The sequence below is a fragment of the Aulonocara stuartgranti genome (assembly GCF_965226115.1).
Source record: "Aulonocara stuartgranti genome assembly, chromosome: 13".
NCBI classification, from domain to species: Eukaryota; Metazoa; Chordata; class Actinopteri; order Cichliformes; family Cichlidae; genus Aulonocara; species Aulonocara stuartgranti.
This window is the reverse complement of record NC_138949.1, coordinates 13,561,174-13,632,170: the sequence shown is the minus strand read 5'-3', so window position 1 is coordinate 13,632,170 and position 70,997 is coordinate 13,561,174. Positions and strand designations below refer to the sequence as shown.

Here is a 70,997-nt window from a genome sequence, read left to right as displayed (position 1 = left end):
GTTCGCCTCGGCCCCCATCCTGGCCCAGGCTGACCTCGCCCTGCCATTCGTGGTGGAAGCGGACGCTTCTGATTCGGGAGTTGGGGCGGTTCTCTCTCAGTGCAAGGAAGGTAAATTACACCCCTGTGCCTTTTTCTCCCGTTGTCTCTCTCAGGCCGAAAGGAATTGTGACGTGGGCGACCGGGAGCTTCTTGCCATCAAGTTGGCGCTGGAGGAGTGGCGGCATTGGCTGGAGGGGAGCGAACATCCTGTTGTCGTTTGGACGGACCACAAGAACCTTGCCTACCTCCAAGCGGCTAAGCGCCTGAACGCCCGACAGCCCAGGTGGGCATTGTTTTTTGCACGGTTTAGCCTAACCATTACCTACAGGCCCGGGTCCCGGAACACGAAACCTGACGCCTTGTCACGCCAGTTCGCGCCAGACACAGACCCTGAGGAGAAGGAGAAGCCCATTCTGCCGGCCTCGTGAATTGTGGGGACCCTCACCTGGGAGATAGGAAGGGTGCTCAGCAACAAGAGCCCGACCCCGGAACTGGTCCAGAAGGTAGATTGTATGTTCCCTCGGCGGTCAGGGGTAAGGTTATCCACTGGGCACACACCGCGCGGTTTACCTGCCATCCGGGTAGGAATCGAACTGTCACCTTTTTACAAAGGTTGTTTTGGTGGCCTTCTCTCTCTCAGGATGTCCGGGAGTATGTGGCCACATGTCCTATGTGCGCTAACCTTTGATAGGAGGCAGCTGGTGTCACCTCAGGTAATCTGAGTCACTGAGAGCAACCTCTTGAGCATGTTCAAAGTGTTGGTCCTTTCAAAGTATTCTTAATGCAGTTACCTGACCAATGATATGGTTAGCTGTGTTCCATACAGGATGTTTTTGCCTTTTCTCAGTGAGTGATGTTATTTCTTATATTTTACTTTGTGATTTAGTTTTAGTGCCTTTAATGGAAACTGATAACATCTGACTCCAGGAAAACATGGGATGGGGACCCAAAACTATAATCAAGACTTTAAAACATAAATTAATGGGTTCACAGTGGTTATGTGTATGTTTTTATGTAGATTTTATGGTAAAATCTTATTCCCCATCACCATCACTTACAAATTAGATGCAGCCCGCAAACTGATTTCATTGGCTCCTTTGATTTATTATGGCTGCATCTGTATTTCTGGGACATCTAGTCATTGGTACACGGCTTCTTTCAGTCACTGTGGCCAGCCCAAATGACTACAGGCCTGTTGCACTTACGCCTGTAGTGATGAAGTGCTTTGAGAGACTGGTCTGTCAGCACATCAGGGCCGGTCTGCCTCCCACTCTGGACCCCCACCAATTTGCCTACAGGACAAATCGTTCCACCGAGGACGCCATCACCATAGCACTCCACACTGCGCTGAGTCACCTGGAGCACCGAGGAAGCTATGTGAGAATGCTCTTTCTGGACTTCAGCTCAGCATTCAATCATATCATCCCGGAGATCCTGGTCCAGAAACTGTCTCACCTGGGACTCTCCACCCCCATCTGCCTCTGGATCAAGGACTTCCTGACAAATAGACCACAGTCTGTCAGACTCGGCCCCCACCGGTCCAGCACCATCACACTCAGCACCGGGTCTCCACAAGGATGTGTTTTGAGTCCCCTCCTGTTTACGCTCTACACATCCGACTGCTCCCCTACCCATCTCTCAAACACCATCATAAAGTTCGCGGATGACACCACAGTGGTTGGACTCATCTCAAGGGGGGATGAGTCGGACTACAGAGATGAGGTCAACAGACTGACTGAGTGGTGTTCAGTTAACAACCTCCAACTGAACACCACGAAAACTAAAGAACTTATCTTGGACTTCAGGAAGGGCAGAGCAGACCCGGCCCCACTTTACATTCACGGGAGCTGTGTGGAGAGGGTACGCTCCATGAGGTTTCTGGGCGTGCAGATATCTGATGACCTCTCCTGGACTGCAAATACTACAGCGGTGGTTAAAAAGGCCCAGCAGCGTCTCCACTTTCTGAGAGTGCTCAGGAGGAACAACCTGGAGGAGAGGCTGCTGGTGACATTTTACACAGCCACCATAGAGAGCATCCTAACGTACGGCATAACAACATGGTATGCAGGGTGCTCAGCTGCAGACAGGAAAGTACTGCAGAGGGTCATCAACACAGCCCAGAAGATCACTGGCTGCTCTCTGCCCAGCCTGGAGGTCACTGCAAACTCTCGGTACCTCAGCAGAGCTGGCAATATCATCAAGGACCACTCTCACCCCAGCAACCAACTGTTTGAACTATTACCGTCAGGCCGACGGTACAGGTCACATAAAACCAGGACAAACAGATTCAGGGATAGCTTCTTTCCCAGAGCTATCACCGTAGTAAATAAGCACAAAAACAATTGAACCTATTCCATACCGTCACTGTCATTATATTATGCTGCTATTCATACTGTCATTATATTAATGCTGCTATCCTGTATATATTGTACATACTATTGTTTGAGTACTTACGATTGTTTTTTTTGTACTTTTTATGTTTTACATTTATATTTATTATTGAAACTTGCACCAAGGGAGTGGCACTCCAATTTCGTTGTACTCTGTACAATGACAATAAAGGCTATTCTATTCTATTCTATTCTATTCACTGTATGTCTTCTATCCAATAAAAACATTGAACGGGGTCCTCAGTCATCAAACTTTTAATTATTTCGTTATTTGTGACTGAAAAGAAGTAAAAATTTATGCGTTTTGAAACTTTTAAACAAAAACTGTGACTGTCTTGACATACCTTTCCCTTTTTCATAAATATATCACTCTGCTTTCCACCTGTCGCCCCCTGTTGGCCGTGCATGAATCCTGACCCGGTTCCTCTGTCCCTTCAGGGTCATCAGCAGGCCCTGTGTTCTGGATTGAGTCCTTCCGCTCACCCGCTTTTTGAATAGTACCCCTGATTATCTCATAGGTTTGCTGGATATTCCCTCAACTCCCCTTTAAAAAGACGGCATTACTTCCAGTTCCCCAAACTTGTCAAAACCAATTTGCTTTCCTATTACTCCCTGAACTGATTTCGCCACGACCCCTCCTCGCCGCCCTCCCTCCACAAATCCTCGACCCTCTGCTTCCCTCAATCGAAACTCCCAACACGACCTGTGCAACCCCTATGCTCCCACCGCCTTCAACCGGCGGCCTCCTGTGAATATTTTTTTTTAAGAAACCACCTTTTTCTCTACCGCTCTAAACAGTCTAAATGCTGTGGCATGTTCTTTCATCCCCATGCAAGCCTTAAGAGGAGACACAGTAAACAGTTAGCCCGCCATGCACACACTAACAGACCTTTATGTGAGCGAAAGCAGATAGTGAGTCACCCACTACTAAATAAAACCTGTCTAATAGAGATCAGCAAACCTAAAAACTTCTGGTTGCCAGCGTTGACAGCACGTCCACCATCATATCCTGCACAGCCCTTCACCCCCCAACCTGCACCCATCCCATCCATTCCTCTCCCGTCAATTAGCGCCTCAATAGCGACAACACAGAGGATCTTCATTAGTGGGGAGTGTTCAATTATATCAGTTGATATTCCTTTCCAAAACTAATTATCCTAGTTGCATGGTACGGCTGACTGAGTCTGCCCTCACCCCGGGTCGCACCGATTACTGATGTGATTTGGTTTTGGCTCCAAGGTCTGCTTTCCTGTCTTCTCTTTTGTTACCCTTTTCCCTCTCTGCTCATTCAACACAGTTATATAGTCCTTCTCCAGAACTCTCCATGATATAATTGACACTCTTTGCATTATGTAAATTGTTCATGATAAATTGTCATAGTTTTAAAATTTCCCAGTAAAAAGGAAAAGAAACTAAAAACTCAGAGTCTGGATCTTGTTCCTCCTGTAAAGACAAAAATAGCAGAGCTGTGTTAATTCTACAAAAAGCTCATCATAGGAACCCTCGCTCCATATAATCCTGCTGCTTTGCTCATTCTGTGGGGGATAACACAAATAAGTCAGCTTGTAACGCAGCTATAGCTGAAACACAAGCAGTGCGAACAGTGTCTCCTCATATAAGAAGACAAAGACAGGATATAAAAACTACAGAGGACATATAGTGGCGATTCTGTATATGTTTTATCTCAAAGCATATTAAATGGGATGCATCCACTAATGAACAGCTGTGAAATCTGAAATCTGTTGTTTATGAGGCAGAAAAAATGCTTATATTTCATGAAAATTGCTCATGATTTCAAAACAGCCTGCTTTTCTTTCAATTAAAATACTCCTTTAGAGGTTGGAACAATTATCATACACATCTTCCCAGTATGGTAGATGTAATAAAAGGCAATGCTTGAGCATGTAAGTTAATTACCGTAGAAACTTTAAGGCAAAAACAGAGAAACTAGTTCTTTCGTCTGGAGGAAATTTAGGCAGTAGGGATTAACTTTAATGGAAAGACTTACTATTTTTCATCTCAAGCACATTACGTCCATGCAAATCGTTTTGGCTTTATGTTTCTTGAAAAGCTTTATAATGCAAAATATTATCCAAACGTCTAAGCTGTACACTGCCTGAGTCTTTGCAATAATGTGTCAGCTTCAGGTTCTCTCAGTGGGCGGCTTCGCTGCCCGTAAGCCGTAGACCAGCCTCACGGAAGGTGGGCTATTTAGTCACATTTCAAAGTAGCTTTGGCAGGGGAACACACTCATTACACATAATTCCTCTCCTCTTTTATTTGGCTCCCTCTTCAGTCACCCCACTCTCCCCCTTTCACTCCCTCTGTATCGTTCCTCTCCCTGTTTCATAGACCAGGAGACCTTATGGTCCTCTGTCCAGAGTCCGGAGGTAGATCACTTTAATTCTGCTTCACGGATCTTTTTCAAAAAGACCAGAGACCCAGAGACCTCAGAACCAGTGACCGCTGGGTGAACCCGGGCCAACCAGCCAGGGCTTGGGCACTTGTAAACACAGTCATCGTCTCACCCATTGTCATTCCCCCTGAGTGCTTTTGTTGCTCTCTCCACAAAAAGCACAAGCATTTGATGTTAAGCAGAGTGTACGCTTTCATCTGGGATGTGTTTGCTTGTTTTTCAAAACCCCTGGTCATCGTGTCTACCACGTAAGTGATTTTGACCGTCATTACTCTGACAGTGACTGATCAATGATTTAAAGCTAGATTGCTGGCCTCGACACACCTCTTTGTTTTGCTATCTCTGTTATAGCTATTTGGGTGGCTTGCATCCAAAATTCAGTGTTCCCAAGACAGTCTAATCTATCCTGGAACAAATAATAAAAAAGAAAAGCCTTTTCTGTCCTAGATGAACAGGTTTGATTATGCGGACAGGACCTGGATTCCACCAGTGGTTCATAAGTTCATTTCACTGATTGGGAGGAGCCTCTAACCAGACCATCTGCCTGATGTCATCAACCTAATTTATCCAACAAGCTATTTGCATGCTGGAAAAAAACAGATCATTACTGAAAAACACATTTTTGCTACAACGATACCTTTAAAAAATAAAAAACGATTTGCATTCTCCAACTTAATGAGTTTTGCTACTTTCTGCCAACATTACAGGTCATACAATCAGCATAACAGCCTAATAAATATCACAAGACCATAACCATAACAGGCAGACTTAGAGCAAAAATACTGAAGCATGATATGTGTGACAGCAGATGAGTTTCCTTGGAAGATGTCAGTTTTTTCCAAGGCATAGTCGAATCAAAACACACTCACACCGTTGATAAAACCTCTAACAAAAAGACAGAACACACACAAACCCACACATCCAAAAAAAATATAATAATAATCACGGATATGTCAGTATGTGGGACATTTGGTGGCATTCTCAAGGAGTGAAACCTGTCTGGTTTACTTTAGAAACCACTGTAGACACGACTTTTCTGCAGCCTTGTTACTTTCGCACAGCCTCCCTTAAAGGGCAGCCGGCTCATCCTTTTGATGACTGACGGTGGGATTTGCAGTGATAATGTCTTCAGGTGCCAGAGGATTGGGATTAAACATACTCCAATTTAAACAGCAAAGTTACCATGGCAATGACCTTCAGTTTTAACTCACACATGTGGGGAATAGGGCATGGTGTTATTGTCCGGAGACGCTCCTATTCAGCGGGGGCTTTGTCCATGATTGCACTTTCAAATCCTCCATCAAATTAGAAACTCTGTCCTAGAATATGTCTGTTGGAGAAAAGTGCAGGTGACATTTCAGTCATGGCAGTCGTGCAACCGAGATACGAACTTGCAAGCATGACTTTAACAATGTTGAACACTCTGAAGTGAACTATGAGTCCGAAAAGACAAACACTGGACACCCAGCCCGCCTGCACCGTGACCTCTTGACCCTCCATCGGCCCTCCATGTTTAGGCAAACCCTCACCTCCCATCCTAATTAAGGTGAAAGAGGCCTTTCAAATGAAGCTGATGGGGGCTGACGTGGGGCCGCTCTTTTAGCCTTCTGTGGACGTGAATACCCAAAACATGCTATGGCTGAGCAGTCCTGGAGACTCACGGTTTGGGGTCAGTGTCTATCCCCCACCGGGGCAATCCGTTCACACTCTCACACCTACCTGTCAAAGGAGAGAGCAGCAGGACATCACGAGAGAAAAAAACATAACGGAAAAAGAGAGTGAGTCTTTGAAAGCAGGAAGCGTGAGGGGGGTTTGGGGTGTTTTCACATTTAAATAAAGCACAGTCCCCATCAGACAGCAATAAAACAGTATAATTATTATCACTATTGATTCAGCAGTACCCATGAGGCGTGGTTGGTCAATATGAACTGCAATAATATTCGATGGCTTCGGCTGCAGTCACAAGTGTGGCCAGACTGCCCCACAGTGGAGAAACTGAGAAGTACCAGAGCAGGAACTTATGGTGAGCACACACACAAATGAATACAGAGATTTATATCATGTTGTCCTCCTAGTGACCCTCACTGTGTGGTCAAAGCTAGGAAATAAACGAGCATTCATATTAACACACAAGAAGTTTCTTTATATTTCAACAAGCTCTGCTATAACCAGCGGGAATCATCAGTCCAACAGATTTCAGTGTTATAGCTTCTCCACGTATGAACATAATGCAGAGTGTTAGCATCAATCTTACAGCAGCTGTTGTGTCCAACTGTTTGGTTTGCAAATATTTGGTGCATTTAAATGTGTCAGCACACATTTAAATGCAATACCTCACGTAAATGGTGCATTAGTGCCAAATTCACATAGAACCTTGGAGTGCTGGAGTGTTATTCCTGTACAAAATAAGTCTTGGTCAAATAAAAGATCTCTCAGTATTAACACAGTCATATGTTTAATACATTTTTGCTCTTTGAAAAAGGAAGTCATATTTCTCCTCGGGTACTGTGCGTGAGATTGACAGTCAGTGATGTTATAATAATGGAAGAATAATGATGGCAGCTGTGGCTCAGGTGTACCAACCAGAAGGTCAGTGGCTCAGTCCCGACCCTTCCATTTTGCATGCCGAAGCATCCGAGGGCATGATACTGAACCCAGAGTTACCTCTGATGTATCCATCGGAGTGCAAGTGTGTGCACAAATGTTAGAAAGTGCTCAGGCATGAATAAAAGGGCTGTATGAAAGTGAGTGTTTGTGTTTGATTGGATGAATGAGACTTGCTGTAGGAAGCCCTTTGAGTGTGCAAGTGAGTAAAAAGGTGCTTCACAACAAACAATCCATTATTTGACCAGCGTTGTGTCAGAAACAGAGCTTAAGCCAGCCAGTTAATAACCCTTTTAAAAAATATATGAAGGCAAAAACACAGCAATCAGGTTAAGTTATTCAGTCTGACGCTGAAATCAGCAGGATTTTTAGAAAAACACAAAAACATAAATCAACTTGATTAAAGAAGATAGTTTTCATTCTGTTTTGATATTTGGGAACAGAAAAACGACGTTAACCCAGCGACTTTCACAAAAGATTTCTTTTAATGGTTGTAGTTATAGAATTACTGCAAGATAAATGTATCTTTACATTTGACATTTGCACCACTCAGTAGTTGAATATATATTTATTTACAACATAGTATATACACCACACAGAAAGGATAAGAATCCCCTTTTTCAAAGAGGATTAAATTGTATTTTTTAAATGTAAAAAAAAGAAAGAAAGACACAGGAACTATATTAAAATAAATGATCGAAATAAAATACATAAAGATATCAACAGCCCAGTTTAATGTACATCACAATGAAATTGGAAAGAAGCTGGTAATAAAATTAAAAGCAATGACACAATTGACAGCACAGATAGTTATTATATAGCATCTACCTGTTCACCATCCACTGTTAAAGTGTGGCCAGACTTCCTTTTTCTAACATGGATTAACCTCATCAGAGCAACACATCTGGCCACCACCATATAAAAGGATTATATGGCTTTTCAGTGTGTGAGTAGCATTCTTTCATCATATTTCACACAGCTCAGCCATGAGATTGAGAGGTAAGGCTAATAATATAACAACACACCAGTGGCGTGAACTCTTAGTGCTGCATTTGTACGTGACACACTACATTGACATTCATGGTTGTATTGGTATGTGAAGCCTGAAAGATGCACGGAGTAATATCTTGACAGATGATTGGTAAAAACTTACTCTAGTTCTTTTTTTCCTGCACTTTCAAAAAATTATAGGGTTTGCATGGAACCAGGATGAGTAACATGAGAAATTCAAAATTCAAATGCTATTTCTTCCCCTTCAATGCAGGAAAAATATATATATATCTGCCTGTTATTTCAGCACTTCCCTTAGGATCTACTTATTGGCTTAGTGAAATCCATTGAAAGACACATTCACTTGAGTACTTTTTAATAGATTCAGTGGAACACGGTGAATATAATCCACACAGTCATATCTAGCAGATAAATAAGGTAAATCAAAGTGAAATGGTAACAAGGATGGCATGGAATATGGAGTTTGGCAGTGTTATTTGGCAGTCGGATACATGCGGGCTTGATTGAGTCGTCTACTTAAAAAAGCAGTGGGAAAATGGAAGAAAACAGCAGTAAGTAGGTAAGTCCAGGCAGCTGGTTGGCGAAGCTTGTTACGTTGCAGTCATTGCTGTAGCAGCAGTGAACTCTGACACCTGGTGCCCTGTAGCCCTGACTGTTGGCCTGGCTGCAGAAGGACTTGTAAGAGCATGACTTCATCACGCCACCTAACAAACAGAAAATGAAGCCAGTTACTCTCATTTAGAAGCTGTCCGCCATCGTCCAATCAATATAAGTCGATGCTAAATTGTTGCTTTAAGAAACTCTCCTGGCTAGTCTTGCTTTCAGCGATTTCTTTGTTGTTGTTGTTTTCATCACAGCAGACCATTGAAACACTTAATGCAGGTTTAAACACAGCATTAGAGTAAACAACTCCCAGCTGAAATATTACAAGTTGCAGGTTTAATGCTAAACCTACCACCTTTTAAGAATTTAGTCCAAATGATTTTTATTGATTATAAAATATTAAAATAAAAATATCATATCTACAGCCAAAAATTTTTTTTAAAAAAGATCTGCTGGCTGAGATTTGGTAAATCTGTCTTGGTGCCATGAACACATTGTGTCCTAATTAAGGACATTCATTGAGTAGGAGTAGCAAATCTCTTCATTCCCTTAAAAGCCTCAGACCCCCTGCTGCCCGAGATGTGTCTACAGAGAGCAGGCTGTCGTCTATTTAACACACAAAAAAGACACACACGCACATATACAAGAGAAACAAATGGAGTTTTTTGGTGGAAGGTTGGAATTAAACTAGTAAAAAGAAAGGCTACTACGCTGTCACTGTTGGACTCACTGTCATGGCCCACCACTACAGCACAGGCATCAGAGTAGCCAGGACAAGCTTTGGAGCCTTGTCGGTTGCAGTCATCGTTATTGGAGCCCATGCATGTATAACATCGTATAGTCTCACCTGAAAGGGAACAGAGCGCTACTATATAAGAAAGAGTCAGCTGTACATGCATATCTTGTCAGGGTGAAAAACCTCTACAGCATAGGACACAAATGTTTGCTTTAGATAACTGAAGATGATTGCATGGGATAGTGCCAACAAGTGTCCGAAGCTTAGATATTTCTAATTCATATTTACACAGGATCTATAGGTTGGCAAGTGCATGAAGGGCTTATAAATGTGTGACTTTCCCTGGGTCCAGAGGGAATATGAAGAGAAACAGCACTAATTAATTAACTTCCTTCATATGAATTTTCCCAAATCAACCAAAGTGTTTCACCAGTGCCCACACATTTAAAAAAATACATCTTTCTAAACTTTAGCTAATGCCTCAGAGCCCACTTCAGCACATAAAACACTTAAATATCTTTCTAAAGCTCTCCCGAGGAGGGAGCTGTTATTTGAAAACTAACTGACCTTTGAAATACTTAAAGGCTTCCTTTTGAAACTCTCCATCCATCTCCTAAATTCCAGACAAACTTAAGGCTGCTTCCTAAGAGGATCAGAACTGGAGTCACCAAAAGCTTCAAACATACTTTGCAGCAGCATATCTCCTGTACTGGCCATCAAAATAACCTCCTTCAACTCCGGATAGGTCTGTCATCATTAAGTTTTGATAGAAACAGATATTAAAAAGAGAAGTTTTTTCCATATATACAACAAGATGTGGCATTTTTTTTAAATGAAACCAGCTAAATTATCTAATAACTTACCAAAACCTAACCACAAATAAACAGCGAAGCTACAAAAGCACGTGTGAAACAAAGAAATTGCATAATCGGCCCGTTTTCTGCACATGTGCTCTCACGTATACTGAGTTGGTATATAAATACTTTCTGTTGTTTGCAGTTGGCCCCAATCTATCCCCGCGGCATTGTCGCTCTACACACATGCTGTAAGTATTAGCCTCCAGGCCTATTAAGAGATTATTTGCAGGGAGTGCGTGCTTCTTGGGTGTATAGTGGAGAGTGATGGACTGAAGCGACACGAAACCCATCAGAATCACTGCAGACAGCAATTAGTGAACATGACATAAATAAAGTATAAGGTCAGTAAAAGGACTTAATGTTTAATGATCCTACTGAAGTTATGAAACATGTCAGGTTTTTCCCGAGAAATAACTGTAGGTCCATCATGTCCAGCATCTACGCTCCTTAAGTCAGAATGTACAGTGGAGCCATTCATTTTAGTTATTTGTTTAACACGGTCTTACTCTTCAGGAACACATTAAATACACTAAACGCTAAACACAAACTATTATTTATAATGCAAGGGTTGAAACGTACAGTATCTGAAAGGAGGCGAGATGAAATGAAAGATGGACAAACAGTTAACCAGCAAACAGAGGTGCATAAAGAAGAAAAAGTTCTTACAGGTGGTTGCTAGCAGGACCAGGGAAAACAGAAGCAGCAGACAATAGTGGACAGCTCTCATGGCGCTGATGGTCCTCACTTGTCCCGACTACACAATGAAAAGCAGGTTGTTTGCTCCTAAAGCCCCCTGAGCTTAATCTGAGCTATCAGATGAGCTGATATTCCTTCCTGTACTAGCCAGGAGATTACTAGCCCCTCAACTGGGGCCCACCACTCTGTCTTAAACAACAACAGTTGCTTCTGCAGCCTGGATGGACAGAGGACACATAATGGATTTCATTCTGACTCTCTCGCATTAACAGTTTGCTGAGGCCACACCCATCCTGAGTTTGGCTCTTTGCTTTCTTGTCCCTGCTGGTTGTCGTGCCAAAGTACTTACGTATGGCAGGTGTTGGGTAGGGGCAACAACAAAAAGAAAAAAAAATCTCCCGGATCAAGAGAAAACAAGCAAAAAAGCGACATAATAAACACAACACCATTGCATTAATCCAGCTAAGTGTAAATAACAGTAAATACTAAATAATGAACGTTGTTGTGCAACACGCAGGACTGACAGCGCTCAATGTGCTTTGAGGTAGCAGCCAAGAAAGGTGTAGTTTGTGTCAGAACAGTGAACACCTGTGTGTACACCTGCGTGCACACCTGTGTGGATGAGCGTGCTTGTATTCAAAAGGTTTCTCCATGTAATGATCTGCTAGAGGGTGTAGGGAGCCATAGGCCTGTCCCCCAGGGCATGAAGCGCGCATGGAGGAGATCCAGGCCCCAGACATCCAGAGGACCCAGAGTGCGAGAGCCCAAGGAGGACCATCGGAGGTGCATCCTTGCCACCCTCCCGGTAAGAGCTGTGGAGAGCCCAAAGTCCAAGTGAAGATCTAAGAAGGAGAATTGCAGATCTAGACAACCTTTGAAGGTCTCTTGGAGCCATTTCTAAGATAATCTTCCAAGATAATCAGTTCAAACAATTGTATCAAATTTTTTTTGGATGTATTTTCACTTTGTCAAAGTCTGGAAGAAGCCCCAAACTGTCACCCTCAGATAAGAAGAAGGATGTTCATGAACAACTGAAGAACAACGAAGGTTTGAGACTGTCATACAGTGGAAACTGCTGGGACACCTGCACCACTGCCCACAATTAGGTGAGTTTTCACCATGGATTTAAGAGGGTGTTGAACAATAAAAAAAGCCTTTGCTCCAAAATCAGCACCTTCAAGCTTGACTAAATTTTGGACAACTCAAATGCCTTCTGTCCGCAGTTTAGTTTTCCCCCATCATATATTCCTTTGTATTTATTTCTGGTTACTGGTGTAGATTGATTTATCTTTTGTTGAGTTGTTCTTCCTTCGCACAGTGTTTGGAGCTTTGCATAATTTTTCTTTAAACAAGATTCATTGGTTTCACTCAGTTTAGTGTTTAAGGTTTCGTCATAATTTCCACTTCCCTTGTGTTGTGGTTAACCTTAATCCTTAGGTTAGTTGTTCCTGTTAAGTTACTAACTGTTTTAAGTCGTCAACCACTTGTCTCGTGTGTTTAGTATTCAGGTTTACTTACCCCAGTCTCAGACCTGTGTTGTGCCCTGCAGTTCTTATCACTTCCTGGTGTGCTCGTTATTCCACCCTGTGATGTTTCTTGTTGGTTGTTTTTAAGTTCTAATGGTTTTCCCCTTCTCTATTTTTGGGATTTCGTGTTATTGCAGAACCCAAATTTGTCTATTTTATTTAATCAAAGCATAGTTAATCAACATGTCTTCACATACCTTTTACTGATTGCAAAAACAAACCCTGAGTTATATGTATCCCTCATTTTACATCTTTGAAAAATTAAAAGTTTCAAAAACAAGAAGTGCTGTGCAAGTGTATTTCATCATAATACTTTTTTTTTTTTTTTTTTGCCTGGTCTAAACTCGCATTTCTCATGTGAGGAAAAAGCTGTTGCAGTTACAAATGAGCATCAAAAGAAAGTTGATTTAAGTGACTTTGACCAGAGCATGACTGCTCCTGCCATATTTGTCGGGTCTGAGCATTTCAGAAATTGTAGATCACCCACACGGCCGTCCCCAGAGTTTACAGAGAATGGTCCAAAAATGAGAAAATATCCTGTGAGCGAAACTTATTTGGTTGAAAGTGCCCTGTTGAGTCCATAGATCATATGAGAATGGCCACCATTGGTAAGTTTAAACCCATTTCAGGAGTGCTCAAGCACCACTAAAAATAACCATAACAGTAGCAATAGCATTACATGTTATTATTCTTTTTTTTTTTTTTACATCATCTGTGTGCTTCACTAGCAGTGACTTATCATTATTAGAGAAGATTTGTGGTGCTGCAGCAGAAAGAAGAAGATGAAGAGATAATTTCCTGACACAAGTATGCTCAAAACACAGGTTACTGAAACATTAGGAAGCAAAAGGGAAACTTCTTCTGATAACACAGGGTCACTGATGTGACTTTAAAAAGTGCCTGTTTGTATATATTTGCTCTCTAAATAGCACCCAAAACATTAGCTAACATCAGCTAGCTCACCAGAGATTATTAGCTAATTTTAGCTTTCTTAGTCTGCTGGCACTATCACTAGTTGCCAGGCAAGGAGCCGATATTTACTGTCTAGTTTCGTTAAAGTTGCCTATTCTGGTCGAATTAGGCTTCTGTGTTTGATTACAGTACAGCTTCAGATCCAGGTGAGAGCAACTTAGATGGATGTTCCTGTACATGGCCAGCAGCACCCCACATTCAGTTTGAGTGTAGTTCTAAACGTTATTGAGGTTATAAATTCGGTTTCACTTTTACTTTGACCTTTTGGATTACAACACAAAGACAGAGACAGGAAGAGAAGGAGACACAGCAAAATGAAACACAATGGACGTATGGACAGTGGATGCAGTTAAAGTCAAGGTAATAAGTCAAAGTGACGTCATCAAACACACATCCCCAGCCTGCAATTAGAATCATTTAACTTAAATTATTTTTATGGCAATTTATTGATAAATATAATATGTTTATATGTGATTTTAGGTGCAAAAGAGGAGCGTGAAGAGAGTGACGACTGAGAGAAGAACAAAGTGAGCAGATTGCCAGAAGTTAGGAGGAAAAACTAAAGTTTAGCAAAATTAAAATAAAAAAAATGATGCCCTGTGATGAGCCTGCACAAAGCGAGGGTTTGTATAAACTGGAGAAGCTTGATATAAAAGCAGCTCTCTTACCAGCTTGCTTCTTGTCCAGCGTGCATGGAGTAGCATTGTGATTGTTATGTGTCTGCTGAATGCTACTACTTACTTAATTGCTTTATAATTTGGTGGACTGCCTCTAAATGGTTAAGAGGCTAAAACAATGTTGTGCATCTTTCACCTCTTCCCTGCTTTACTAATTTAAGTATTTTCTCAACTTTCTGGAAAGTTGTAATCAACATGATTGATACTGTGTCTCAGATTTGATAACTATGGGGTCCACAGTTATCAAATCTGTGAGTATTCAATCTGATTTATTCTTAAGCATTACAACAAGTCATTCAACTAATTCTTTTGAATTTGAAAGTAAATTTGTAAAGTGTACATGATTTGAATTGAAGTTCACTATAGTGAAAAGAGTTGGATATGTTTGCATGCAGCATATTCTAATAGTGTTAATTGCAGGGCACTGTATGCATGACATTATGATTGGGGGCTAGTCCTATTCCATGTGCTTTTTGTTTTTTTAGTTAATTTGGGGGAGGTTTGGTTTATGTTTCACGTATAACAGAGCTCACTGGGAATCCAAAATCTCTGCTGTGTCTGCTTACCTACCACCTTACTAAACACTCAAGCCTGACTACTTCCCACTTACCATGTAGATCATGTTTATGACCATGTTTATGAGCACAGTGTAAACTTCTTCTCCTGTTCCCAACATGATAATGTGCCATTTGTCCCTAAATAGCCTCCAGTCACTAGATCTAAATCAGTAGGGCACCTTTGGGATGTGGTGTTATTGGAAGCACATCATGGATGTGCAGCCACCAAATCTGAGGCAACTGTGTGATGTTGTCATGTCAATATGGGCCAAAATCTCTAAAGGGAAAGAAGGGGTACAACATGGTACTATTAAGATGGGTGGATATCACATAGAGGAATATAAAAGATGTAAAAATGGGGGGGAAATGAGAAAAAAGAACCAAATTAAACTCAGCATGCTGTATTGCCATCTTTTATTGCACTTTGTAAGCAGATGCTGTACAGTAGCTGTGCAGAGAAGTTATTCCTCAGTGTGACAAACAACCATTGCAGGACTAGGACAGGTTCATCCAAAATTAAATTACTTCTGGTCACAACTGAACACAGTCACAATTAGTTTGCTTTTTATCAAAATAAAATCCCAAAAATAAAGTTCCACAATTTCATCAAAAAAGCTATGACAAGTATGACAAATATCTACAATGTTATGTGAGGGGAGTGGCTGAAGACAACAGAATAACTATCAAAAATGCACAAGTCTTGTTGTTTCCTACAGTATATACAAACATTAACATTACAAGTTCTTCTTTATCTCTCACATGCAAGAATCTATAGTGATCGCTTGTATTCTCTTAGTGGTGCATCACCATTTTATGGATAACTCTAACAATCTGGTTCTCACCTTCAAAGTCTATCTTTCTCTTTATTAAGAGGAGACAATAACAGGAGTGGGTAAACAGTCTTCTCCCTCAGTGGCTGTCATGGCAACATCATAATAGATAATTTAACCCATAAACAATGCTTGCACTTTCTCATTATCATACACGCACTCGCGCACACAGGCATACTCATTAGTGATATGATAAAACTTGAAAGCAGACCCCCTGATACAGTACGATACACTGAAACATCAAAAATATACAGAGTAATTAGGAGGAAGCCAATCCTGTGGATGATGTATACACATGGTCAGTAGGAAATACAACCCCAAGACCACTTTGGTCTTAGAGGTCCATCAATTTGAGAAGGAGTGCTTCTCTTCATTTTCTGCTTGGCTTCATTGTGATGTGGCCTGCTAACTCTTCCCCATCTTAGCAATTAGTTCATCACAGATCTTTGTTAACTCCTCGATCTCTTTATTCTGTAAAACAGTTAGCAACAAAAAATTATACACTTGGATAACTTTAGAAAATTTTAATTTAATATCTTCTTATATCCTAAAACTGACCTTCTGCTCTAAAGTGCGTTCCAGAGAGTCCACCTTCATCTGCTCCTTCCTCAGACTGGCCTGAGAGGCAGCTTGCTCCTGCTTGGCCTTGGCCCGCACCTGAGCTATCTCTGCGTTGGCCCTGGAGGCACACAAATGATACAAGAAATCACCTCTTCGCAACTCACAAAAGCCTATAAAATCTAAAAAGCAAATAAAAGTCAACAAAGAGTTAATATGGATCATATGTAATCTATAGAAATATGTTTCGATACGAGCCACTGTAAATACTGGTTTAGCTTCAGCTAGCAATGTTAGCTAGACTCATTGCTAGCTAGCTAGCTAGACTTGTTTCCAATTACACTGACTCATATACAAACATAATTCAGCTCAGACAATAAGTTATGCTGTACACTTAAAGAACAGTTTTTGGTACAGGAAAGTACCAATGTTATGGAGACTCACTGCTAGCTAAACTTCAACACTGTTCTCAGTCCCACAAACACTAGAAATCACATCACATATCGAGAAAAAATAAATAAATAAAATATGACTACAAAGAACTGAAATAAGCATTTAAACCAAAGTATTTGAAGTCAAAAATTTATATTGTTCATGAGCTTTTGTGCTCAGGAAGTAAGAAAAACTGAAATGCACATAGTGAAAAAATTAGCAGCTTTAAAAAGCACCAGCATTTACTTGCATTCACATAAGACACTGCATTACTGTACTACATTTACTGCATTTACAGTGTAGATAGTGTGGTGGTGAAAATAACACAGTTATTGCAGAAAATGTGACATAATAAGAATATGCACAGACTCACCGGTCTAGTTTCTCCTCTGCATGAATTTTCAGGGCTTGATATCGCTGTTCCTCCTTGCGAACCCTTGAAAGATACTCCTGAGCGCATTTCTTCAATACCTCTTCATTCTGTATGTGGGTGACACAAGGGGGCAAGTAAAAAAAATCTGAGATGACCAACCGAGATGTTCATATTGATAAAAACCTGGGAATAAATTGTGTTACTTTGCGAAAGCCCTCCAGCACATCTTTCATCTTCTCATAACGACGGAAGAGATCGGCAAGAGACTTCTCCACAGAGTTAAGGTCGGCCAGTGCCTGGTCCTTCTCCATGATGAGCTGCTGGATGGTGTGATGGGAAAGAGATTTCTCTTTCTGGTCATCCTCTGATGGACACACATAGAGAGGATGCAGATAAAGAGTCTACTAGGTGAAGAAACTGCTGTTATGGGTAAAAATACTGTTAAAAGACCCCAATCAGCACACAAACACACACACACAAAAGACTTCTCTGACATTTTTCACAATATATCTAAATGTATTTGTGGTAGTATGATTCAACAAGATGTTTTACTGCACTATATGAGGATTTCTGATAAACCAGTGTAGCATGCAAAACACAAAAAGCTGAACAATGAGAAAAGAAAAACAGAGGAGAAACATCAGAGTGGCCTCAAGACCTTTCAGTGTTAAATATCAATGTGCCTACACTATTTCAGCCTACAAATATCCCTTTCATTTCCCATCGATGAGCAACTCGGTTAACTCACCAAATCTGCATGAATGACTTCACAGCCATCGCCAGTCATGGGTGAAGTGCACGTGTTCATGTACAGATTTACAGTGTGTATTACATCTGACTGAATATGTATAATATTGTACTTTACATGAACAATAACAACAACAAAGTCATTTTTTAAAACTCATTAGATTCAGTCCTGTCTCTCTTTTAAAAACTAGTCTCAGCCTACAGGGTGAAAGCCAAACCCCCCCCAAAAACCAAACAAATGAATGAATGGCTCTGAATGAGATGAAGAAATTGAGCACAGCTGCTCCCCTCTCTGATGGACGGATGGAGAGATGCGAGCTGACACAAACAAATGAAAGACAATTCCTCGTTACTCACCTGGCATGCCTGTCAGGGTTATCAAATAGTAAGGGGGGCAAAGATGGGAGCAGAACAGAAAAGAAGGGACTGTGTTAAGTCAAGCTGGGAGGGCAAGACACGTGACAGAGCCGAGTGTTAGACATTAGCAGAGGCAGACTGTTCCTGTGTGCGACAGTGCTTTAATGAGAGTAGGAAAAAGAAAAAGCCGGTCGCAGTGAAAGAAAAAAAATCAAATCTTCGGGGATGTTCAAAGGTGGAAAGGAAGATGTGGGTGAGAGCAGGAATAATGCAGGAGTGTGAGCCTGCGGTGAAATTTAATGAGTCCAGAGAAGCTGAACAAGAGCGGGCAAAGGAGAGTGCTGTCCCCTCCACTGACATGAGGATTCAGTTCACGTCATTCAAATATGAAAGCAAACACAGAGAAAAGCGAAATTTTGCAAAGGACAGAAAAAAAATTCAAATAAGATTCAAATATCTGTGATCAGTAGCACTGGGTAAGGCCTCACAAGGACCTTATAGCAGATCAGTTTGCAAATGAACAAGAGTAAAATAAAGTGGAAGAGTACGGGAAACAAAAATAGCAGCTTTAAAATGAAATTTGCGTGCTTATGGTTACGTGAACTCACCTATCATCTGGGCAATTGTCTTCTCATACTCAGCTACAATTCTCCTGTGGATGAGAAGTTGCAAATCTTCAGTATATGTCACATAAAAAGTCAAAAAAGAAGACTCCTCACATCGAATACCAAGAAGTCTATTTTTTCCAAAAATTCCCATCTCTCCCTCTGACATGTGCAGCCCTGCACCACCCGCCTGTTGCTCGAACCCTTCCAGCAAACACCTGTAAGCTACTTATCGCCGTCCAGGTTTACAGTAAATGCGCCGTATTTAGAGGAAATGGAGAATTTGCTTTGAATTAGCTCCAAAATTTACTGCACAACTTTTCAAAATCAAATTGAATTTCTGTTGTTTGAAGTGTCTCGACACAACTAGTAGAAAAGCAACAGGACCCAGTACGAAGCTTCGTCTTTTTAAAAGCAAGTTTCCAGAGGTAAGAGGATAGATTAGCCATGCCTTCCCCTTAGCCTCTTAGCCTCTCCTTATCCAAAGTCTAATCATTCAAATGAAGTAAGCTCTGACTTATCCACACTAACTGAGCAGCAGACAGCTGACACCCGCCACCTGCTGACACACAGTAAAGTTTCTTTACTGTACATCTTTCCCAAAACCCCAATTGGAAGCTATGAATTTAACCTAGACTGATCATCATGAAACAAGTGTAGCTACTGCTAGTTACGAGCTCAGTTGAGCATAACCTAGGATATTTTCTCACATATAACTTTTTAACAGTAAAACCTCTACATTTACATCACATGATCTCCATCTATTTATCTCTACTCCTTGCCAACAGGACGAGGTGTTGATTTTTTTAAATGGCTATCCAGTCTCCCGTTAATCATGGCCTTGTCTGACACCTTAAGCGAGATAAACCGCTTGAGAGGTTCGGCGGTTGATAATGGGCGGAGTCCGAAACACAGCTAGGTGTTAGATTCATGCTTCAGTGTCTGCGTGTGGGATCCTGGTGTATGAAAGCGATAACAACCCAAGGTGTCTCTTCTTACCTCATCTCCACCACTTCCTGTCGACTGTCTTCATACTTCCTCTGCCACTCCAGCACTTCTTTCTCCTTTGTCACAATCTGAGGATGGAGACAAAATCATTTCATTAAATGTGAGATGCAGACTTAAAGGAACAAACAATGACTTACGGAGGAACAAGAAATATTTTCAGGGCACCTCCTCTCGTGCAATTCCCAAAGAGTGGTCCAGTTCTCTGGGCAAGTGGGGACTCTCCCCTTCGATGTAGCTGGCCGTGGTCCTGGAGTACAGCGAGTTCTTGGACACGCCACTCTCTAGTGAAGATGACACGTCTCTGTGCTGCTTCCGGAAAGCAAAGGAGAGGAGAGAAAGGAACGCAAACATAACCTGTTACCAACGAGGCTGTGGCAACCGCAGGACACCCTCGCCCTCAGGGTCACTCGCACATTCTGGACTGAACCAAACTGCTAGGCAGCGTCAAACTATATCAAAATGTGCCACACAGCAAAAACAATACAAAATGAGGCAAGCCAGGGATGTTCTTGAAGACTTGGTCAGCTGCTACATGATTGGATGAAACAGTCTTCATTGCCACAGTATTAGCCGTGTTATTGGCTGATGCTGGCCCCAGCCGAGCAGTCCTGGTCAACTGCTCATTGAAAGAGCTTGAATGTGATTGGGTCCAAGCAAGACAGAGGGGAAGGTGGGCAGCAGCTGATAGTATACAGGAGAGGGAGGTTAGGGGGGGGCAGATTGGGCAGCAAGGGATAGATATGTTAGTCTAATGTTAAAGCATGTTAGAGCATAGTTAACAGGTCTTACCCGTTGTTCCTAGAATCACAGGATTTAACTCATTTTTTTACAGCTACAGAGACTGTAATGTGATGAGGGCTAAGGTGAATCAGAAAATCTTCAGGGTTAATCATTAGAAAGAGTCAGACTTTGGATCTAAAGTATAGACACTACAAACCCAAATGCATCTCCAAGTGTCCGTTGCAACCTATGACAAAATAAATAAAAGCCTCCTCACTTTATCATATTAAAATACAGTTGTTCTAGTACCACGTTTGGGTCCCTGAAAACTCTGAAAAGGATTTAGCTATCCTTGGTAGATAGGGATTACAGGAGGATTTGATGATGGGGGGTCACAGGAGACAAGGAGAGGTCTACCGCTACTTTGGAAAGAGTTAAGTGTTTGGTCCGGCTGTACAGCTAATTGCATTACTTCTCTGAACAGAAACGGTCAAGTACATATAACAACAAACATCAGTCAGATACTGATTAGGTTTTTATCTACCAATACAGAAAGGTTCAGTTTCAGAGACTTTAAGGAAACAAATCAAACCTGTGGTTCTTTGGTAAAGCTGCAGCAAGAATCCGCTAACAAAAAGCCCCTTTTAGTAAATCATCCTGAATCACATGTTAAATAAAGAGCTTTTTTCGTTTAGTAGTACTTCAGGCAAATGTCACAGACTTTTCATTAACAGCACTGACTGTACTGCATGGGACAAAACATGCAGGATTCAGATTTTTAACGATAACCTGCTTTGTATTTGTTTTGCGAGGAAAGACTCACGTCTATAAAGCCTCAATGATGCACCTGAAATACCATGCCAAATGCCATGAACTAAACACTCAAAATGTTCACTGTTGTTTATCTACTGAAGTGAGAGCCAGGTTTCAAGTTGGAGATGAGTTACCATGGTAACCCAACCTCAGCTGAGATGCACAAAGTAATGACTAAAAAATAGAAAAAGGAAAATAAACTGGATTGTTTAATTTCTGCTGCCTTACTCATCACTGAGCAATGTCTGTTATGTTGTGAGATGTGTTTTCTGCTGGCACGCTCTAATAATCCTCCAGAAACAGTCTGCACGTCAGGTACTACATGTAATATACTACATGTACTACAGGTAATGCAAAGATGTTTTGGACTGGCTAAAAAACACACACATGATATCAGCATAATAAATAACACATTAGTACGCAATTTCAGACACAGACAAGGTGAGCACACTGAAATCTAACCTCTCTTTACACGAAATGCCTTAATTGTAGATTTAATGCTAACAAAAAAGACCCAAAAACACAAGTCGAAGCCACATCCCCCAAAGACAGAGAGGACTGATTATTAGATGCACAGAGGCTACAACAGACATACTACATAGCTGTAACTGCACATAACAGCTCACAAAGAGCTTTTGGTAGGCAGCAAATTAATGGACTCTCTGTAACTTATGGATCTATTAGACTAGACAATCTAGTGGAGTCTGCAAGAATTTGGATGACAGTTTTGGCTTCACAGTCCATTACTAGGAGGCTAAAGTGCTGAATTTCAGCTATAATTGGAGTGCAATTACCTTCAAACTCTATGAATAATAGCGTTTATCGCCCTTATCTTGGTTTTACAAAAAAGTAAGCTATAATTCTTAACCAGTGCAGATGTGAACACCTTTAATCACCTTTAAAGCTTATATTCAGGACATTAATCTGGTCTGCTGACATACTGAGCCATTAAAACTATGTGTTTATAATGAAGTACTTGGACTGCGCTATGGGTGGACGTGAACACATCACAGGGGGAACTATGTTGCGCTTACTTTGAGTAAGGGTGAACCGTTGATATTCCACCGGCGAGTACTGGGTTTCTTGAGACGAGACTGTAAAATGCGTGGGACAACAGAATGAGACATGGAAGGAAAGACGTAGGTGGGAAGTGCGTGCCCTGCTCCAACTCTTGCAAGAGTTTAAGTTCAGCACCTGCCTCAGAATTTGGACCAGCAAATTCCCAGGTACTACTTACCCTGCCTAACGCTGTTTTGTTAGTACTGTTAGTCAAATAGATGGACCAAATCACAAAACAAGAATGTGACCTGGGATTTGGGGAGGTGATCATGAAACGTCAACAGATCTGCACCGTAATATGTAACTCCTCAGCTGCCGAGTCTAATGTGAGACATTCCCAGTCACATTCATGCTGACGTAAGTTTCTCATGAAACAGGCAACATGCATGTTGCCCAACATGCATCACAAAGGCAAGGGACTAAGACACAGCACTTGGTTCCTAAGGCTTAATGGAGCTCGCTGGTAGTCAGGGTGGGAGCTGGGACGCATCAAGCCATGTTAGAGTCCAATGTGGGGACGCGGAAGGTGGCGGGACTGTGGATGCAGCTGTACAGCCACCATGTTGATAAGGCCATGGTTTCACAGTCACACTCAAAATGGTGTGTTTAAGGGGAGGGAGAGGCAGGCTGAGACACACTCATGCACACACACACACACACACACACACACACACACACGCACACACAGTCACGCACATGTGCATTTCACACACACCTGCGTTTCGCTAATCCCTCATTCAAGATGCATCTTTTGCTCTTGCAAACACACTTGTTCACCCACACACACACTTGCATACAGCAGGTGCAGGCTGACTCAGCGCAGTACCTGGGGGGTTACAGTGGAGAGGGAGGGGCACTGAGAGATGTTTTTGGCTACCTGCAGAGCCTCTATCCTCAGGGCAGCAAGCACCAGCTCCTCCTTGGCCGCACACATTGGGAGGGCCGAATTTCAGTGGTAAGGGAGGAGAGGTTGCAGCCCAAGAATGACAGAGTAAGAGGGAAACACATGAAATTTGAGTTGATCTGCCATCTACATTTTATGCACCAGTAATCTATTTTACCCAGCAAGCTAAAAAAAACCCTGCAACTTATGGAGGAGGAGGAGGAAAAAATGGGAAAATGAAAAGGCAGGATGTAACACAGTGACACAACGGGGAATAATGTTTTGTACAAAAACACACACAGAGACAAATATCAAGGCCCAAATATGGGTCGGCAAATTTATCAAGTAGGGTCTTGTGTGGTTTCTCAACACACCTGCAGTTTTTGGGCGAATGCTGTGGGGTTGGTCTCAGCCAGGTCAGGCTCCAGGTACTGCAGGGGGTCGTCACACTCAGACAGCCTGTCTAACAGGGGCATGGCCAGGGCTGGCGCAAGTGCCTCCACGGGGCCCTGGCTAGGGGGCTTCAAGGGCACCAGGAGGTATAGGCAGAAGGGGAGGGAGGAGGGGGCAGGGGGACAGCATGGCAAAGCAAGCGCTGAGATTTTTTTTTGAGTGGCAGCATTGGGAGGTGGTTTGCTGAATCTGAGCTGGGAACCTAGTGTGACTGACTGGCTTTTCATTATCAGTGACAAGGATTTAATAAGAATCCCTGTGACTGATGGTGTTCACTTTGGAGGGCTGAGTCACAGCCTATGACAAAGCATTTACAGCGTGGCACTGTCTCCCCCTTGTGACTAAACAACAGCATGGTGCAAATGCTCCGAAATCAAAAAACATGACAGTTTCCCCTTAAATGGTAATGACTAGACATGAGTGTAAATTACATTTATGCACAACAAATTAACTGTAATTAAATGTCCGCAAAGGCACTTGACTTACCTGCTCCTCCATCTCGGTGCTCTGTGTTCGACTGAGCACCTCGCTTTCTCTCTTCCTGCCCTTGTCTGCAGCAGAGCCCTCGGGGCCAGGCCGGGAGCTGAGCACCGGTGTCTTCATACCTGCTGTAATCTGGGCCTCCATCTCTTCAAAACTCCTGCACAGAATGAGGAAAAACCCAACAGGAGATGAGGCGGGGAAAGGCACGGCATGTAATGCATCGCAGATGATGGACGACAGCATTAATGAAAATATTGCTGAAGGAGCTGAAACGAATACATTATACATTATTTGTGGTGTACACTTAACACACACGAGAATAAGAAAGGGACTTAAAAATGCAGTGTAAAACTCACATAGTATACGTTAACAAAACCATTACGTAGTACAGCAAAGAAACAAAGTTGCAAGCGTAACAAGTAAACTATTTTACCCTGTGCAGGGGGAGCTGGGTTCAGATCCATGCGCACATGTATTTTTGGTTAAGTTGTCAGATACTGAGTCCAACTTCAAGTACAAAGATGGCTTCTTTGCAGACGGAGGCTAAAAGACACACAAGGTTAAAAACAAGAACGAAGACTATCTACTTTTAAAAGCTAAAATATCATATAGCACACAAACAATGTAAAATAAATGCTATAAATACTAAAAGTAGTGACCATAAGACAAGCTCAAATACAATCTCTCTGTAATATTAAATACTCACTGGGGAAGAGGAGCCAATCTTCTCCATGTACTCAATTTCATAGTCTTGTACTGAGAGGGAAAGGCAAAACAAAGCATTAGATACAGTAAACAAAATGAAGAGACGCATCAGTGGTGTGCTGAGCTCTGGTTTGACGAGTTCAGAGGACGAAGCAGGGCTGTTTGTTTTCCCATCTCTGACCCAGATGGGGTGAACCAGATAGCCTCTGGGAAGCGTTGGCTCTTGCGTAAGGTCAGAGGGTAGTACAGAATTGGGCCAGCAGACTTATATCGCTGCCACAAGAAAAATCAATAACACAGAAGTATGAATAAAAGGTAAAGTTTCTGATTCATATACAGTATGTAAGGATTTATCCAGACATAAGCTCTGAATTACCGAGAGTTACAGAGAGTCAGACAGTTATGCCTCACCTGGAGTCTCCTTAGGAAGGCTGTTCTCATTAACAAAGGATGTAAGGTCGCACGGTTGAGGAAAGTCTTGCTGGTCAGAGTTTAAATCTCCATCCATGTCGTGCAGGGCTGCCCACTTATGACTGGTGGAGGAGGCTAGTTTCTCCTCATCTGTGGCATGGTCATCCTGCTGGTGAAGGGAGGAAGGTTCATCTGCGGGTATAAGATCCTGCGACACAAAAAAAGGCGGCAGAGAGTGATGACACATGAAAGAGGGAGAAATGCACATAGATAAAGCGGGAGAGCCAAGCGAGATTGCATATCAGATACATACCTGTGATGGGTCAGATAAGGGTGATTTCTTTGGCGACCTCTTCACTCTGAAAGTATTACTGAGGGGATATAAAAAGATCCACCGTCAAACTCTAGAGTCAATCATTATCTGTATTTAATTCTGCATTTGCTGCACATTTATATAGCATTTGTGTAGTCGTAGATGCTAAAATATGAGCTAGTTGGAAAGACTGGATTTTGCATAAAATCATCATTGCAAAAAACATTAATTTGCATAGTTCATTTCCACATGTGCAACAGTGCTGCTTACTGTGTGTGGCTGAAATGGATAGAACAGTAAATGCTTCTGAAGAGGGCTGAATCTATAGTTAGTAACTGGACAGTGAAGAGTAATGGAAAATTAATATTATGTTATGAGCAGCTTGGTTTTCCAGGTTTAGTGATCATGATGATGAGGTAAACAATACTGTAGCTTAATTATTAGAACTTTGCAACAACCTTTAGAAGGAATTATCCAATTTTACACTTACTTACACTGTAAATACATACAGTCACGTGCAAAAACAAGTTTTCACACGGCTCTATGCAGTTTTCTTTTTTCTCAGACTTTATCAGTCTCTCACATTGTTGTGGAGGAATTTTGACCAACCTTTCTTTACAGTGCTGCTTCAGTGATGATCAGTTAATCAGGTGCATTAGCAGCACCTGGCTACTACTTACCCCCTTAATTTTTATCAAAGCAGTAATGATGTACTTAGTTTTTCACAGGACTGCATAGACCCTGTTGTTTTTATGCTCAGTGTTTAATGTGTAATGCATGCCTGAATTAATAAAAGGGTTATGTATCCCTGTAAAAATATATTAAATAGCAGTAGTATCAGATACAGTATGTGGTCTGAGCCAAATTTGCTCTAATTCACATGCAATAAAACATACTGTTGACATTGTACATGTTTTTTATGATATCTGGGTCCTTGATTAAATATTATCACTAAGTTGTAGTTCACTGCATTAAAAGAAAGGTAGCTTCTGGTCCAGCCTGTTTCAAACTGTATGTGATCCTGGCACACGCTGATACACTGTAGCTTTCGTTCTTTCCTCAATAGCAAACAATGAACACCAGAGGGGGCACCAGCACCTTCTTTGTTAAACACTTACAACTGGATACAAATGAACAAAATTATTGCAGATACTTCAGTGTAAAAAAGGAAAGCAAAATAACAAAAAACAAGAGAGTTTTTCACCACTATCCATCCATAAGTCAATAGAAATATAGCATTAATTTACTAACTGGATCTTCTATTGGAGGGATTATGGGTGATTTAAACTGGCATGGATACTCCAGTTAAAATGGGTACGTTTCTGATGAGTTTCAGTGATTTAATAGCGAGCGCAAATGATTTTGATGTTTCTGTTAATAGGGACAACAGGGCAACATGCTGGTTCAAAGAGGGCCAGATTGAATTAGAGGGCAAAAGGGTGGATGGCTGTATTGTCCCTGTACTTACAAAAAACAACATAGAGAAGACACACCCCTGGACTTCCTGTGACATATGAGAATACACAGACACAGGTGACAGACAGACAGACAGACAGACAGACAGACAGAGGACACTGGCAAAACTGGCTAGAGAACCACATACAAACACAGACTAACCTAAAATCCTCACAGACTGATGCAGACTTTTCTGTGAATAGACAATCCTCTGGTAATACAGAGTGAACTTACGATTTGATGGGAGTTTTCTTCTTCTTGGCAGGTTTGTTCTGGTTCTGGTCCTCTAATTCCCCGAGGTTGTCATTTTCAGTATCATTGTCATTGGATGACAGTTCAAATGAGGCAGAAGTCTTAGGAGGGGAATTGGCCAACTTGTTGGAGCTTTTGAAAGGGTCTATGGAGTCATCAAAGTTATAAGGCGGCCTGGATAGTTTGGGGGAGTTGGTGATACTTTTCCTTGAAGTAAATGGATTCAAGTTTGGATCTTCATACTTGTCGAGTTCAAAGGTGTAAGATGCTTTAGTTGCCGGGATTTCATCCTCGTTGCTGTTGTGAGATGCCGGAGGAATGTTGTCCAGCTGCTCTGTCTGTGCTGGAGGCGCCTTTTTCAGCCCCAGCTTTGGTTTCCTCAGAGGCATCTTGGCACCTGGCTTCTTGCCTAGCTTCTTAGGTGGAGGAGAGGCCTGATGTGATGCCTCACCACTTTCCTCGGAGTAGTCAAACTCCAGTCTTAGTGACTGACGCTTGGGTATAATGGGCTGCTCCTCAGGATTCGTGACTGGCTCTCTAATAGGAGCGGGTGGACTGGGGTAATGTGGTTCCTCAGATGGGACGGGGGGACTCTCTAGAGGGGTGGAAATGGGGGCACACACAGGCTCCTTACGACCCAAAACAGGGGAATTGGCAATTTTACTACCTCCGGTTTTAAAGGGGTTGATGTTCTCAAAGTTGTCTGGATCCCATTTGTAGGAGCCACTGGGAGGGATGGGGGTTTCTTCTTTGTCTGCTTGACTTTCAGGGAGGGGTATCTCCTCCTGGCATAAAGGTAAGGCAGGAACAATAAGGCTCTCCTCTTGGGTGGTATGATTGGTCTCCTCTGGCAGGGGAGGAGGAGTCTCAACACGGGTCTTTCTGGCTTTTCGCTGCGTTCCTCCAGGACTCGGTGTTGCAGAGCCTCCTTCAGTTTCCTCCTGAGCCTGGAGAGGGCTGGCTGTTCGAGGTTTCGCCCGCTTCTTAATTTCTGGGGTGCTGCTGGATGAGTCTGGCCTTGGGCTCTCTGGGTTAGAGTTCTGTCTGAGAAGAGGCTTTTTCTTTACAGACCCAGGACGACCTTTCTTGGGCCTGCGGAGTGTCCCTGGGGCACTCTCAGTGCCTACACTGAAAGACTCGGAGTGTGGACGGAAACCTCCTGAAGGTGATCCGTCCAACAGAGCAGAACTATCTAGTTCTCCTCCCTGGAGGCTCAGAGAACGGGTTAGAGTGTGAGTCGTTGATTCTGCAGCAAAAAAGTCAATGTTATATGTACCACTGGCAGCGATGGGCTTGTTTTCATCAAAAGTATTTGACTCAGAATGGCATGGTAGTTCGGCTGCAGTGAAGTCAGATGTAGGATCAGTGATTGAGGTGTCTTCTACTGCAAAAGGAGATTGAAAGATGTGGAACATAAGACAAAGATTTCTAGAGTCTAACTAATCCAACCATTCAGTCGAACATAACATGCTTTTTCTTGCTTGTTTTTTTTTTTCAAATCAGTGAAAAATACCAAAGATACAGTTATACATGCATGAAATCATATTTTTGCAAGGTGATTGCCAAACAATAAAGTACAGTGAAGACCCTATCATTTTATGGGGAGGCGTTTTAGCCTTTTCTTGATAATCTTGTCAAAATTGATGGGATTTATGAATACAGAAAAATATGGTCAGATTTTGATCCACCATACAGTACCATCTGGTAAGCATCTGAATGGCAACAGCTTCATTTTTCAGCACGAAACCTTTGCTAAGAGTTCAGGCTGTGTTGAAAAATAAAGATGGTCATACCAAATATTGACTAAGCTCAGTAGAATTGTAAAAGCTTTATTTATTCCCATCTGTATTTGCACATATTTTAATAAACTGCTGGGCCTATTTCCTGCTTTTCTGAAAAATATAAAGAAATGAGGGGTGAAGTTTTGCACAGTACTGTAGATTATGGTAGAATTTAACTGCTCTGTGATTGTCTTTGTGTGACACTTTAAACTCTAGAGATGGATGTGTTATAAATAATTCAATGAATGTCCCAACTGGACAAAAAGGCATGAAAAAAAACACATAAAAGAGAGAATAAAGTGTCCCCAGAGATGTAGCTCTGAGCGCTGTAGGCTGACACAGCAAAAAAAAAAAAAGGCAGATTTAAATTACAACTTCATTCCACTAGGTGGTGTAACAATCCATCCAGTAACAACACTTTTTCAATAGTGAAACAGCTTAAATCGGTATAAAACTAAGCAAAGGTCATGAAATAATTGTCCTGCTGTACCTTTCTCGTCAGATGTTGTTTGCTTTATCTGAGGCTCAGCTGGAGAAACAGCCTTCACTGGAGTTGTAGATTCAGGGGTCTCAAAAGCGCCATCAGAGTCTGAGCTCCTACAATAAAAGATGAGGAAACATTAAGTGAAAGGTGCTGTGAAGCAGGCCGATACCCACTGGACTATAACGACCCATATCAGGCTCATTAACATAAATATCCATCCATCTCAAGAAAAAGGTGAAAGATAATATCATCACGAAGGACAGAATTATTTTCCAGTCGTGCAGCTCTAATGTTATTCTTTATGTCACGGTATGTTGGAGGTATTTTTAATCAGAGGCTACACAGTTTATTACACGCTTGCAGTACATCATGTGGGAACGGCAGTAAGAGTATTTCCTGTCATGTGTGATGGTTTAAAAAATTTAAAAAGCTCCAGGCTATGATGAGTTTATGTTTTCATTTCTAGGTGCTCCAATGAGAATGCTGAATCTGCAGTGAGGTGACAGATAACGACACGCCTGAGACAAAGCATTACCTTACACAGCACACACTAAGACTCAAATATACCAGAAAGCCTCAAGAGCCTTGATGAGATATGACAGCTATAAAATACAGGAAATACACAGGAAATACGGAAACACCTGAATTAAAACAATGAGAAATTAAAGCTTTCTGCGTGCAAATAAAGTCTGTACATCTGATCATTCTCAGCAAAACACACTCAAGTACACAAGTGGCAGCGAAGCTGGAAACATAGCCTGGCTACCCAGCTTAATGCTATGCTGATCAATGGATTATCTGACGGTATATGATTCCGGTCCCCCATCCTGTCTCACCTCTGTCTGACCGGTTCCCTGGCAGCCCTGATCATGCTGTCATGACGTGAGCCCCAGGAGAGACGGCGAAGGAGCCCCAGAGCCGGATCAGCGTCTGGGCTGTTCCCGTCTCCTGCCCCACCCAGCAGAGTGTCCCAGCCCCATCGAGCCCACTGCAGTGGAGACAGAGCCTGCCACGCACTCACTGCCATGGTTGCTGGTGGGTTGCACCTCTCCGCACCAAAGCTACTGCCTGACACACAGGTAGGAGCCCACAGATAGGATCCTGGATGCAGCCTTCCCTCTGCCTTGTCTCTTTCTCTCTGTCGTCTAGTATCCAGATCTCTTTGTCTCTAATCTACAGTCCTTTCATGCTGCTCTTCTTTGTCATCTGTAGCCATATCAGTTTGTCTCCACTCCTGTTCAGTAGGAAATGCTGTCTCCCAATCTAAATGCGACCGCCTGCAGAAGCCCACCTCCAGCAGTACACTATATTCTCTCTCGCTCTCTCTCGCTCTCTCACTCCTCCATCCCTCTACCCCTTCCTCCTTTTTTCCTGAAAATCTTTGCTATAACCACACTGCACAGGTCTAAAACACACCAGCCAGTTAAACCTCATTCTCTTGGATTGTATATTATACTGTACTGCAATAACACCATTTCAACTGGCATGTAATATATGTTACAGCACCCTTTAATCTTTTTCTATTCATACTGTCCATTCCTGCCTGAATTCAACAAATTTTGCTTTTCTTCAAGCAAAGACACACAGAGATTTACCCCCCAGGCAAATTCCAAAGCTTTCAATGGCAGTAATGTAGCATTACATTACAGCAACAGCAGATACTGCTGTAACAATATCGCATGCATCTAAAACATGAATGTTAATACACCAACAGCATATCAAATATTAGGTGGGCGTAATTAATACTTGTTTTTTTTATCTTAACTCTACAAAGGTGCTGTGATGCCAGATGAGACAGCACATGGTCTAGATGTGAGACAGAGCTGTAATCTCTGTGAGGGCCTAGTGTGTCCCAGCAGGATAAGACGGGTATGCCTACAAATCCATCTGGATCAGTCACTAGTAACTGCTTTGTACATTCAGGTGGTCAGGCAGGCAGTGACACAGACAGCTTCAAGGACAAGGACCCACTTACAGGGAGTAATATGCAAAGAGCAAATAAGCTTACAGACCACCGATCTAGGTTTACTGTACAAAATAAAGCCACTCAGTTAATTCATTGATAAAAAAGAAATTTAGCCGCCTAGTTAATGTTTATAAATTTAAAAAAAAATCTCAAAAGCTTCTACTTTCCAGATGTATGCAAATAAAGCAAAAAGGCAATAACAAAGTAATTAGGGCTCATTTCAGAGCTCTGTTTATGTCCTTGTGGATAGCATTTTTCATGCAACTGCAAACACAGTGTTGCTATGGTAACTAGAGGTTGCTCGCGCCATATGTTCCACGAATACGGAAGAAAAAAAGCTGTCTGGATCCACGCTGTTGAAAATACACACACAACCTAAAAAGGCCCCCACAGCTGACTGAGTGAAGTATATTATGATACGTGAAATGCTATAAATGCACACTGTAGATCTACACAGAGGTAAGCAGCTGTTGCATCAGCATCCTTTTGTTCAAAGCTCATTAGGAAAAACATGATCAATTTCTATTTACTTTTGCTCTATTACTTAATCCAGTAAATGTCCTTATTGGCCATCATTATTCTAATTTATTCCACTGGCATCTATTCGATCAAACACCGACAGAATTTATATAATTAAATGTGGATATCATGGAAATTAATAAGATGAATAATAATCACCGGGGAATGCCCACTGTGTTCATGCAACCATATCAGCAGCAGCTCCTGTGCTACATAGCAGCTGATGAAACGTAGAAAGAAGATGAGCAGGGTGTGGGAGAGCAGTCGGGAATATGGGGACGAGCGGAGACAAAGAGAGCAGCAGTTAATAGCAGCCTCTCGCAGGCTGAGATGACTGCCTGGAGACAGAAACTCTGCAGCGTGAGGCAGGAAGATGCTGCTTTTCAGACAGCCAGCTGTGTCGCTGCTTCCAACCGAATCCAACGCAGTCTGTCTAAACAGCTTTCAGAGCGCTGGAGGGAGAGCCGCCGGGAGAAACGGGGAGCAGGGTTAAAACCGACACAAAAACAGAATCCGGCTCAAAAGAATAAATTTTAAATTGTAAATTGAGACGAGCAATCGTCCGTTTTTTGCAAAAAGAGTAAATCTGCCATTGTCACTAAAGAGAGAAATAAGGAGACATGGAATGAGATGGGGGGGGAAAGAAGAAGGGAGGGAGGACTAGAGGCAGGCTGATGGTCTCCAAGCTGCTGTTTGATTAGCCTTAAAGGATTAGCTGCTGCACACTCCCTCCATCAAATCTTGACTGTCATACATCCCCAAAGCTAAACCTCTACAATTCATTACATCTTTGTTTTCTGCTCCTGATCCAGCGATTTTTTTTCCACTCTCAGCTCTGCACGGGTTTCAGCATCGGGCAGATTTGTGATTTGCTTTTAGCATTTTGGCCAACAAAGAACCTACTTCCCCCCCAACAAAAAGGGAAAGAACAGTGTAAAGTAGCAGTAGCAATAATCTTTATCTTAATCTGTTGGATGCTTCATAGCAATTATGAGTGACAAACTAATTATCACCAAAGAAAATGGATAATGAAAAAGGCACAACTTTTACAAAGTGTCTTTTCTAATAAGGTAACGCTGTGTTTTGATCTATACTAGGAACAGAGAAGGAAGAGGAAAATATGGCATCATAATGAAATATAGAGGCATACTATGCCTGTCCTAGATAGTTTAACTACAGAGGCCAACAGAGGGAGCTCCGACACATTTATCCTACTGATGAATGAGTCTGAATATGAAATATTGCATCATAGCCACTGTACGCTACAACCTATTTTCATTTTACAAAAGCACGTGCACAGTTTCTAGGATGGGATTAACAGGGAGCAGCCTGCAGAGGATTTACAGTGGAAAAAAAACAAACAACTATGACATCTGCAAATGATTACTGAACCTGCACTATCAAAATAATCTCTCAAACAGCAGATGGTTTGAAGTTTTCGTCTCTCATCTCCATCCAGGCTGACGTCAACTCTGATCAGCGATCACCTGTAATCTGGGGTCATTTGTCCAAAGTCTCAGAACAAGGAAGCCATTAAGATAGAATGTCAGGCTAAGATAATCTTTATGAGTAATACCACACTTAGCCTAATCTGACCAATGACTGTAAGCAGATGGCGCATTAAAAGGCAACAGGCCAGGCTGACGCCAGTAAAGCAGGCGATCGGCAAGTAGGGGGCTGCAACATCTCTCTCCATTTGGATTATGAGATCAGATGCTTGGTTCGTTCTCCTACCTTGGAAAGCAAAGGTAGGCGAGAGACAATGCCCCAGTCCTCATTCAGTTAAATTCAATTTTATTTACATAGCAGCAAATCACAAAAACTGTCACCTCTAGATGATTTATACTGTAAGGTAACGACACTACAGTAATAGACAGAAAACCCCCAAAATCAGACGGCACCCTATGAGCAAGTACTTGGCGACAGTGGAAAGAAAAAACTCCCTTTTAATAGGAAGAAACCTCCAGCAGAACCAGGCTCAGGAAGAAGCAGCCATCTGGTATAATCAGTTAAGGATGAAGGGAGAAAGACAGGACATGAGAACCAGAGATTAATAATAACTAATGATTAAAGAGCTTGGACTCTTGTTTTACATTTTAAAATAAAATGTGACTGAAAAGAACTAAAAGTCAGTAATTTGGTCTTTTTTCTTACACTCCGATTAGTAACATATAATGTTTTGATGTGTGAAAGCTTCTTATTAGTGCCTTAAACAGTGTTCCACAACTGATGGAGTAAAGTAGAAGTCGTACTATTAATGGTTGGGAAAGCTCTGCACACCTTTAAGAAAAATAGCTGCTGACTTTTATTACAGCTAGCCTGTGATAAAAGCTCACAGCAGTGAGTTGTGAATATTAATACAAAAGTATCCAGTCCTCCGAGGCCTAGACTTTGTAGGACTTTAAGATGAAAAATGACTTTATTATGCCATTAATCTTTAATTTCTACAGCACACAAACACCAGCGTTCAGTCCATTTCCCTGATCTCTCTCCTCTGTTGCTCCCCCGGGCGCAGTAGTGTGTCTGAGTTATAAATAAAACAAAGCAAAGTGGAGCACTCTTGCTCCGTCTCGCTCCCTCTAACTCCCTTTCTCTCATCCACTGATATTCCCGTGGTAACTCCCTCCCACCCCACACACGCAGCCACACACACATGCAGCGTGTTCTATTTCAACACAGTCACCACGTCCCACTCCCAGCGCGTCAGACGCGTCCTCCTTCCCAGAGAACGAAACATCACCCCACCAGCTTCCCAGCAGTACTTGCTGCACTGTATTCTGGCTCTGCTGAGCCAGGTCTCATCCGTACTGTAGTCGCAGGCAAAACGATGTGCATTTGCATGCACACGTGCTCCGATTTCCTCATCCTTGTTGACATCACAATAGCAAACAACAAAACAATACTGGCATCCTCAGCTGGCTACACAGGAGCGTTACAGGCTGGAAAGGTTTTGTGGGCAGAATGCATAGGGAAGAGCTAATAGGCTGAAGTGGGAAGGTTTCAAAAACAACAACAACAGAGGAGGGAAACAAAAAAGTGAGCCACAGGGATTGTCTTCAGCCTTCATCTCTCAGCCGTATCAGTGACATAACCAACAATCAGCCCTGTATGCACCTATAGTCACAAGTGACGGCACACTGAGCATTCGTGTGGCATGAAAGACTAAGGCAAAGCCATGAATTCATAGAAAACAAACACACCACATGTCAGTACACCTCAGTTCTCAATGGATCTATGATGTTGTTCTCCTTGTTAATGGGTTTGATCACACCTCTGAACATCTTCAGACGCCACACTGAGCAGCGATGCAAGAGTTAAAGTTAAGTTCACTCACATGTGTTCTTGAGAGGGACAGGGACTCTGTCCTTGCTCCATGGACTCGTTGGCTCCCATCCTCAACTAGCTCAGCACCCCTGCCCCCCCCTGCCTCTTCCTGTTCTCCGGCCACCCTCCACATCCACCTGCTACCCCCAAAACTCCTTCCTCCTTTTGATGGTGATCCTTGCAGAGCAGGCAGGCAGGGAGCCTGTACCGGAGGCTGGCTGAGCGTACAGTGCTGCAGTGCAGAGGATGAGTGAGCTTCTCGCATCAGGAGCAAAACACGGGATGATTAAGGGCTCCTCACTTTATGCACATCATCCCCGATCCTCTACACCTCTACAGACGGGGAATGTTCCTGCTTCACATCTGGCGTTAAATAAAGCTACAGGAGGGAACAAAATATCCAAGAGCAGGATGTAAAAGAGGGAATGAAGCAAAACAAAAAGGATGTAAGTGTAATCCTGTTTTCATGCAAGTCTCTCAGAGGTGCCTCTTGTCTCTTTGGTTGCTGAGATCGCTGAGCGGTGTTGCTGCTCTCGCTGCCTCCTCCCCCCTCTTTCCTTCACTCTCTCCCCTGACACCAGCCTCCTGTGCCTTTAAAAAGACAAGCAGCTTTTCTTTTCTTTTTTTCATCTGCTACTGCAACTATGGGGGAGCCAAACAATAGCAGTTTCTCCCCCCAAATCCAGTCTGATTAAGAGACGCTTTCCCCTTCACTCTGTTTGTCCCTCACTCCCGCATTACCAGCACCTTGCAAATTTGGCTCTCTCCTGCCAGGGTCCCTCTGACTCGTGCAATGAGCTGCATAGTGAAAATGTCATTTTTGTGCCTCCTTTTCACACAATGGAAGCTTCCAGCACTCGGCTTAGCCAACCAGAGTGATGCACGGGGTAAACAATAGACTCTGAGAAACTATGCGTGAGTGTGAATGTGTGTTATTCAACTTCAGCTCCACTATAGTCTTCCCTTGAAGACAGTCGAACAGTGCCTCTATGAAAAAAAACACAAATTATAAAAACAAAGAAAAAAATTTTTTTTAATGCATTTCTGTGTGACATACAAAGAATGGAAATAAGAGTAGAAACAATATATTTCCTACTGACTGTCAATGAGCAATAGGAAAGAGAGGCACTGGAAATATGAGAAGAATAAATCCATTGTAGACTCATGGGAACGTGAGGAATTGAGGACTCACTACAATAACATGAGCCCGAGGGACTGGTAGTCACAGTGAGTTGCTGTATTGAGGTATCAGGTATCTTATCTTTGCCTGGGAGGACAAAAAAAACACAATGAAATGGGGAATCTCCAATTCCGCCCCCAAAACCTAACACAGCATTTGAAAGGGGGAAGTGTTTGCATGTAAACATGGGAGTCCATTAACCCTGATTTTCACAAAGAATATCGATGTGATCTGAGACTCTGATGGGCATGACAATCGATATTCCACGACCCGAGGGGACAAGCAAACTCAAAACCCACAACTCACAACACAGACCCCTTCTAAAAAATATTGATCGCCCAGTGTTCCCCCAAGATTGGATGCTTTGGAAGGGGGGCAACACGAAAGTGGGTGGAGACTGGGTGTGCTGGGTGGGAGCATGTATAGACAAGTCTCCCCATCTGGCATTATGTGGAACCTTCACTAGGTCTTTTATTGCACTTAGAATAATATGTGATGTTTCATCTGAAGAGTGGAGAGGCTTTACACAAAGACAGAAGCATGGTGAACATGGTCGACACACAAGGTAAAACCAAAAAAAGAGGAGAGAGCCTAGCACATCTGGAAAATGGAAACTAATCTCTGTGCAGAGAAATTAAGTAAAAAAACAAAAGAAGATGTTATTTCTATTCTTTTTCTACTCCTTTTGAGACTTCAGCACATACAAGTTCTAGATGATTCCATATACAGGCTGTAGTATCTAGTGCAGTGCTGTTTGTGGAGTACATGTTCCTGTCATATTGAATGTCTGACATAAACATCCACCTTTTGTCGCAGCTTTAAGGGCCTGGCCTTAAACTTGAGCTTCGACTGCACGCTGAAAAAAATGAAGAAATGAAAAATTCAGCAGACTCAGGCACTGGAAGATATAGCTCTGGCAGATTTATCTGAAAAATTCATAACGCCACTCAAGAAGAATCAGGTCATCACAATCCATATATACAATATAAATATGTATATATAGCCTTGTTGAAGTCCTTTCAAAATGAACTTTAGGTGTATTAAAAATCCACAACATACAGCTTTGTCTGCATTAAATATGATTAGAAGAATGCAGGACATGTTGGAAAATAATCATTTAAAGCATAACTAGAATTTTATGATGTAGAAAGCTTCATTATGAAAGGAACTTCAGTGTATCGGGTCCACATTGAGAGCAAGTAAAGTCTCAAAGTTAAAAAACAAACAAAACCAATTATATATCGAATAATGTGGCACCAAAAAAAAAACTTCATAAGAGACCACAAAAATTTGGCCCTCAGCAGTGAGCTGTAGAACGATCCATGGCTCTGTAAGCAGTAGGGGGCTTTTTGCTTCCATGGGTCACTGGGTCACTGCAAATCAAAGCTGTACTGAGAGTTCGCCTCCTGATTGGAGTGTTCACCTCCGGGTCACAACGCTCCCATCCACTGTGCACGAGGGGTCACCGACAAATATGTTACCAGTGACAAAGCTGTGGCAATAATCGAAAATGGGACACTAACTCCGCATTTGTTCATGTTTGTAGTGTAACTCCTAAGTACAGGGAGACTGGAATAGCTATGCTTTCGTTCCATTAAATCAAGAAGTTCTAGGATACATCTTACAGGAATCTTGACTTTAGATGACGACACATGCTCCTCTGATCCTCCTGCCTTAGAGCTGCTGACTGAGCACAGTAGTCTCAAGCTTTAATTCTTATATGCCAAGAAAAACCTGCATTCCTCCCATTAATCACTTGTGGGACTGACTCCTCGGGTTGGCACTTACAGTACACTCCTCCACCACACCTTGAGATTCAGTGGGATTTCTTTTTGTTTAAGTAAAAGACGAGAGCAGGCGAGTAAGTGGAGCACCTCAAAATGAAAAAGAAGCTGTTAAATTGGAGCTGAGATAGCCATCAGTCTAGTATCCTGATTACAGTCATGTGGTCACGTAAAATAGCGGCGAGAACACATTTGCCACAAACACATTTCAAAGAAGAGCGTGAGTTGTTTAAATCCTATAATCTTGCTTTGTCCATATTCTGAAATACATGAATTGCCAATTAATGTAACAGCATGGGAGGAGCTTTTGTTTTGAGGGCTTTTGCCAGAATCCCGTCAGCTGTCAGGAACTTACTTCACACAAAAAAGCATCTCTAAGATGTGTGGGAGGCTTTAACGGATTAATTATTCAGAATATTTGTTTTGGCTCTGTTGCATTCATCTCAATGTGATATAATTATTACTCTTGAAAATCAATGAGTCATTTATGAAAAAGGGACAAAATATAAGTTTGTTTTTGTTTTTTGACGTATTGGCATTTTCATTACCTCATAGCTATAAAGGTCAATTTTCAATTAAAAATAGTTTTAATACTGCCCAGTGTATAAGTCAAATTAATGTCTAGGAGCAGAGAGGGTGTGGCACATGCACTCTAATACTATAATAACCTGTGTTTAAGAGGTGTTTTTGCAGTGCACATAACTCAAAACGCAATCTACAGATTAAATTTATATATACAGCCGCACTGGCACTGTTGCTGTGCGTGCAGATAAATGGGAAACTCGAGCATCCAATCAGAATATTCAGTCAATGTTGCCGCACTGGTGCTCCACTCCTCTCCAGTTCTATCTAACAGGCCTCTCAGATATAAATAATGTAGCATCAATATGCTCGCCTTGCATTCTCAAAATCAACTCTTAGTGAGGGGTATGCTCACAAAGCTGAACAGTCACACAGTTTACATCTGCCACAACCAAATGTGCAGAAAACAGGTTTGGTCATTTGCTCTAATTGAGCATATGTGCATAATCCGGCACAGGAGAGCTGAGGTGTATTCATGTGTGCTCCAGGTTACTGCAGCATCCAGACGGCAGAGTGCAGACACAGTCTGGCAACACAACATGAAGACTGGACTCTGCAAACCCTCTGCTGGTGGTAAATGACACTGCAACAGGGAAAGTGGCTGAGTCATTCCTTCTAATATAATAAAGTCTATGATACAGTTGCAAAGGCCAAAAGCGGCTGCGGGGGAATGTTTAAATGAATAAACTATACTTGAAACAATAAAATAGTAATCACAGTGTCAAGTAATTCAGTGAGAAAAATAATGTTTCTTAAGTTGAAACAGCCAGTTAAAGGTCAAGATATGTGCTATACCACATTAAAGGACTACTTGGTTAGACTGCACTGCAATAGTAAAAACTGCGGAATGTTTAAGCATCAATAGGTACATTTTGTCTTGGTGTTTCTGCTATTTTCACCATTAACAAGCCACAATTATACAGTATGCATTTGGCTTTCCATGACCACTAAGTTCACATTTTGCAAATCTTATTTTCTTTGAGTCCATGTGGTGGACATGCATAGCAATGGTATACTGTAATTTTGTCAGTGGTGTAATGAGACTGGGTGTTCACATAGCTGTGGTTCTTTATATAGAAAATGTCAACAATGCTGTGTATCATTTATCTATATATGGCCAGCACTGTCAGGAAATATATGTCACAATTTTTCATATAGGAATAAATCAATATTTAAGCAAACACACCTAATGCTTTGTTGCTGACAATTAGATATGACTGATGCCACCTTCATAGTAAATATGAAGCAGGAGCTTGTAGCTAGTTAGCTTAACTTAGCCCGAAGACACAAAATATAACCCAGTTCTCCCCAATCACAAGAAAAAACAACACATTTTATCTTTTTTTTCTTGGTTTGCACAAAGGATAATAGTGTCTTTTTTGATGTGCGTCTACTTCTCACTGGAAAAAAGTGTGCAGCCACCAAAGACATATTCAAGCACACAAAGATATGCGAAGACAGAATATAATAAGAATATTAACCACAATGCTAAAATAGTCCTTTAGCTTTGAATATTTGAACAGGATAGATGATTGATTTTGACTAGTTTTCTGTTTAGTACCTCTAAGAATCAAGACTTGTTAATCAAGTGTGCCAGATGTCAGTTTAATGCTGTAATTTGACCTGAACCTAATGACAGTTAACAGGATAAGGAGAAGACTACTTTTTGTGAAGCACGCTAAAGAGACAAGTGTCAGCAAATCTACGTCAAGGACTGAATGAGAACACACAGTCACATCACCTTTTTACAAGTGCCAAAAAGATGAAGAGGTTCAGGAGCAGCCACATGTTCATACCTTAAAGGGATATGGCAGGGTGCAGAAGCGGGGTAAACATCCTCACAGGGGTCAGCAGAAGATGCAGGAGGGGAGGCAGGGGCTGGGTGAGGAGGACAGGGGGACGCAGGCGGGGTTGGTAGGGCTTCAAGTGTGTGACCCTCTGGAAGTGTGGGGACGGAGGTAGGGAACTCTGCGGTGTCTCGGAAGTGAGTAGGAAGGAGGTGGTGATCGGAGGGTAGTGGTTGAGGAGAGGCGGGGGCCAGGTGACCGCTTTCTACTTTGTCACCGAGGGAGGGCCTGCATGGGAGGGAACACAAAACATCAACAAACAGACCAAAACAAGAAAGCCAAGTTTGGAAATTTGGAGTTCCTACTCAGTTTTTCTCCAAATTCCCATCCAAATGGCCCATGAAGTAAACTCACCACAGAGCAGAGTAAATGTAAGGAGGATCGCTCTGTTCTGTGCCATCACTTAAACCTAGCAGCGACTTGAAAAACAGAAGACTCGCTCCAACCATCCTAAGAACGTTTTGTCACCTCTCTCATCGCTCCCCTTACACGATAGTCCATGCTTGCCCTACGGAGAAGTAGCCCACTTGAGGGAGTGCGGCTCTGTCATCATCGGCCACCTGGTGGAGTGGATTTGGCAGTGATCCAGGCCCTGCTTATCAGGAGTGGTAGGCTCTTCTAATCTGACAGGCAAGGCGATGGACGCCCTTGCAGCTGTTCCCCACTTGGGGCATGCCTCCTGTTTAGTGCTAAAAATATCCCAGTAGTCGCTTCTGGAAAATAGAGCTTCACAATGCCTCCATAAAGTAAAGCACATGTATCGTGTGCTTACGCTCAACCATCTGCTGAGCTGCACTTTTTAAATGCCCCTGCCAGCTCGTGTCAGACTGAAACAGAGCTCAGTTATTCGCCCTCTCTCTCCGCAGCAAAGCCTGAACTTAATAGCATTTAATGAGGGTGTGTGCTTTTCTTAAGGGCGCAGCAAGTTACAGGTTACATTTAACAATGTGGTTATTATCATTCCACTACAAAGCAGGGAATTTTCTAATTGATGCAAGGCCACTGCATACATGATTTTTAATGTTCTCTGAGTTCAAATCAGATTTTTTTTCTGTTTTTAATTTGGTCCCATTCCTCTCTTTTTTTTTACCCACAATTAGAAACTTACACCAGAAGGCCAAAGCTATACATGTGCCAGCATCTGCGGCCAACTTGGCACATGCAGTTTGAAAATAGAAGCATAAAAGTGTCATAAAGCTCACTGCTGCCTCCGAAGATGGACAAAAGCAGTCCTGGGGGGCATGAAGACAAAAACATTTTGTATTTTCTGACTCGCTGCCTTCTAAATGTAGCTAATATCAGCTGACCCGCTCAGGTTAACAGCTGGCGATTTCCAGCCGGGTTCTGCCTCCAGATCCAACGTGCATGAAGTAACAGAGGCTTCTCCTTCCAGAGTGGGATGAACAAATTAGATGGAGCACATGTGCTCATTTACAGCCAGACATCAAACAGCTTAGTTCTACTGTTGGCATTAACACCTGGAGACTGCTCAATACAGAGTTTACTGTAAGTAATTCAGCTGTGCGCATTACTCAAAGGCACCTCACGGGCAGTTCAAAGAGAGCACAGATATGACAATTCTCAGAAGAAAGCACCGATCCTCTAACGCCCATGCTCATGACTTTGCCAACTACAGCATTCACGCCAAACACACGCACACAAGTTGAAAGCGACCAACAAGAAATAACAAGACACAAAGTCCAGAGAGTGTGTTTAATGAGTGTTTATAAGGATGACTGTTTAAGAACACACGAATGCGCGTTTCATAATCATTAGCCAATGCTGAGCTTAAAGTATTAGGCAGGCATGAAAGTGGGTTTTTTTTTTACTCCACTTGTGCCGGCACAGGCAAATGAACCTACTATTACCATGGCAACACATCTATTTACAGTACAATGTGGGTTATAGGACATCCTACCTCTGTTTTGAGAAATATCCCACATTCTGGGCTAAAGAGTCACAGCTGTTTTCCTGCGTTCCTCAACAGAAAAAAACTAGCTGTGCTGCTTTTTAGAAAAAAAAAATTTATATGATACTTTTATGTAATGCAGTCACGAGCCCTCAATGTTTCCTGGAAGACCCAAAAACATTTATTAAATCACAGAGCTATGATTTAGACTGGATTTATGGACAACTTTGATTGTTAGTGTTGATCTTTACCATTACTGAGGAGATTTCCAAGGAAGCATAACGTGTTCTAACCTGTTTTTTCTTTTAACATGGGAGGAGGTGCACCTTTCATTTCACAACTTAGTTCTGGAAAAGCCTTCTCTTCCCTTCGTCTCTCTCTGCTCTTCCCTCCCCTCCACCCATCTGGTGAGGTCAGCAGAGGCAGAGCATAATTAGAACTAGTTACCTACAGACCATCTGCTGCATCCACCTGGAAGGACGTACGCAAACACGCACACACATGCACACATAAAACTACCAGAGCTACTGTTTGTCAACTCACCCAGATTTCAGCCATCACACGACTTCAGAGGTTACAGTAATTACAGTAAGCGATGGAAATGACCTGAACTCCAAAACAGCGGAGCCGATGACCGCACGTCCCAGTCCTCCTCTCCTCTCTCTTTGACTCTCGGACTAACTCTGTCAAACAAACTCGCACCGCAGCACATGCTCGAGTGTTTCTCTGAACCCTGGCTTTTGTTCCACTCTGTCTGGTCTGTGCAAATGACTTCAGTGGGGCTGAGTGCCTGCCCAAATTCCTCCCACTACAAGCTTCAGTTCACAAAGCCGCACAGACTGAGTAGGACTGACAGCTCGGACAGCCTTCGGGGGCGGAGAGAAAAAAAACACAATGTACACACAGACACACACACACACGCGTATCATATCATATACCATATGCTGTCACGTTTGTTTCTGTGGCACATGTACGCAACAGTAACTGTATCTTTTGATGAAACCTCAGGGAAATAACATTCTTCCTTTTTCCTGCTCTGAACAATGCTGTGTGGATCCAACAGCAGTGATGGGACAAGTGTTGAGACTGACAGGCAGCAAGTGCTAATCTGGCATGTGGGATGGCTCCACGGCATGTGGTCGGAGACAGTGACAAATAAGGGAATTTGAGTTAATGAAGATAGGCCGAAAGGGATGGATCCCACGGAGAGGTAAATGGAAAAGCATTGTGCTTTTACCTAATTCTAGTGAGAAATCTGGCTTTTCGCTAAAGGAATTAGTCAGTCCAACTTGTGCTGCTGAAATGCTTACATTAACACTGACTGATACACTGCTTTACAGCGCTTATTTAACTTGGAAATTTCAACAACTACATATAAATCAGTATACATCTGAGATTCGTATTAGTTCGTAGGCACTGTTAAACCTCTGTAGAGAGAACAGTCACCCAGACACCGTTGAAGTGTCTGAAAGCCAAAACAAATCCACCAAGGTTGTTTTCCAAGCACACGGAAATCAGTTTTAAATGTGTGGCACGCACAGCTGATCTGTAAAGCACATGTCCCCCAAAGCTCCCTATTTTACACACATCTTCGCTCCAATGAAATGCATCTGATAGATCAGTACAAAGGAAATGTTATGACAAAATCTCCTTTGTTTGAATTATAAATGATCTCCAGTTGGGAAATCACTAAACCACAAAAACTTCAGATCAGCTGGGGGTTAAATGGACGTCTTTTCTTGAATCCAGACCCCGAATGCGGTGTGAAGAAGAGCGAGTCTGTTGGTTAAAGGAGTTTCTAAGGAAACATTAGTTGGCTGTTTTACTTAAAGCGGTGAAATGTGTTTCCACTGGAAACTGTGGGCATCAATTCAAAAATATGACAAGCATGTGATACAGACAGTAAAAACACTCACCCACTGTCCCGTAGCTCTGCAGCCGGATCCTGAACAGCCTCTGTCGCTGCAGTTTCCTCAGCTAGGACTTCAGCTGGCTCCACGGGCTGGATGTCTAAAGGTTTTTCCACTAGCTCCACTGGCAGCTCGCTGACCGGCTTCTCCTCTGACTGTGGGGACTCTGTAGTCGGCTTTGTTGTTTCTTGTTCTTCATACTTTGCTGGTTCTACGAGCTCATTATCATTAGCTGTTGGTTCTGGGATCTCATCTGTCCTTTCTCTTGCCTGTTCCTCATTCACTACTTCTGTTGAAGTAACTTGCTTCCTTTTTGGTTCTTGAACCTCATCTGGATGCTCTTCTTCTTCTTTCTTGGCTGCTTCTGGAAGCTCTGCCTTTGTCGTTTCTTCTTCTTCTACTTTTATACTCTGCGGTGGTTTGGAAAGCTCTGCTATCTCATGTGCTGATTCTAGGAGATCTCCTGCCTTTTTTAAAGGTCTGGGAAGGTCTACTGGCTTCTTCACAAGATTCACAGGTGGGATCTCTGCTGTCTCCTCCGCTGCTAGTTCTGGTGGTGGGGTCTTCTCCTGTCTCACGGGAGCTGCTATCTCCTCAGTCGGAGTGAGAAACTCTTGTTGAGGAGACTCCAGAGATGGAAAGGGTCTGAGAAAAAAACAACAGAAGAAGAGAAGAGGTGGGGGGTTTGTTGTTTAGTTTATAGCACATGCTCAAGGAATTACTCACAAATCAAAAATGTGTGTGTGAGCAAGAGGATGTGTGTGGGTGAAGTGCTCTAGGTATGTTGTTGTATTGTGTTGAGCAGTGTGTTTTGTGTAAGAAAGGCTCATTCTTGCCCCGGGGACCAGGGACGATGTCACGGCTGATGTCACTCTTTGAATATAAAGGGCTGCATTACTTCCATTAGACTCCAACAGGCACAGTCATCTGACCCGAGCTCGAGTTAATACAAAGTGCAGCTCTGTGTTTACCTCCTCATTCATATTTATTGTCACACTGCTCTCTGTAATATCCCTTCAAACAAGCCTTGAACATGGTGCTACTTGAATGCTAAGTTAGGGGAACAAAATGCCAGAAATCTTTGGTAAAAGACACAAAAAAAAAATGTAGCTGTTTGTCCAGTTCATAATTCGTTCCTTTCCTCTTTCTATTTTCTTTGCCTTTTCACGCTGAGCTTTAACATGCAACATGATACATCTGTATCACTGTGAGGTTCTGACTGCGCTGCTCTGATCTGCAGTTCCTAACATATTTGGCTCATATGATCATTTTAAATAAGCACACGCTCTTTCGTTTACCTTAAGGCATCCACTTGGTTCACTTGTTCGCTTTGAGAATGGGATGCAGCTTCCCTGAGCGCTTTTATCCAGTTTGTGTCTGCTTCAGCAGCTTCTACTTGTTCAGCAGGAGGGCGGCGGGCTGGAGCTCTATCGAGTGATTCTGATTCGCACCGAGAGGCAGCAGCAGTGGGTTTAACCACAGTGTCATCTGGGGGCTTTGACAGTGGCACCACATCTTGTGGTTTCTCTGAGTGGGTAAGAGTTTCGAAATCTTCTAGGCATTTTGATGAAACAACAGATGGGCCTGTGTCCACGTCCGCAGTCATTTTTTCTGTTGCATCACTGTCACTTTCCCTTGCCTTACAAGGACCGGTGTTGCCATCAGAGTGACAAACAGCAACCTCCGTGCTAATCTGTGCCTCCCCACTTTGGGAGTTGCCTAAAACGGTGATTGATCCCGAGCCCATTTCTTTATCACTTCCTGCTAAATGCACAACCCCCTGCTTTCCCAAAGCCCCACCATCTATGACTTTTATCCAATTTTGTTCCTCACCCTGCTCGCTAACATTCCCTTCATCCAAGGCTTCTTTATCTTCCTTTGTCATCTCCTCAACATCAGGCCCTTTTATGGGTGTTTGTTCTATTGGGCTGTTTTGTGTGGCTGAGGTTTTATTGGGCCTTTGCAGCCCATGAGGCCTGGACACTGTATCCTGACTTTCACACGCAACGCTTTCACTACCGGTGCTTTTTAGAGCCACAGCAGCACTGAAATCCTCTCCTCCAGTTTCTGGATGCGCGGCAGGATCTGGCAGAGAGCTGCATGTGTGCATAGAAATTTCACCAGCCTGGTTTGTACTTGGTGAAAAATCTGCATGAATAGCATCACTAGCTGTGCTATCTTTAGTTAAAATGGGAATATGAAAAGATGAGCTTTCGTGTTCCTGTGAAACAGGCTCAACAGATACAACCAGATTCTCTGACAGCTCGGATTTTCTACTCTGCTCTTGACAGACAGCTGATAGATCACATTTTTGCTGATCTTTATCACTCAGATCACTCACAAACCCAGTGTCTGGCATTAAATCTCTACCTGACCCCTCTAACCCTGGGCTTTCATTCTCATCTGTCTCCTGACTTGTCTCACTTACATGAGAGTAACCCGCTGCTATCCCTGCATCAGGTGAAGCATTTCTCCCATCAATTTCATTTGAATCAAGGGAAGATGGCAACCTATGAACCTCTAGTGAAGCATCCTCGCCTTTCACTGACTTTATCACTCCTTCATTGCTCATGCTGGCATCACCTGCTAACTCATCCTTGCTTCCTGACTGACAAATATCCCCAGCAGAGCTGTCTCCTTCCTCTGGGGCTCCTTTTACTCCCTTAACCAGTGTCTGGGTCTGATCGTTAGCCTTTTCTCCCCCCTCTAGACAGCCACCTGACATTGCCTCTGTGGGATGTCTGGATCCCAGATACTGTTGATGGTGCTCCTGTTGCTGAGCAAAACAATTTGGATCTGGTGTGGACTGTGATTGGCCAAGAGCTGCACCCAAATCTGGTGCAGAGTCAGAGCTGCATTCCAGCGCTGCTGTCGGAATTTGGCGCAAACTGGAATCATAAACAGTCAGAGGTTCGCTACTAGACTCTAAGTCAGCACGCAGCACGTCCTCGGATGATCCCGGAAATCTGCTGGGAGATGAGGAACAAGTTTCAGTCTCGCTTTTGGATTCAAAAGTGTTCTTTATTTCTTTTTCCTTCTTCACATCCTTTAATGACAATTCACTCTTTTGTCCCATATATGCGTGTGGTGGCTGCAGGGCTCCAATTTCTTCTATAGTCTCTTTATCTGCTTCATTATTCTGTTGTGGCATTGTGCCTGTCTTTCCTGTCTGTTGCTTGCTGCTGTCTGCTGCTTCCTTTTGATTATCCATTGCTGCCTCTTTAGCTTGTTTCTTTTGCTCTTCAAACAACATGGCGGTCTGATCTCCCATTGTGTGGTTTTCTTTCACATTGTCCCCTTTAATTGTATCATAAACCTCGTTGGCGGGCAGGTCGGAGTTAAATGGGTAGCTGACATTTGTGATGTCATCCCTAATGGAGGCTTCACAAATAATAGGTTTAATGCCAGCAGAGTCTGGCACTGTTTGAGATAGAGGAATTACATTAGCAGGTTTATTTCTTGTCACTGCATCGCTGGGAGGCTGAGGTGGAATCGGATTTTCCTCTTGTGATAACTGACTATTTACATTACTGGTAGCAGCAGACTCTTTAGTATCAAAATTTAAATTCTCCAATTTTGGCAAGACCTCATTAGCGTTAACATAGACATCGCCGATCTCAGCATGCTGTGCTAATGAAGTGTGTGTCACTTCTCGGCTCTTATGGGCATCCACCTCTCTGGAGTCACTGCTGCTGTCACCATCAGCACTGCAGTTATATGCCTTTTCAGAGACAGATGCATCAGAGTCGGTAACGAACTCTAGGTGACTCAACATTGGGCCAGGAGGCTGCAGCTCAAAAGCAGGATTACTGACACACTGCCCGATAAACGTGCTTGACTCGTCAGACGCCGTCACTTCTGAAGTCACCCACGCGTCCTTTGTGGGATCGGCAGAGCCGGTGGGGGACTTGGGCCCTTCCCCAGCCTTCGTAATATCTGGGTTAACTGGCTCGTTAGGAGGTTTTTCACCTAATTGCATAACAGGCTGATCAGCTGGGTCACAATGCTTCATCTGCAGAGGAGCTGCGCAAGTCAAGGTCACAGGTTCAGATGTTGAACTTGTGTCAACACCACTTAAAGGTGCACAGTTATGCTGGTTCCCTTTGTTTTCTTCAAGAATGACAGGAGTAGCACTTAAAGGTGATTCCTGAGGCTGGTCAATGTCAGCTGTACCTTTAGACTCTGCCACCACCTTCTTAATCTCCTCCTCCTCCTTGGGCAAACACACAATTGCAGCATCTTTCTGTGTCTCCGCCTCTGCCTTTGCTGTGACCAGTTCAAATGTCAGATGATTTGACTCAGAGATGGCACTTCCTGGTGGTTGTAAAACATCAAAGCACCCTTTATTACCAGTCTGAGTCTCCTCAGCAGGACGTGGAAGCTGTTGTGAGCTGTTCACCGACTGTGAATCTACAGTGTTTGTCTTCAAACTGTCACTATGTGATTGATCTGTGGCAATGTTCTCCTTTGTTTCTTTAGTCCTCGTGTCCCCTTTAGCCAAACAGACATCTTTCTGTGCCTCTGAAAACGCAGCTGCTTCATCCTTGGTAGGAGCTGGATTCATAGGGATGTCTGGCTTCTTTGAGTTGAGAAAGTCTGTGAAAGTATAGCTGGCCTCAAAAACAGGATGACGCAACTGCTCGTGAACAGTCAGCGGGGGTAAAGACGCACAGTCCAGGGCTGGCACCGGCATGGTCTTGAGATCCACGGAGGAACTGCCCATTTCCTTCTCTGCATCCATGAAGTGAACTCTGTTACCTCCACTCCTGCCACATAGATACACACCGACTTCAGACATAGCGGTGCTACCACTGTTGCTCTGGCTATAGGCTTCGACTTGAAGCTTGGCTGCACTTTCGACTGTCTCTGCTTCTGTTGTGCTACTAGGCTGAACCTGTTGATTGTTGCTCGCTTGTTGCTTAACTGGGATTTGCTCTGAAGTGATCAAATGCTGGCGTGAGGTTAAAGACGGGAAGACTCGACTGTAGTTTGTCTCTGTGACGGATGACTCCTCGAAAGTGCGTCCCAGAGCCAGCCCTTCCTCTGACACTAACTTCTGATCGAGATCGGCCCGTCTGCCTCCGCTTGTTTTACTGTAGCTCTGCTCAGCGTCAAGGAGGAGAGGTGAAATTGTTGCGCCACGGTGCTCCCGGCGGGGTCGACAGAGACGCTCCTCTTCGGTGCAGATGCTCTCAGTGATGGTAGCAATCGACTCCCTCCAGCTCTGTGATTTCAGCTGTGACTCGGCAACATCGGTGGGCGGACACCTTTCAGTCTGAGCAGATGACAGCCCACTAGCAGAGCCTTCTGGCTGGCTGAATGAACTGTGCTCTCTCACCAGCCCTCCTTTCTCTACCACCTCCTCTCCTCCTCCCTCTCCTTCTCTCTTTGATCCCGCGGCAATGTGATCCTGACAATCAGAACCAGTAAGTAGCCCAAGGGGAGAAGTATTGATAAAAGCCTCTAAGCACTGTGGCTCCTTTTCTGCATCTCCCTCTTCGGCCGGTGACAGCTCTCTGCGCGAACTCCGAGCGGTCGCCTCTCTCGGTGCCTTGATTTCGCTCTCGGCCGAGTTGTGTGGCATTTTGCTGGTGCAGCTTTCCTCAGCTGCAGCCGGTCCCTCTTTGGCTGACAATGCAAGTGAGCATTTTGCCTGGGAACAGATTAACGCGAGCCGAGAAGGGCTGCCCAGGACTTCGTCCCTCTCTCCGTCTGCAGAAATGAGGCACTTTTCTGTCCCTCTCTCCTCTACTCCTTCCTCACTCTCTGCAACTGCTCTAGCAGCTACTCTCTCCACTAAATCACACCTCACGCTTTCTCCCTCTCCCTCGCTTTCTATCACTTCTGGCAGTGTGGGTGTTGTCAGTGGCAACGCAGTAACCACCGCTAAAGCCTCTTCAAGGACGCTCTCCATGCAACTCTCTCCCACACAAGTTCGGCTGTTGGAGAGTGGGACGTGATTCTCGGGTGTGAGTATTTTTGCTTCTGTAACTGAAGCCTGGCATGTTTGTGTATCTGATCTCTTATCACTAGAAGCAGCTTGATTGATCGCTGTATTTTGGACATGTGTCACGGGTATATTTTGGTTGCTGGTTTCACCTCCGGTTACATGTTGCCCCCACTGCAGGCTTTCATTGGAGCTTTTATTTATGCTGCTTAGGGGATCATTATGGTTGTCTGATTGATGAGGCTTCTGCAAAAGAGCCCGCATGGGTGCAGGTGAACAGGCTGAGGGAGTAAGATGATCCTGACTGCTATGAGGAGATGATAGTAGGGAGCTGGATGTGGGTTTTCCTTCAAGCTGCTCCTTGTAATCAAGCCTGTTGTCAGGGTGTTGCCCACAAATCACAGGACCTGAAGGTGAATCGGTGGGATTTCCAGCATTTATGACTTCATTTTCAGATTGCACTGCTGTGCGTGCCTCCTGCCCAGTTTCCGGGCTTTTCTCCATCTTTTTCTTTTTCCTGTGTCTCTTTTTCTTTGCCTCTTTGTTCTGGGCGGCCTGTTTATCACCAGCTGAACTCTGCTTGTATGGGTCTGATTCCTGCTCCACAGTGTGCTTGCCTGCTCCTGTCTGTCCTTTTGATTGCAGCTCTGGTAATGCGTCTCTATCCCTTAAACGAGGGCTACGCTCTGATGTTTCCATAGCTGAATTACCTACCTTTGTTTCAAAACAAACACCAGCACTGAAATCATCCCTTAGATTTTCTTCTTTGTCTGTCTTTGCCTCCGTGTCTTTCTTCCTAATCACTACATCAGAGTCTACAGTGCTACTCCCCCCCACAGATGCACTGGAATTAGCATTTCCCTGTCTTAGATCGTTTGTGTGATCACTAAACACAGCCTGTTTTGGTTGTTCTCCAGCTGAATATGTTGGCATTTCTAATTGTATTTGCGTGGGTGCTTCCTTCTCTTCATCTGTCTTAATTTCTTTTTCTGCTTTCAGGTTTTCAGTCTCTGCTGTCCCATCATTATTCACAGTGCCTAGTATGTAATCCCTAAAACTAAACACAACTGTATCCTTCTGACTGTCTGCTGTCTCACTGTTTCCATGTGCATTCCTGTTTCCATGGCCCCCGTTGCTATGTCCTAGCTGGACAACGATTGGAGGTGGAGACGATGACTCACTGGACTTGTTAGCCATCACTTTTCCGGTTGTATTCCCTTCATTGCACCACGTCCCGGGCTCGGGGCTGCAAGGCTGAGTGGGAGTGACTATGCCCAGTGACACCAGTTGTTCTTCACATTCTTGGAAGGCCTCTTGGAGTTCCCGGTCTAAGAATGTGGATGGGGAAGGGGCCAGGGGTCTGTTACCCGGGTAAGGTGTGGCAGCAGGCTGAGTTAAGAGCTGGACATCTGCGACAAGTGGGTCGCAGCCGTGAGGCCTGAGGCAAGGGTAGGGTGACAGAGTTAGGAGTACACAGAAACAGCTGCCCAGTAGAAGGCCATGCTCTGACACAGCACTCTGTGACATGCACAGATGACACACAACTGCACCCGGGATGCCTTTTCTAAGATACAGATTCTCTTACAAGAAATAATATCAGCCGTTTATAAGAATACAAGACGGTTGTTAATGGACATGCACTCCAAAATTCATTGCAGTAAGTAGCATTTGTGCAGTTTTACTCACCTATTTCAAACCCTGCTGCAACACGCCTTCAGCATCTCAGTTTTTTGGTATGATTTTCTTATTTTCAGTGTGTATCAAAAGCTTAAAAGCCTAGCGAAATTTATCATCTAATTAAAATGATTTAATTTCTTATTGGAACTATAAATTATTTACTGTAGTCTCATCATACATTAGTTTGATTATATATAATGAGAAATAGTGTCAAGTCATTCATCCTGATTACAGTGATGGGTAGTTTCTGGGTTATTGGAAACAGTTTTATAGCCTAAATAATTTAGCATTCGTGCTACTTTAATGCCATTCATCTGCACCTGCTGAGTCACTGCTAAAACATTACCTGCATTAAAGGAAAATGAGGGACCATTTTAATCTTTCACGCTGTCTGACTACAGAGAATAACCATCATTATCAAGCTATAATCGTCATAGCATAGTCCGTTCAAGTTTCGTTATTTTAACGCATTCTTTTCTAAAGAAGTTCCGATAAAGCGAGTAGGAATATCACCGAGGATCACTACGAGGGATTGGTTAACACAGTCACACATGACTTCTGCATAAAGACTCTGCCAGATCCTTGTAAACACAGCGTCTGTCCTCACATGTTCACTTGGCAGTCTCTGCTAAAGGGTGGAGAAGCAAAACAGACTAAACTGTGTGCAGGTGTCCAGTTTTACTACGCAACAAAGCAGGAACTCTGCTTTTTCAAATGATTTGTCCTTTCTGAAGTTTTGATATTTCTAGTTATTCAAAGCTTTTCACTTGTTTTACCTGTACATTTTTACAAATTCACATCAAACAATGATACTTATACTTCTGGTTGACAGAAGACATCAAAGCATCAGAAGAATTAGTGCATTTAACTTTAGATAAAAGCAGGCAACACTGACCACATCAGACCATGTTAAGGCGTGATTGCTGCAGAGCCACAGCAATCATACCCATCACGCTCGAGCATAAGTTAGAAACATTAGATCACCCTGCCAACTTCTTGTTCCTCTCCATGCTCCCTAATTTCACTCTTTATCACCACGCCTTCTGCTGACAGCACAGAGGACAGCCGTCTAGCCATCATCATGCTGAACCTATGAGGTACCTTGTATCTTGAAACAGCAATGGTTGACTGACTTCTATGTGATGCTGCAGACCCGCCAGCAGGGGGTTCACCTGTTCACATTTCCTGTCACCTGAGCTGGTTTTAGCTCTGCTAACACAAACCCACACACACATATGCAGACATATTCACACATATGCAGACATATTCACACATGAAGCAAATCAACAACAGGTTTGCTTTCACTCTGACTAAATAAACTGTTACAAGTGTGTTTCCTCACAGCCATAAAAAAAAGTAATATTTAACGTATTATACAGTATTATTAGTGTATGCACATACTGGCCACTTTATTAGTTACTCCTTGCTAGTCTAGGTTGGACCCCTTTTCCCTTTATATGTAAAAAAATGTAACGATGAAGGAAATACATGGAAACTGCAGATGTTCCAGCTAACAGAGCATTCTGATCGGGTATATATTTAACTGTCTATTATTACACAGACAATTAAAGCTCTAAGGGCAAACTGAATCTACATTTAATATTTATTATGAGAAGTATTAGGAACAACTGACGGACAGTTCTGGCAATATAAGAAAATATGTTAACATGTCAGCTTATTTTGATATTTTTCCCAAACTTCTATCCTTTTTTTCGGAGATATATGTTTTCAGTATTGCTCACTTTAAACTAGAAAAAGAGAAACTTGAGAAAAATCAGAAAGTTATGACAAAAAAATATCCCAAACACACGAATCTGTTCAAGTCGTGAGAAGGAGAAAAAGGAAAATTCATTTTTCAGGCCTTTAAAATCACCTGCGGTACACAAAGCCAGCAAAAAAATGCGTGGGTAGTCATTTATGAGGCCTATTTGTCACTAATGGAAAAAGAAGAATACTTACTTTTATCGGCAAGTAGACAAAGAAACCAAACAATTGTAGCCGTTTACATTCCTCAGTACTAAAGAGTCTTTCTAGAATGAGTCTTTCTTCATTTTGTGATCGTCACTGATGTTTATGATGACATTGACAAAACTGCCAGGTTTAATCTTGCACTATCAATTCTGCCACCAGCACTAAGAATCAGCTCTGTCTCAATGATTTTTTGCCACTTGTAGCAGCAAATCAAACCTGATAATCCTCATCTGATTATGCATGATAAAGCCAAAAACAAATTGACAGAGCATTACCTCAATTCTTAAGTCAGAGTAGTTAAAAGGACCTCTGTAAATCGGCATAACTTGGAACCATCCCAAAATGGTTGTGGTGTTACAAGTACAGTCTGTGTTTGGGCGCAGATCTGTTATGTAACGCCACCAGATGTCACCAATTATATAAAAGATTCAATTTAAGGGGGAAGATTTTGTTTAGGGTGAGTGCAGGGCTTCAGGTTAGAGGAGTAGTGATTATGGTTAGAGTTGGAGTAAGTATCCAGGAAGTTATGTCTTCTGAAGTGTAAAAGTCTGTGTGTATGTGTGTGTAACCCCTCCACTTACCCCAGTGAGGACTCCCAGATGTTGAGCTCGCTGCTGAAATCTAAACTGGGCAGCAGGTCGTGAGGAAACTCAAGCTCCTCCTTGTCCTCCTGGTCTGCGGCCGTGCCTCGGCTCTCCTCCACCCCGGTGATGACTGGGATGTCTGGCAGCACGGGCTGAGACAGCAGGCTGTGCTGGCTGGTGGAAACCTCGGTCAGTAGCGCTCCGTCGTCCCTCTGGGTCGAACTCTCGGCTCGAGCTTCAGCCTGCAGGAACGGTGAAGGATACCAGTGAGCTACACGAGGGAGTCTGCCACACAACACACACACACACGTGTATACTTAAGCAAGTGTGATCATGTCGCGGGCAAACACGGGAACACCCACAAATTAATGCTCAAAGCCAGACATCACATGAGCAGATAACTCCACCCATGTGTTTGTTTGTTATAATGTAAAGGCCACACTGGCTGAACTACGTCCTTCCACTCAGACGTCTTATCTGATACGTCTCTCAACGTGCTTTTCTTATGCTATTAAAAGATTATTTCCAGTATTAAATCCTAGCATTTATCCCGGCTCACTGCAGTTTAATCTCTGCAGCTTTGTTTACACCCCACATTTGAGCATGTCCTCTGAATGGGACAATTGAAAAATATTGTCATCAGAAGTACTTTCCACCTCACAAACACCTCTGAGGAAATACAAATGTATTTTTTCCCAAGGTGTTGAAATAATAATCATTAAAGCCAAACCAGTTTTGCTGGATGGTGACAAGCATAATTAAGCAGCACAGACAAGAGCAGGTATTTTGGATGATATCTTCTGCTTCAGATGTGTCTTTATCTGAGCCAATCATTTTTCCAAGCAACCTGAAATACAGTAAATGAAATAATCTGAACTCTCATCTGCTTTTTATTTCCTGATTGTTCAACAGTCAGTTGGAAAGGATATAGCCACAGCCACAGCACTCGCTATGAGGACAATAACAGCCTCACGGTGCACAACACTCAGCTAAGCTGCAATGCAATAGAGCTGGGGTGCTCTTGTCTGTGGATGGAGGTGGAGAGTCGGAGGTTATTTTTCTTATTTCTTTTCATTTGTTTCGCGTGTCCAGATTTAGAGATCTAACACAGCCCTGCCTGTTATATTTAGTGTTTCCTTTTTTACACAGAGATCCTGATTTTAGCCAGTGAGTTGATTTCACGTGTGAGTATGGATACAGCCACACAGTGGTAATGATATCCTTTGAGGATCTGCTGAGATTCAGTATTAAAGCACATTGATTATTTATGAATCACTCATAGCTGGCGTGCAGTCATTGCAAGCAGAAACGAAGGTTAAATCAATTCAATGCAGCACTTACACGAGAGCAAGTTTGACCTTATATACACTTGCTTTAGCGTCTTCACTCATATGATGTGATTACAGTAATGCTGCAAACTATTTCAAGCCAGAAACAAAAAAATATATTCAAGACCGACTAGAAAAACACCAACTTACGCTGGAGCTTCGCTTTAGCGCTGTATTTCCTTAATGTGGAAACTGGAGACACATTAACAAATAAATTTGGGCTGCAGGCTCTGAGTCACTGGCCTCACCTGTGTGACCACAAAGAGCCTCCTTTGTGGGACATGTTAAGCACAGAATGTGCTTGCATGAACACACACAAAAATTGTGTGCTAGACTTTTAAAAGACATTTGCACAAGAATGGTGTCATGCCGTCTTAGTTTATTTTTAAATGTTCTAATTTAGATTCTTTTTTTTCTCGTTGTAGCAAGAAACCCAGCTACACAACTGGCTGCAGAAGAGAAGATAAAACATTAAAAGAAACCGGATGCAAAAAAAAAGGCCTGCTGCAGGTATGAGTGTCACTCTGAATGTCTGTGATCTCCCTGCTGCTCCTATTTTCTGGATTAATGTTATATAATCAGGTGTTAAAACAGTTCCTTCACTCCTTAACAGTGATGCACGCTGGGATCAGCACAGTCATGAGAAAACTGTATGTTGCCATGTGTCGAGTTTCCTGTTTCCTGCCTGTCATGCAAAAGACAGAAAACATACAACCCGTACCTTTTCTCAAATGAGAGAATGACGAGGAAAAGCACGCCAAAGTTTACAGCAAACACTCATTCAACATTTCTTAAAAGGTCAAGAAGGTGGAAAATCACACCTGCTCTTTGTTTGTTCGATCCCTACGCAGAAAGCACCTTTTGTTAATATTTAACCCACAGGAACTAAACGAAAAGCCACAGTGAGAGACAGCGAGGCTGACTGGCTATTACTGCCTGTGCAGCAAATACTCTCTATTCAAAACGTCAATGCTCGAGCCCTGAAAAAAAGCCTTAATGCTTCACACATGACTGCTGTAAACACGAAAGAGGAGTGCTGAAGAAGGAACAGGTCCCCTCTTCACCCACAGACACACAAAACCGACTCAACATATCCACTCCATCCACCCTCCTGTATAAAACACACCTTTGATTGCACGTCCTACGAGCTTTATCTCATTTCATCTCTCTTGCACTTACCCAGCAGTGTGCTCCACTGTCCTGAAGGTGACTCTACAGTGCAGTGCAGCTTCTCTGCTACCCTTATACTATGCTCACACTGTGCAGGCAGGCTCTGCAGGGCTCTGTGTTTTGAAGGAGGGCAGTCGAGAACACAAACATGCTGCAACACATGCTGCTGACGCTCCCGCTCCTCCTCTCCTGTACTCCTGTACAGCCCTGTCCTCTTTGTAGAGTCACTGCCGCTCCCCCTTTAAATTTCCATGAGCCTCCTCTGTTTCTTCCAGTGTGTGTATGTGTGTGTGTGGTCTCTAGAAACACTACACTACCAAACCTGCTGCTGCTGCTGAGACTGACTAACTTGACTTGTGCTGGCCTCGTGGAAGTGCTGAGCATTCTCCTCCCCCTCTACTGTAAACTCTTTCCACTCAGCTCTCCTTCTGTCTCCTCCTCCTAGTCTAAGAACTTTCCCTCTTTTCTTTTCTTTCCTTCCCTATTCACCTCCTCCCCCTTTCTCTTGCTGCTGTGTCTTGTGGTTGGTAGCATTGACAGTGCCTCTGCAGGTGAATGCTGGGAATTGGGCCAAGAGTCAGGCCTGCAGTGACCCCCAAAGAGAGGATCAGGTTACGCTCTAGGAAGCTGTGGTTACACGTAAACGTGGGCATGTATGCCCTTTAGAGCCACAGCTCACCCCGCTGTCAATCAAGGGATGTCAATTCTGGATAAGAAACTTAACAACGGCTCCATAAGAAGCCGTCTCACGGATAAACTATTCCACAGAAGGCAAAACAAGAATTTAATAAAAACTCAATCAACAGACTCATTTTAAAACTCTGACTGACATAAGACTAGAGTTTAATAATAATGAAAATATAAAAATAACAACCAAGAAGAATCTGATTTGGCCTAATTTTATAAAACAAAAATTACTAATTGTGCTGTAATGTTATTTTGTGTATAGCCACATTTCTTATGCAAAGCAGAATTATGAAACCACGCCTCAAATTATCGTGAACAAATTGAAATTTTATATCAAATCTTTAAAATGATAAATGCTATGATATTCTTGCTTTTCTTTTTTCTTTTTCTCTGTCTTTTTCATCTAATATTACACTCTATTGAAAACATGTTAAATAATGTTTATATGCATAAACGTTCATTACATTGTTCATTGCACATCACACAATAATAGTTGAGTAGTTTAAAAAAAACTTATGAATGTGCACCACAATTTCTTCCTGCATTGACCGCAGCTTCCTGCTTTAAATATGACCTTTCGATGAGGTTCACGTGCGTCATCACCACATGATTAAACATACTGATATGACAGTTCACTGTTTTTAAAGGTTTTACCATGAAAAAAAAAAACAACTTTCACCTTTCACATGGCATGAATGGGTTATGGTGACTTGATCATGATGAAAGTTGCTACGAACAGGCACAGTTTGAGTGGTAATACCCCACCCCAAAACAAAAAAAAAAACAAAAAAGCAAAAACAAGAACAAAAGCCACAGCCATCCGTTCCTGTGAGCACTACAAATATCGTACCCACACACAAGCTAATATTATCAAAGTGGCAGTCACACGTACACACACACATTGTACCTGCACGGAGTCATTTTGACTTTCCTTAGGTGGCAACAGAACAACATTTTCTGCAGCGCCCTCTTCTGGCTGTAACGAGGGAATGAAATGGTTCACAAAGAGATTTTTAAAGGAACAACTTTACATTAGATAGAAGCAGTTGCATGCAGAGTGCACTGAAAACAACTCGCCACTATTTTTTTTAAGAGGAGTAGCATGTTAAGCTCAGTCAGTCTGTGAGTACTTAGTGCTGGAGCATATAGCTCATGAGTCAAATGTTTAAATTAATCCTATTAGGTTAATCCAGAATTCCACTTCTGAAGTCCTTCAGTCACATTTTAAATTCCCGTTTTTCTATAGGTGTCCTTCTTCTGGTATGTTTGTCTTTGTTATTAGAAGTGCACAACAGCAACATTGCAATAATGAGACACGCAACGGCCTTCTAAACATCATAAAGGCATGAATTATTATTAGGGTGTGTAGCAATGGGCATAGATTAAGACACATGCTGTGAGTCATTAAATAACACATCTGATCTTTATCGTTATCGCAGCTTTACAAGGGTAAATCACAAAATAAGACAAGCCATGTTATCTTATCTAAATGCTCATTAGACAAGCCTCAGCATTTAAAGCCCGTGTATTTCACCGAAGCAAAAAGTTAGTAATCATGCGACTGTGTTAGTTAAAAGAGCTCAAGGTGTGCATAGCAGCAAGTAGAGATCCTAGCTATCCAACGTCTGCAAGCTTGCCCTTACCAATGTCTCAGTCGTGCTGCTCTCGTTCCCCATGGCTTACCCAGCTGCAGGGCCACAACTGCCCAGAGCAACAGCCTCTCACATCAGCTGGCTGTAAGAAACTAGCAACAGAGACACCATCAGCGTACAGCAAGGTCAACAAGGAGACCTGGAGTCTGAACAGCCGTCCCTCAGTAGTCACAGACTCCTGCGTCACAGGATTAAAAGTCTTTGGTATGAGGTTAAACTTCTGTGGAGTGAGGGGGAATTGTAAGTGTGTGTTGTTTTAGAGATTAGGGACGTCTGATGCAAGAACCTTACACCAAGACCAAAGTGCAGGTTTCAAGTCTGCTGATGTGGCCTTAAATGTGGGAAAGCTGGAGCTTCGTTGGTAGAAGGACAGTTGAATTATTTTTTTTAATTGTTCTAAACATGAAATGTGTATTAGTTAGATTAATCTCCAGCTGCAGTAACTTTGTATAACCTCATGTCTAAAAGACATGAAACAAACGGACTCCCAGCATCAGAGCATCCATGCATCAGCACATTGGAGGATACATCAGATGCAGAAATATTCTCTCACAATCATCTCCCTGTCTCGTGAGGATACTTTTGTGTTGTCTGTAATGCAGCTGAGCCGTGAAAGGGAAAGGCCCGTTAATGCATTCCCTGTATGACTGCAGGGACTGCGTGGTAGCTCTGTTTAGTCAGAAAGCACTGACCTGAATATGCAAGACTTTATAAATAGATATTTGCCCTGTTCACTGCTGTTGACGTTTATTACAGTCTTATGCACAATTTTGTCACACAAACTAGATTTCCAAAAGAACGCAGAGGCCGTATAGTCCATCCGTGCAGTCAAAGCATGGCCTGAAATCATTTTTTGTCTCACATTTTTACATTAAAACAAAAGACAAAATGGACATCCTATCCTCACATATTAAATCACACCTATTCTGTGCTGCGGCAGCTTATCGGCCCTGCTCGCCTGCTTGCTATTTGTGTGATTGGGGTGTAATTTCAGCCCCTATAGTGACACGTGTGCACTTTAAGTGGCAGCAGTGTTTCGGGGCTTTTTGGCAGCCCAGAAAGCACTGAGGGGAAATCATGTGATTAGGCTGTTGCCAGGTCTCTTCTCACCTCATCACGGCCTGACCATCACTCAACGTGAGTAATCTTTTAAGTTCACGGGTTTGGCTCAGAGCCATGAATGTCTTTGGTCAGACAAATATGAGTTTGTCCATCAGCGGGTAAACAAACCGCCAAACTAAACAACACAACACGTAATTTCTCAGAACTTTGCAAAGCATTGATGTGCATATAAAGTTGATACATTTGTGATTAAACCCATATTCACCATCACACCACCAGTAACCGTAAACACTCACACTTAATCGAATACAGTCACACTAATCTCAGTACAGGTTTTAACAATGTCACCGTAATATAATCCAAAGTTTTAACACAGCTGCAACTCACCAAAAAACTACTCACCACGCCAAACAAAAGTCTTTTTTCTGCTACAGTGTGTGCCCCCCAGCTTTGACAAACCCCTCCAACCTGTGTTTACTGTCAGACTCAAGGCCAGTGTTTCTGTCCTGTCTTCTGAGGAGCCCCGGTTCCTCTGTTGCTATTTTTTGCACTGGACGCAGGACAGGGACAGAAGTTGGGACAGGATCAAGGGAGGGAGGGAGGGGAGGAGACCGAACTGGAGCTGGGGAAGCCATGTCTGCTCAGGGAGTCAGTGGGCCGAGGGATTGTAAACAAAGACACACGTTATGGAGAGGAGGACGGCATGTCAGACCTCACTTGTCACATAAGAGGCTGCAGATGGCGTTAAAGTGTCCAAACCACCTGTAGCATCCTTTAATATCTACACCTTAACATCTACTGATCCCCTCGATTTCAGTCTGGTGGTCCTCTTTTAAGTCCAACACCTCCCTGTAGATTTCCCTGTGACTGACGTGTAAGGACAACACCAACACACTCACACAGCAACCTGACAGATGGGAAGAATAACAAACAGGAGCCCCAGTTACAGATTTGACAACAGAGAGGCTTTAAATGTTTTTTGGATCCTCTCATCTGCCATCTTCAAAGGCTATTTTCAGCCAAGCGCCCCAGTGTGTGCTGATAGCATCATCCCTATAAATAACAGTACACGCATTGTTCACCAAACACACTTGTTATAGATTTTCTTTATTTGTAGGCTATGGACTAAATGAATCTGCAGATGTAAACAATCCCTTCTCTTGTCAGTCTGTCTCCCATCTTTCCTCGACTACGATCAGCCTCACACTCTCACGTTTATACTCAGCTCCTCCTTTCCCTACTCCCTGATCTGTCTCTGCAGCTCCTTTTTTACTGCTGACATCGCCCCTCCTCCAACACTTGAATGCACCTTCCCTCTCCCCGCTTTCTCCTCAGTAAAGACTCAGCACTTGACCAGTAAAACCTGCTATGGTTCTTCTCCCATGCTATCCCCTGCTCAGTCCCACAGACATGGATGCAATGCTGCAGCCAGTCTCTGACAGCCCCACAGTTTTCCACCTCTCCTCTGTTTACCTTGCCGTGTGGGATTCCGATGCAGCTCCCCATCTTGTATTCCATGTCCTCCTCTGGTGAAGTGACTCTGGCACTACACGGCTGGCAAAGCACCTTTCTGCAGAACTGCATCGTTGTTAGTCAGACTCAGCATTGCCAAAGCAGGAAGATCTCTGCAGGAGCTACAGAGTGAGGGTGTGCACGCCTCTGTGTCTGTGTGAGTGTGTCCCTCAACGACTAATAAACGCTCTGCATTGCATTGCCCATGGTGTCCCTCTGACATATATTTTCAAGCCATTGTTATATAAAATCTACATTACATAAGGAGTCCAACCTAAATCAAATCAGAGTGAAAAAAGGGAGCCACTCTTTCCAGTCTTAATGCAGCCTCACTCTACATCAGTGCACAGGGTGAGCAGACTGAAGCACTGCTTTGGAGAGAAAAAAGCTCAGAGTGGGAGAGAGGAAGAGATGGGAGGCAGCACGAAGTGTGCCTGTCTCTTTAAAAGAACCAAGATGATGCTGGTACATCATCATGATGGGTATGTTTGATAGTATCAGTGCATTCAGCCAAATGAATTCGATCATACTGATATTCACTCAGCCAATATGGAATAACAAAGAAACCCAATAGCAAAACAGAATAAAGAACTTTTATCTTTTAGCTGTTTATCGATTTAGCTGTTTATTGTTTAACTCAACCTTTTTGTTACATTTTTGTAGCATAGTAACAGGGATATATCTATACCTGATGAGTTCCTGACATCTACAGAGAGGAGGTCAGAGGCTGCTCCCTGTTATGCTTCTGGAGGTATTTTGCAGGCATTGTTTGGGTCCCTTTTCTCCTTAGAAAGAGGCATAAAGGCAGATTCTACAAAGTTGTTTTGAGATATCACCTTTATCCTATGATGAATCATTCTTCTCCTGAAGGGAGTGGTCTCTTCTGTGATGAAAACCTCCTCTCCAAACTTGGAGGATCAATAGAAAAGCATTGTGTCTGGCCTGTTTTGGCCTGGGTTGTGTCTAATGTAGCATGACTTTCCACTGTAAGGAATCTAATTATACAAACAAGCAAAAAACAGACTGGTCTTGGACATACTGAAGCCTAAATTGTTCCCGGTGCCAGGCCAGGGCTTTGAATGGCTGCTTGTGCGTGAGTATGTGTATAAATACACTGTGAAGTGATATAGAACCTCCAAGGTTAAAAAATATGTAAGGGTAGGTTGGCCAAAACATCAGTATGCAGTCTAATATCACTAAGATAACATTTTGGCTCCTTAAAAATGAGCAACTCACAAAATTTCCAGTTGAGACAACCATGCATCATAAATACAGGCAGATAAAAGATTCTGACATGGTCCAGGGATCAGACCAGCTGCAGAAACCGGCACTCCAGTGATCACGCTTCATAGTAGGTTTACATGAAGAAAACCAGTGTAAAAAGAAACCTGACTTTCCCTTTCCCTTGATTCGCGCAAGACTTAAGACTCCTATGTCATGGACAGACTAATCCGTCATAGGAAATTATGGGATATGAACAAAATATCAAAACAATCCTTACTGCAAACTTTCTTGCACTAACGATATACAGTTCTGTGAAAAATAAATTAGCTGCAAGTAGAACTGCTGTCAGCAGCAACTTAAAGCAATCACTATCTATGTGACTTCATCAGTCTTTCACATTGTTATGGAACAACTTTAGCCCATTTGTCTTTATGTTGCTTCACTTTATTGAGGTTTGCAGGCATTTGCACTGCTTTTTTTAAGGTCTCGCCACAGCATTTCAGTCAGCTTGAGGTCTGGACTTTGACTCGATCATTGCCACACTTCCATTCTTCTCTTTTACAGCCTTTCTGTTGCATACTTGCTGCTTGCTTGGGATCATTGTCCTGTTACATTACCCATGTTGGTTAAATCTTAACTGTTGTACAGATGACCTCACAATGAAGTTCAAGGTCAACTGAGTAAATCCAAGGTACCCAAGCCATGTGTCTGCTAACCAAGCCGAAATAAAAATCTTCCACCACCATGGCGAGTTAGTGTGAGATGTTTGTGCTAATATCCGGTTTGATCATTGCCAGTCATGGAACCTTCATTTCTACCAATGTGTTATGTCAAAGCTCAGATTATCAGAAGCATATTATGTTAAGGCTTTTGTGTATCAATATTCAAGAGTTGCAATAAAATAATTTTAAAAAACTTTTATTCATTTCTTTTTTATTATTCAAACTTAAAACACAGTAAAAAATAAACAAATGTGCAATAGAACGATTATTATACATTGACCTCAACTGATAAAACCGTAACACATCACTTGAATTTTATTAAGTAAAACGTTTAAGAACAATGTTTAGGTTTTTCAGTGGGGAAGATGGTGTAGTCTGTCAGTCATTCTGTGTGTTTGGAGGCCGAATAATTGAATCTTTGATGTCGAAGGCATCTATGAGCTCCTGAGAAGGACAAAGCAAACTTTACAATTAATATCACAGGCACAAAACAAAATCTTGATTGTAGCTACCGTGCTTTTAATTAATGTGCACTTCAGGCCAAAACCTGCTAACCTTCCATATCTTTGGGCTGATAGAGAGGATACACTGTTTACGGCTGGTGGAACCTCCGGCTTCCACCTCCCCCTCCTCTACAGGAGCTGAAACATGAAAACATTGTTTTATTTCATTATTTACCTCAAGGGACTTTCTATGCTATCCCCCAGTCAGAACAGTACAAGTGTCACATCATCTCACCTATACATGGCAATTTCTCTTCATCAAGATACATTCTTGCCAGTCCATCCTGAAACACAAATGAAACTGTCATGCCTGTTTATGGTCACCAGGAGGCACTGGAGTTCACTTTAAATCTTTAGTAAATTCCATACTCTGATCAGAAAAGAAGTGTGAAAGATGTTCTCCACTGTCCGGGAAAAGGAGCTGGGGTCAATGACGAAGTCGTAATATGATATTGGTGAGGTTGCTGTGATAGAAGGAGAGGGGAAAAAAGTACACGTGAGCAACTAATAGTTTACACAGCCATGCGATGTCTCTGAGGTCGACTTCAAACTCACGATCATCTTGGTAATAACTCTTCAGGTACCCCAGAATCCTTTCCACTTCTTTTTCTGTCGCTTCTTGTTGCGACTCTTCCATTTTCTTCAGCTAAAAGACATTTAATGACACACCGAATAAGTGGGATAGGTCCACAAAATTAAAAAAATAAATTTAAAAATCTGTTGATTTCATTTGTAAGAAATACAATTAGATAATAAAAAGTCAAGATATGCACTGAAAGATGAAGATTACAGTGAAGGGGCCTCTCTAACATGTAAGGGAAAGTTATTCCATAATTTAAAGCAGCGACAGAAAAGGCCCTGTCCCCCTAACATTCCTTGTGGATCTCAGTACTTCCAGGAGCAGCTGGTCAGCTGACTTGAGAGTGTGTAGGGGTGAAGAAGCTCAGAGAGGTACGGTGGGGTAAGATTGTGAAAAGATTAAAGTTGAACTTTAAAATATACGATCAGCCAGTAAGTAAGGCCAGGAGAGGGGTTATATGCTCTGTTTTACAAGTTCCTGTTAACATTCGTGCAGCCGCATTTTGAACCAGCTGCAGGCGCAAGAGTAGCGACTCACTGACTCCCACATAAAGAGAGTTGCAGTAATCCAGATGGGATGAAATAAAAGCATGGATCACTGTTTCAAAGTGCTGCCTAGAAAGAAAAAAAATTGACTGTTGCCAATCGCCTTAAATGATAAAAACTAGACTTAACGACCGCTCTGATTTACCGTCTAATTTAACATCACTGTCCAACTTCAAATCAAGATCACTAATAATAGCTTTAAAATAAACTTCCAGGGGTTCCAAATCAACAGAAGAAGATTCACAGGGATCATTTGGTCCAAATACCAACATTGTGGTGGATAATGTGGCGAAACTTTGTGTATGTGTGGAAAATGGAAACAGGGACGGGGTGGCTACTACATTTATCTTAAACTACATGTAGGTAACAGCAGCCATGGAAGTGTCATTTCAGTTACCTGAGTAGGCATTATCCTTTTGGCTTCTTTGCTGGGTGCTTTTCTTTGCCGTTCTATCCTTTGTTTTGGGGGAGGTGGTTCTGCATAGAACGAGCCCATCCTGCAAAGAACCAGAGGGATGAGAAATTTAAAAAAAAACGAAAATCAGAAAACGTATCCACATAAAACCACTGTGTTATTCCATCTTATGCCATAATTTGACAATGCGCCTTCTGTTTAGAACTTCTCATATGTAAAATCCACAGGTGAGGTTGCGTTGATGACATTTTGCTCACATTGTTGAGAGTTGTCCACCATATTGGACATGACACCGCCACCAGGGAGGGAAAAATGTGTCTTCCCTGACTGATTGGTGAGTGGTAGGTTGAATCAGCCATAAAGAGGGTGCCACACCAAAAGCCTCCTTGTGATCATTTTAGTCCTGCAGATTGCTTTGTAGTTTCCATGGAAGACACCAACTTGTCTGCAAACACTCACCAACTAACTCCATCGCGGTAGTAAAAAAATGACCACTCGGAGAGTTGCTGGCAAGTGTCTACAGAAAAGCTTCCTGCATGCAATCTACAGGCAGCTGGAGCAATCTGCCAGTGAAAAACAATTAAAAGAAGGATATTTGTGCAGAACAGCAGACCTCTTTGTGTCCAATTTCACCATGTGACGGGCAGCAACCATTCACCAGCTGGTCAGGAAATACACATCTCTCTCCATCACGACTGCTGGTTGCCAGGGGGTTGCTGACTGTGTGACTGGGACCTTATTCACGTCATCGTACATCATCAAATTCTCAAAATAGCATCACATGACTGCAAAAGCCAGAGTATGACTGAGTAAGCATTACCCTGCTGCAGTATAATTTTGGTGCCACATCATACCATCCATAATATACCAGCATAAATTTTTATGCGATATAAAAGTGTCGCAACCTGATGTGAGTGGTACAACAGTGTCATGCGTTTACATTTCCCAGCAGGCACAACAATGACACAATCCCAGACTGCATAAACAACAGCCAAGAAATTCCAACACCACAAAATACTTTGTAAAATATGCAAGAAATCTCCTCCTGTTAAAGGTAGAAACAACAAACTTGTTTTGCCATTTGAGACAAAAGTACAAAGTTGAGTATACCCAGGCTATGACAGCAAACGACACAACCTGGCATCACTCAAGCACTTGTTATTTGCACTCCATGAGACAGGAGGAGCAAACGGTGGAAGAGAAAAAAAAATAAGAGAAAGGAAGGTTTTTAGGAAACGACAAAGAGCTGTTCAAGGACGCTTTGATTGCTGGCAGCAAATCTGGAACCACTTATTCTACTTTTATGGACTGGCAGAAGACCACGTGCGCTTGTCGAAAGAAAATTTCTGTGTTATTAATTTGCTTCTTCACAGAACATCAGTCTATTTTTAGTTGGCAGGCAAAGATCCTGGCACTGCAGTCCCAGCTAGTAAACAGACTTGCTAAATCACTCACATGTAGTGGAAAGAGGGTGCTGTCCTAAAGCAGCACTCTGCTCTCCTGGCCAATCGGTGCCAGGCGTCCTGTGGCAGGTAGCCATTAGCGGTGTTCTGCTGCTCGTCTTCATCATCTTCTAGTCGGTTCAGACCCATGAAAGACAACTGTAGAGAAACATAGACATGACCACTGCAGTATGTGATGCTTTGGAAGTTGTGTTAAAATCGCACATTTTCCTACATTTATTAGTATTTGTGTCTGTATAACTCACTTAAATGAGCAGGAAAAAAACTAGTACAAAGCTGCTATAGCTACCGCGTTATCATAAAGAAACATAGGGCTGTGCCATATGACTCATATCCCAATATAAGACATTTCTCATCCACCATTTTCTGTAAATTCTGTGAATCTCAAGCAACTCGACTTGTGTGAAGTGTTTTCACTTTTCAGTTGGAGTCAAGTGTTTGGGCAGTACATTAAACTATATATTTTTAGATACAAGTTGTAACGGCCACCATTTCCTTTGTATTTCTTACAAGCCGTGTGGCGGGTAAAAGCCTGTTCTAATGTTTGAGTCTAAGGTTTATTTTTTTGCTTCTCATCCGTAAACTCTCTCCATACTCTTTCTGCTGGTATTCTCTGTGCCTGCATCCACACGATGACCATCCAAACAATTAAGAAAATATTGCCATAAACAGTGTATTTTGTGATACCACAAAACAAATGATAGCGTATAATATGAAACGATAGATGTTTTCATTTCATCATCTGATATATTTCAATCATATCACACAGCCCTACAGACAGATATTTAACAATTCATGATTACTGGGGTTTGTCTGGCCATCATATGAGTCCACTAAACAAACTCCTGTCAGCTTTGTTTTGCCCTCCTTGCCTTTTTTTAACCATACATAACTTAAGGTAAAAGAAAAGCATGTGCAGCTCGAGTTACAAATCCAGACAGAAATACTGCAACTGTACAAAACTGCAAGGTCTGTATGGACCACTCGTGCAAGGTGACTGAAGGACAGACATGATACAGTAATCATACTCACGAGATGCTCAGCAAAAGCAGTGGGATCGAAAGCGGTTCCCTCGGAGAACAGCTGGCTGGCTTTCTCCTTCCCCAGGTCTGTAGCCACAACAAGGAGCTGTGCATCCAGGGCTGCTTCTCTCGCTTGTCGAACTGCCACCAAAACCCAACCAAAAAAAATGTAAAGTATAAAGGATTGATCTGCTGGCATGTGTTATTCATTTACATGTATCAGACCTACCATCTTTAAAAAGTTTGTTTGCTTCCTCTAAAACCTCTGTTAGTTTGTTGTTTGAAGGGCTCAGCATATCTTCCCTGTTCTCTGAAAAACAAAACAAGAAGAAAAGCACATCAAGGATTTGTTTGTAATACATACAAATCAACAACTTTGGCCATCCCCAAACCTGCTGGCCTGTAGTCACTCACGTTGTACTGAGCTGATGAGGTCTCTGTATTTGCTCCTTATTTCTCTCCTCAGGCCCTGGTCATTGTCGTCGTCTTGCAGGTCGGCTGGGCCGATGTCACTGCCACCCTCGTCCCCGTCACTTTGCTGCTGGTCTGCTTTCCTTCGGCCCGCTGAGCCATTATGCCGGGGAGCTTCCTCGTCACCACCGCCTTTGGATCTCTTCATCTTCACTCTCGCACTAGTTCGGCTGTGTTTTGTGAAAGGGAAGCAGGCTGACGGAAATCAAACATAAACAAAGCGCGTTTCTATCGATGAACAGGACTAATTATTACCTTCTAAAACAAGTCTTGGAGACAGGGTACAGAAACGGTCTGTTTACGGCTTCGGTTGTCAAGATGCTCGATGTTTTATTGGTACATATACCTAACGTAGCCACACCGTTTTTCTCAAAGTTTAGCCAAAGACACATAAAAAATCAAGATAAAAATCCGCATACGCTAGTGCTTACATGTGGTAAACCCAGCCCAAATATAATATAAAATGCGGATTAGCAAATCTTACCATACAGTTGCTTTTTGAAAAAGACTACTATGTCATGTTAGCTTTAACAGGTCAGTTAACAAAACAGAACCCTCTCATGCCTGCATACGCGAACGCGGAAGTCCTGCAGAGTTATATATCTCGCGTTACTCGTGTACATCTTTGGTGTTCAACGTTAGCCGACGTTAGCTAGCAAAAGCAATAGCCGCTTAGCTTAGCTCAACTGTTGGACGTTTGACTGTCACGGCCAAATAACGTCTTGGTTAAAAGCAAATACACAGCCTGTTGTGAGTGTCACAAATCCACCCGTGCGCAGTTTTTTTTTTTATTATAATTGCTTCAACGTACCTGTGAGGCAAACGGACACAAGGCGCGCCAATTGGGTGTCAGCGAAATCGTCATGAAAGTCTAGACTTCTTCTTCTTCTAAATTTTATTGACGGTTGGTAAACAACTGAATGGCGCATTACCGCCACCAACTGGTATGAAGTGTGAACTGGAACGTCCCCCCCCCCCAAAAAAAAAACCCCAAAACAAAACAAAAAAAACAACAACAACAAAACAACAACTAAAGTCCTCCCAAACAATTTACCCTCTTTTAAAAACTGGAATAAGGCCTGATAACCTTTACTTCTAGAGTCCTTTTGCAGTAAATAAATAAGATCTAGTTTCATTTTTATCTTACTGAGATTTTGGGTCAGTTATCATCTCTCCACCTGCACTTCTGACAGTGTAAGATGACATGTTCTATCGTTTCGTCTTCTCCACAGTTGTCACATTTCCCTGTTTTATCTTTCCTTATCAAAGTGTAGTGTTCACACCAGTATGTCCAAATCCTATTCTCGATATGACCACCTCCTTATTTCTCCTTTCCTTTGAATGTTGTACATACACTGCCCCTTCCTTTCTATGGCGTTATTTTTGTGCCACTATTCTGAGCGCACGTAAAAAAAAAAATGCAGGTGCAAGTGTTGCATTTTGAGGAGAAATTTATTTTGAGCGAAGAAAAGGTAAATTTGAGTGAACTAAATTCATTGCTGCGTGCAAAAAATGTATTTCAGTGTTTGCTATTATCTAAACACACACACAATAGCAGCCCCTGTCGCTCAGTTTTTGCACTTGTGCTTGCTCACATTGTGTTGCTTGCGCTCTCAACATTTCTGCCTGTGCA

At 42.7% G+C, this 70,997-nt stretch overlaps 3 protein-coding genes and 1 long non-coding RNA gene across 12 annotated transcripts; 1 reads left to right on the top strand and 3 right to left on the bottom strand.

Annotated features, from left to right (window-relative positions):
• Positions 1-7,961: 7,961 nt before the first annotated feature.
• ly6pge (lymphocyte antigen 6 family member pge) lies at positions 7,962-11,713 on the bottom strand. The gene is made up of 3 exons (XM_082558068.1): positions 11,325-11,713; positions 9,796-9,912; positions 7,962-9,166 (listed from the first exon to the last, which is right to left on the bottom strand). The coding sequence occupies exons 1-3, from the start codon at positions 11,383-11,385 to the stop codon at positions 8,979-8,981; spliced, it is 366 nt and encodes a 121-aa protein (XP_082414194.1). The 5' UTR covers positions 11,386-11,713; the 3' UTR covers positions 7,962-8,978.
• Positions 11,714-13,638: 1,925 nt separating this feature from the next.
• On the top strand, positions 13,639-14,486 carry LOC309720708. Of its 2 annotated transcripts, none has more exons than XR_014280562.1 (3): positions 13,639-13,998; positions 14,135-14,212; positions 14,333-14,486. It is a non-coding gene; the product is annotated as an uncharacterized lncRNA (long non-coding RNA). The 2 variants fall into 2 exon arrangements; XR_014280563.1 differs by having other exon boundaries at positions 13,652-13,687.
• A 997-nt stretch (positions 14,487-15,483) lies between these two features.
• tacc2 (transforming, acidic coiled-coil containing protein 2) lies at positions 15,484-62,761 on the bottom strand. 7 transcript variants are annotated; one of them, XM_082558198.1, is made up of 22 exons: positions 62,381-62,761; positions 55,006-55,250; positions 44,836-45,474; positions 40,960-41,238; positions 29,815-29,921; positions 27,526-28,927; positions 25,837-25,894; positions 25,524-25,731; positions 25,114-25,163; positions 24,841-24,950; positions 24,411-24,564; positions 23,846-23,992; positions 23,466-23,507; positions 22,564-22,623; positions 20,934-20,963; positions 20,162-20,302; positions 19,988-20,064; positions 18,992-19,035; positions 17,483-17,643; positions 17,280-17,386; positions 16,475-16,595; positions 15,484-16,387 (listed from the first exon to the last, which is right to left on the bottom strand). In XM_082558198.1, the coding sequence occupies exons 1-22, from the start codon at positions 62,489-62,491 to the stop codon at positions 16,322-16,324; spliced, it is 4,359 nt and encodes a 1,452-aa protein (XP_082414324.1). In that variant the 5' UTR covers positions 62,492-62,761; the 3' UTR covers positions 15,484-16,321. The 7 variants fall into 7 exon arrangements, with proteins under 7 accessions (XP_082414324.1, XP_082414318.1, XP_082414319.1 ...); XM_082558192.1 differs by lacking the exons at positions 55,006-55,250; positions 62,381-62,761 and adding an exon at positions 46,128-50,578; XM_082558193.1 differs by lacking the exons at positions 20,934-20,963; positions 22,564-22,623; positions 55,006-55,250; positions 62,381-62,761 and adding an exon at positions 46,128-50,578 and having other exon boundaries at positions 23,415-23,507.
• Positions 62,762-64,545: 1,784 nt separating this feature from the next.
• nsmce4a (NSE4 homolog A, SMC5-SMC6 complex component) lies at positions 64,546-70,310 on the bottom strand. Of its 2 annotated transcripts, none has more exons than XM_082557404.1 (11): positions 70,176-70,310; positions 69,308-69,559; positions 69,123-69,203; positions 68,904-69,034; positions 67,864-68,009; positions 66,391-66,490; positions 65,424-65,514; positions 65,238-65,332; positions 65,104-65,152; positions 64,921-65,006; positions 64,546-64,809 (listed from the first exon to the last, which is right to left on the bottom strand). In XM_082557404.1, exons 1-11 carry the CDS (start codon positions 70,291-70,293, stop codon positions 64,744-64,746), a joined length of 1,215 nt encoding a protein of 404 aa, XP_082413530.1. In that variant the 5' UTR covers positions 70,294-70,310; the 3' UTR covers positions 64,546-64,743. The 2 variants fall into 2 exon arrangements, with proteins under 2 accessions (XP_082413530.1, XP_082413531.1); XM_082557405.1 differs by having other exon boundaries at positions 69,308-69,534; positions 70,176-70,268.
• Positions 70,311-70,997: the final 687 nt, after the last annotated feature.

Excerpts from the sequence above, each read along its gene's own strand:
- tacc2 (XM_082558192.1), bottom strand. The coding sequence starts at position 50,413 with ATGCCACACAACTCGGCCGAGAGCGAAATCAAGGCACCGAGAGAGGCG. Across the intron at positions 25,895-27,525 it reads AAGAAAACTCCCATCAAATC|TAATACTTTCAGAGTGAAGA; the intron begins GTAAGTTCACTC and ends ATATCCCCTCAG. Across the intron at positions 24,565-24,840 it reads CCCAGCTCCCCCTGCACAGG|GAGTTTTGAAGAGATGGAGG; the intron begins GTAAAATAGTTT and ends CATTCTGTGCAG.
- ly6pge (XM_082558068.1), bottom strand. The coding sequence starts at position 11,385 with ATGAGAGCTGTCCACTATTGTCTGCTGCTTCTGTTTTCCCTGGTCCTG. Across the intron at positions 9,913-11,324 it reads GGTCCTGCTAGCAACCACCT|GTGAGACTATACGATGTTAT; the intron begins GTAAGAACTTTT and ends GTTCCCTTTCAG. Across the intron at positions 9,167-9,795 it reads TGTAGTGGTGGGCCATGACA|GTGGCGTGATGAAGTCATGC; the intron begins GTGAGTCCAACA and ends TCTGTTTGTTAG.
- nsmce4a (XM_082557404.1), bottom strand. The coding sequence starts at position 70,293 with ATGCGCCATTCAGTTGTTTACCAACCGTCAATAAAATTTAGAAGAAGA. Across the intron at positions 69,204-69,307 it reads CCTCATCAGCTCAGTACAAC|AGAACAGGGAAGATATGCTG; the intron begins GTGAGTGACTAC and ends TTTGTTTTTCAG. Across the intron at positions 65,515-66,390 it reads AAAGGATAATGCCTACTCAG|CTGAAGAAAATGGAAGAGTC; the intron begins GTAACTGAAATG and ends AATGTCTTTTAG.